The 72,089-nt window shown below is 44.8% G+C and overlaps 2 pseudogenes; both read right to left on the reverse strand.

The window, feature by feature from the left end:
* Positions 1-659: 659 nt before the first annotated feature.
* Positions 660-759, reverse strand: LOC141494646 (U6 spliceosomal RNA; annotated as a pseudogene).
* Positions 760-31,496: 30,737 nt separating this feature from the next.
* LOC141493591 (attractin pseudogene) lies at positions 31,497-49,727 on the reverse strand (annotated as a pseudogene).
* Between the last annotated feature and the right edge of the window lie 22,362 nt (positions 49,728-72,089).

Below are 72,089 nucleotides of genomic sequence, written 5' to 3' on the forward strand. Positions count from 1 at the left end.
GGCTGTCACAGTCTAATGGGGAGTCAGCAAACAAAAATCTGAGTCCAGTGGTCAAATATGAATCAGGATGCCTGAAGATGTCCCTGGATGTGAGACAATCAGGGTTAAGTGACCAGTCCAAGGTCACACAGCTATTAAATGTCTGAGGGTAGATTTGAACTGACTCCAGGGTTGGATAAGAGGAATTGATTAATTGAGGAAAGGTGCTGGAAATAAGAAGGATTGGGAAAAGTTTCCTGTGGAACAGGACTGGGTAACCTTTTTTCTGCCAAGGGCCATTTAGATTTTTATAAAATCACCCGTGGACCATGCAAAATTATCATCTTAAAAATTAGCCTATTATATTTAGTGGAATATGTAATTAACTCACCCCATAAAGCTCCTAGATTTGTTGAATTTTGAACTCTGCATATGATCGCCATGGCAGCACCAGACCAAATGATTTCGCTGGCCTTATGGCCCTACGTTTCCTGCCCCTGCTGTAGGAGAGCAGACTTTAGCTAGGACTTGGAGGAAGCCAGAAAGATGAGGCAGTAGAGCATTCCAGGCATGGGGGATGGTCAAGGAAAATGCCCAAAGCCAAGTGATAGAGAGTCTTGTTTATGGAATAAGTAGGAAGGTGGTTCCTGTCCCCACAAACATTTTTTTATTTTATTTTTTAAAATATGGAACACTTCAAGAAGTTGCGTGTCATCCTTGCTCAAGGGCCAAGCTAATCTCTGTATCATTCCAATTTTAGTATGTGTGCTGCTGAAGCAAGCATCCCCTTAACTATTTGAAGGCAGATTCATTCCCTTTCCCCATGTCTTCTCTTCTTCACAATTCTAGACATTCCTTAATGGGAATGGATTCGAGACCCTTTGCTGTTTGTAGCCATTTTCTTTGGATACTTGAACTTAGTACTGTCCTTCCTAAAATGTGGTGCTTCATTTAAACCCAAGATTCTAGATGGAGTCTGACCAGAGCAGAGGACAGTGGCACTGTGGCATCCCTCTTCCTGGAAACCATGCTCCTCTCAACATGGTCCAGGTGGCCTTAGTTGTTTGGGCCACCTTCTTGTGAGGTTCAAACTATGTAATCTGTATACGGTACTTTGACAGCATCATTCATTTATTGTGATAGCTTCTCACCATCTTCATCATCATTATCATTACGATTCTAGGTCTTCTTAAACGTGCCAGTTTTTGTCCCGGGGTGCAGCTATCTCTTGTCCAGTCTAAAATAGGCCGGAATTGCCATGACTTCCGTACTAGATCTCTTTGTAGTCCTTGCTTTATCAGCATCAGGTGTTTTCTAAAATAATCCTTCAGTAGAGGCCCATGTTTTTCTTTTTTCTTTTTTTTTGCAATTTTTATTTCTGTGTTGAATTGAAAAATAAAAGATGTCATAGGTTTTCTGCTGAAAAAATAAGGTGTGGTGGAGTAGTCAGTTGTTAAGCAAAAGAAAAACAGTTAATAGATTAGCAAGCCCCTCCCAGATCATGCTGGCTGCCAAACCAGGACCTTTCCTGGAAGTGAAGTCATCCTTCTTGGCTCATCGGGTCAGGCCTCTTTCTTCCCTTGGCCATTGTTGTTCCTGGTACAGCTGCTTCAGGGGCTGCTGCCTAGGTTTGAACTCGTTCTCCAGGAGCCACAAGGAGCTCATTGACCCAGACTGATCCTGGAGTAGAAAAACTGGAGTTGGGGTGGAGTCACTGGCCCAAAGCCACACTGACAGAATGCAAGAACACCAGCCCTTTGGGAGGAGAAGTCTAAAGTTTCCAGATTCTCTCCTCTTTGGGGGTTCCCAAGCTCAGGTCATCTTTCTTCAAAGTGAGGGCTTGCAAGTCATTTTGTAATTGCCATGTAACAAAGAGCAGATCAGGGCCCAGTGAGGCAAGAGGATAATTAGAAAGGAAAGTTCTTGGGTTTCTGACTTGAACTGATAGGAGAAGGATTAAGTAGTAAAATTTAATACTCTTCAGATGTGAAACAACTCTTTTATCAATCTCTCCAGTAGAACACGAGGGAAGCATTAAAATCTTTTACACTAGGATGGGGGAACTTCACCTTGACCGATCTAATGATGTTCAGCGCCAAAGAAGGGAATCTGTTCCATCTGAGGCTCCTAGGTCCAGAGCCAGCAAAGATCTTTGAGGTGGTTGGGTCTGGCCTCCCCCTTCGATAGATGAAGAAACTGGAGCCCAGTGTAGGAGACCTAAGTAGCGCAAAACAAATAGCAGAATGGGAACCTGGGGTCCAGTACTCTGACTCCAAGTTCAAGCATATGCCACACTAGTCCTTTTCTTTCAAAAGCATATTCTCTTCTTTCTTTTTTTCTCTCTTTCTCTTCCCTCCCCTTCTCTTCCATTGTGGCATGTCTGGGATGTTTATTTCCAGTACTATTCTGTCCCCCCCATTCACCGAACTTCTCCGGTATGTCTGTGATATGGACATGCCATCCAGTGATGGAGATGGCATCCCATTTATGCCTGCCCATTGTTTGTGTTTTCTGAAAAATTCAGCACTGAGGGTCCATTCAATGTGCAGGGGTCTTGCTCACTTAAAAAAAAATGAGGCTATCACTATTAGCCTTAGCACATATCCGCACTAAGAATTTCATCAAAAGATGGGAATGTGGGGGGGGGGGTGGCAAAGAAAGAAAGTTATCAGTGAAAACCTCTATAAAAATAGGCCTCCCATAAACCATTTCTCATTTGGCCCCTCTTCCTCTGCCCTGCTCTGGCCTGTCTTGGCCATGTGACTTGGATGGCAGTTGGGTCCATGGAGTTGGATGGGCAGAGTTCCATTATGACAAGTGGCCAGATGGCCCAAGGAACTTCAGGATTCCATCCAAGCTGGCTCAGTCTCCTGGTCATAGAGATTTCTATTACTTTGCTCCATGGAAGAATGCAGCAAACTCCTGATTAACCTCTCACTTCACCACATGAGTTTTGCAGTCCATGAACCTCAGGGTCCCCTGGGTGAAGTAGCAGGAATATTCATCGCCCATGTGCCAGCCCCTGGGCTGCTGCCATTTGCATTTGCTCCACCATTACTTTGAAACTCTTGGAGAGTCTTTGTTGGACTGGCATTTCCAAGCCTTCAGTGCCTCTGGCTCAGCTCTCACTTCACTAAGTCAGCAGTCACTCCATGAAGATTCTTATCTCAGACCATCCTGTTTGGACTGGAAGTTGCTAAAATAACAACAGACTCTGGAGGCAGAAAAGCAAAACAATATTGACTCCAGGGGCTGGAGGGATTTTAGATGGGAATCCCAACAGCAACACCTGGAAAGTTGCTTCTAACCAGAGCCTGTATCGGACCCTGGGCCAGCTCAGTGTCTTTAGGAAAATGTTCAACACCAGGTCCTTGGTGGAATTCCAGCTAGTAGGGATGCAATATTATTATGCAGATGCAGAGATGGAAGATGATAAAAAGGGGGACTTGAAGCAGAGAAGACCTCAGTTCCACTTCTGCCACAGATACTTTGGAGTAGTCTACCTTAGACAAGGCACTTTCTGAACCTCAGTTTTTTCATCATTAGAATGGGAATAAGAAAAGGACTTTCCTCATGAGGGCAGTTGGGAGCTTCTCATGAATGGTCATTTTAAATTGTGATTTAATATCAGTTATTCATTCTTGGTCCTTTAAGAGGTAGGACCAGGGGTGGTTAGCTGGGTGAAAGGGTCATACCAGCCTAGGAGAGATCCCAGCATGAGCAATATCATATGGGGACCTCTCTATGCAAGAGCTTCCCAAAGAGGAATTGGTTACAGCATTTAGTTACAGTGGTTACAGCACTGGCCTTGGAGTCAGGAGGACTCACACACTAACTGGGAGACCTTGGGCAAGTCATTTAACCTTGACTGCCTCACATCCAAGACCATCTCCAGCCATCCTGATCCATATCTGGCCACTGGACCCTGATGGCTCTGGAGGAGAAAGTGAGGCTGGTGACTCAGCACAGCCCCCCCCCCCCATCTAATTCACTTACATGTCATGGCACTGATGTGCATTTACACAATCTTTCAAGTGATTTATTTATGACAAGTGAATGTTTTTGTTAAAATTCTCTTATGAAGGAAAAAAAAGGATGGCTTTTGATAAATGAATCAATTATTCCCTTTCTGAATTTCATTTCCATCCTTTTATCTTCCAGCCAGTTACTCAGAGGAAATGTAGGATGTAGCTCCAGTGTCAGCCCACTGGAAAGCCAATGAAGCATTGCTCAGATTTCCCTTTAGAGTCCTTGCAAGTCTGAGGGCCCCAGCTTTCAAGTCCCTCTCAGGCATCTTCTGCAGTGAAGGCACCTCTGAATTGATTGAGAGATTTGGCATGCATACCAAGCTATGGCACTGCCTATTCCTTAGAGAAATTCAGCTCTAAGAAAGTGAGGCTGGTCATGGATTCACAAAATTAGACGGAGAGCAAGCGGACGTGTCCTACTTAGACATTCAATAGAAAGTAGGTAAAGGAGATGGAAACTGAGGAAGGACTTTTATTCATGCAACTCTTACCTTCCTCTCATCTAACCTATGGGGTAGTTACACTGGATAGAGCCCAACCCTTGGAGTCAGGAGGTCCTGTCAAGTTTGGCCTCAGACCATTGACTTTAGGCAAGTCACTTCACCCTGATTGTCTCTCATCTGGGGCCATCTCCAGTCATCCTGATCTGTATGTGGCCACTGGAGCCCAATGGCTCTGGTAGAGAAAATGAGGCTGGTGATATGGCATAGCCCCCCCCTCCCTGCCCCACTGCAATCCAAGGCCTTTGTCAAGGCATCGCCTCTCTGACATCACGGTCTTCTTCAACTAATCTAATCCATAGGACGATTTGTCTGAGGTTGCTCAATTCAGTCTAATCCAGTCCAATCTCGTTTTAGTCCAGTCCAGTGCAGTCTGGTCCAATCCTGTCCCTTCTAATACGATGTGACTGAATCAGATTATACTGGCCGGGGCTACAGTGGCTGCTTGTCCTTCCTTCTCAGAGAAGACCGTGACGTCAGGGAGGTGATGCCATGACCAGTAAGTGAAGTGCATTGCAGTGGGTGGGGGGGTACTATACTGAGTCCCCAGCCTCACTTTCTCCTCCAGAACCAGGGAGGTCCAGTGACCAGACAGGAAACAGGACACCTGGAGATGGCCCTGAATGTGAGGCAGTGTTGAATGACTTGTCCAAGGTCTCACAGTTAATGTGTGAGTGCTTCCCCTGTCTCTCTCTCTCTCTCTCTCTCTCTCTCTCTCTCTCACACACACACACACACACACACACACACACACACACACACACACACACACACACACACACACACACACACACACAAAGTATTGGTGGTTCCAGTGAATCTGAAGACAGTGCCTATGATGGACCCTGAAAATGAAACCCCTTCCCTCCCCTTCTATGAATGTGTGGCACATCCATTCCAGGAGTCTTGCGGTACAGTTCCAGACTAATAGAAACAAAAGAAAATAAAACAAAGCTAGAGTTCTACATGGGGGCAGGTAGGCCAATCTGGAGGATAAGTACTTTGTTCTCCGAGGACTGACTAAAAGGATTAGGCTTTTGTTCTGAAAAGATGGAGACTGGAAGGGGATTAGTGGAAATCCAAGGAATGAAGAGTAGAAAGTTACTTAGTCAATAAATACTAATGGGATTGGATAGACACAATTAACATTTATTAAGCTTTCTGGCCCTTGTGGCTTTTCTAATGCTGTTATCCCCTCCAGGACTATCCAATAAGCCATTAATTTAGCTGGGATTTAAGCAGAGTCTTGGAGGAAGCCAAGGAAAAGAGAACATTCCAGCCAAGAGGACAGACACTGAAAAGGCATGGATTCTGGGCGTAGGACTGGGAGGAAAGAGACAACAAGGAAGCTTGTGTTGGTGGATCATAGAGTAAATATATAGTCAGGAATAAAGTGTAAGAAGACTAGAAAGGTGGGAAGGGATTTTAAGTGACTGAAGCTGTTAGAGTTAATCTTCATGGTAATAGGAAGCCAGTGGTGCTGCTGAGTTTAAGTCTGATCTGAAGGTTAGGGTCAAAGTTGAACTTTGGGGGATCGCTTTGGCAGCTGAGTAGAGAATGAACAAGATTTGAGAACAGAGTAGATTTGGGAGGTGGTGAGTGAGAAGGATGCTTGGAGGACATCACCCAGCTTGTAAGTCTAGGCGACTAGAAAGATGGTGACTGGTTGGAGGATGGATTGGAGAGTAAAGAGATTCAGGACAAAGAAGACCAATCAGAAGGCTATAGACAAAGTCCTAGAAAGAGCTGGGGAGGTCCTGAATTAGAGTGATTATAGCAGGAATGGGGAAAAGGAGCCCCAGACTTGGTGACTGATCCAGTGTGTGGGATGAGAGTGATCCCAAGCTTGTTAAACTGTGTTAAGTAACAATAGAAATGTGGAAGATGAAGAGAAATCCCTTGAGTTCCATCTTAGACATGTGGATTTTTAGATGCCCACAGGTCTTCTAAGATGCTACACTTTATACTAATTATATTTCCCATAGTCCCCAGGGCAGCGCTTCGATTGATTGATTTTCTTTCATAGAGACTTCATTGAAATAAGTTATTACAAAGTTTTGACTTTGATAATGAGAGCTGCAATTTCCGATATTAAAATGAATGCAATCTGATTGGATCTTGGAGTCAGCCAGGCCTAAAGTTCAAATTCAGCCTCAGACACTTAGTGGATACATGACCCTGTTTTGAGTAGCAAGTGAAATATTAAATGTTTTTTAATCCTTAAAACACCATGTGAATGTGAGTGATCATGATCATGATCATGATCATGATCATCATCACCATCACCCTCACAATCATCATCCAAGGTTAGAATCCATCCGGACTATGTGCTGAAATGACTATGGGCAGCAAAATTCCTTCTAAACATATTCCCCATTTTGTTCATCTTACCCTGTCCCCTTCCCCAGAGGCATTTTTCTTCTATACTTCCTAGTCCAAAGACTGGGTGCAAAGGATCTAGGGTTTTGAGTGGGCCCTTGATGTGCCAGTCAGTCATGTGCCTATCAACCTTGGAAATGGTAAGCCTCCTCAGCTCTGTGGAGAGAGGCACAGGATAGGCTAGCTTCCTAACCCTCTGCTGGTTCATCACATTTCATCTCTATCATCGAGACCATGGCTAGATACGCCATTTGGGAAAGGAGATGGAGCGTATCTAGAAGAAAGCAAATTCCTAGTTACCACTGTTAGCAACAATTGTTGTTGCTCAGCTGTTTTTCAGACAGATCTGACTCTTCATGTCCCATTTGGCATTTTCTTGATTTTTTTTTTTTAGGTTTTTGCAAGGCAATGGGGTTAAGTGGCTTGCCCAAGGCCACACAGCTAGGTCATTATTAAGTATCTGAGACCAGATTTGAACCCAGGTACTCCTGACTCCAAGGCCGGTGCTTTATCCACTGCGCCACCTAGCCGCCCCATCATTTGACATTTTCTTGACAAAGATATGGGAGTGGTTTGTCATTCCCTTCTCCAACCTATTTAACTGAGGCAAGGGTCCCATAACTAGGAAGTGTCTGAGACTGGATTTGAAGAGGAAGAAGAGTTCTCGATTCCAGGTCTGGCAATAGGTACCACCCAGTTGCCCTCACCAAGAGGACCCTTATCAGGCATGGTTGGGATCCTGGTGTATCTGATCCAGAGGAGGGAGGATTTCAAGGACATGATATCATTTAAGGACGAAGGCAAACCCAGGTGCAAGCAGGATGTCTCAAAGGGACAGAGTCATAACTCATAGAGGGAGATCACTCCAAAGGTTCAGAACTGCTTCATGCTGCCTCAGGGAGAGGGGGATTCCCTTTATTTGGGGTCCTCCAGAAGATAACAAATGACTACTGGTTGCAGATATGGTGGCCAGGAGCCTGGGCTGGGTTCCTTCTATGGTTCTGTGTGCAACCCAGAGGTAGAACCAGGCAGGCCCTTCAGGGTAGTGGTGATCCGAGCTGTTTGAGGGTCTGAGTCCTCTGCTGATCACCCCAGGAGCTGGGCACTGTGCCAGGTGGCATCCATGTGATCAGTGAACCAAACCTTGGAAACTCCAAGGTCTATGGTGAAGCTGCTTCGGGATGGGTGTGACCAGGAGGCATCCTCCACATGAGTCTGGGGCTATAGCACTCTCCCTGCTTCTCCTTACTCCTCTCTTTACCCTTATTTTGCCACTCAGGCTTTGGTAGACACCATGCACCATTGCCTAGTGATGGATGTTGGACCAAAGACTTCCAGGAAAGGTCATCTCCTTGGGTCAGTAATAAGCAGTGCAATGTGGAAAGAGGTAGTTCTTAGATTGAAAGAGATCTGGATTCAGTTCATCTCAGTGTGCTCTTGGTCACTTCCCTCAAGCCTCTATGTCCCGGGATGAGTTAAGGACTCTAGGTACCAGAATGGTTGCTCTCTGACCTGATGAAGGAAGCTCCCTACCGACAAAATCCTAAGCCCAGACAAACTAGTGAGCGACTGACCAATCACCTGACTGACTGACCAGTGTGCAGTGTAAGGGCTTCAGGTTGGTATTCAAAGCCCTTCACATTCTGCCCTCCTCCCCCCAACCTTTCCAGTCTTTTTATACCTTCCTACTCTCCACAGACTCTGAGATCCTGGCAAAAAGAAGGCTCTCCATGTTTACTGACTGGTCAACTAATGTTTCTCTGGAGAGTGAATCTCCATAATAAATGACTATTCTTTTGAAATAATGGTAACCCAGGCAGCAGGTTGGCTAAGTGGATAGAACACTGGCCTCTGGAGTCAGGAGGACCTGAATTCAAATCCAGCTTCAGATACTTAATAATTACTTACCTGTGTGACCTTGGGCAAATCACTTAACCTCATTGCCTTACCAAAAAAAAAAAAAGAAAGAATGATAACCAAAGGCTAATTTGATGTCTCAGTTTTATTTCTATGTTTGTCTCAGCACTGTGGAGATGGGACAAGGGGAAGAACATGGGGTCAGTTAAACCAAAAAGTTTTGTAGTTTCATGACAAATTCTTCCATAAACAAAAGTTTGGATTTACTGTGATGTCTCTGCTGGGAGTTCATCTTCAAAGACTTTTTCACAAAGAAAAGAAAATTCCAATATGACTCAGTGATCTTCTCTCTGGCATTAAGGAAATACATTAGAAGTCGATAGAATAAGGATATTCATAACATGTGACAAGATCCAGTGGTAGATGGCAAGACAGAACATACCAGATCTTGGAGACTTGATATTTCAGGAGAAAACAAGACAGGCTGCCAGTACTGTTGGGGGGAGCCCTGTTGATGAGATTTAGGGAGAACATAAACAAGGCTCATGTAAAATGGGTGACCTTGGAGAAGTTGTCATGTAATCCAGAGGTGCTTAATATTTAGCCCGTGGGCCACATCTGGCCTACAACATTTCTAAGTATATCCCTAACCAGATTAAAATGTATGAGAAATATTTATCCAAAAAAATGAAATAAAACAGACGATATTACATTGTAAAACTAAGTGACCATGTGGGCCCCTGGGATCCTTATGTACCGAGCAGTGGGCCCTCTCTGAGGCCGACATCACTGTTGAGATTATCCCACAGATGAGATCACGGATTCATTGGAAAACTTGAAGAAGTAAGAGTAGTTGGACATCCTCAAATTTATTTACTCCAGAACAGCCTGGGAAGCAGCCCCCAGCCTGACCACTGTTCTTAGTGATTCATCCTGGGATAGTGGGGTTGGAGTCCTAACCTGGAGTCCACAAAGACCCTTAATACAAGGAGCATCACTGGGGAGAAGAAGGTGTTGGGTGGAATCCCAAGGGCATAGGCAGCTGGCCCTGGGCAAATTACTTAACCACTTGCTAAGTAAGCCTCAGCTTCCACATCTCTACAATGGGCATAATAATTCTTCTGTTAGATATCTCCTAGGTTTGTGTAAAAGAAACCACACAGAAAACCTTGAAGCTTTATGAACATAGGAGCAAAGAAAATGACCTGGAATGCTTCTAGAAGCAATCACCATGGCTGCTCTGTCTCATACCCACTCTGGAGCAGTGGAGATGGTCAGTTGGTCAGTCAATGATTCAACACACATTTGGTAAGTATTTCATATATGTGCCAGACCCTGCAAAGCCTGGAGATGCAAAGAAATGCAAAAACAGTCTCATCTCAAAGAAGTCCCATTCTTTTTTTAGGTTTTTGTAAGTCAAATGGGGTTAAGTGGCTTGCCCAAGGCCACACAGCTAGGTAATTATTAGTGTCTGAGACTGGATTTGAACCCAGGTACTCCTGACTCCAAGGCTGGTGCTTTATCCACTACAACACCTAACCACCCCAAGAAGTCCCATTCTAATGGGAGATATAGTATGCAAATAACCACATACCTACAGTGCGGATAGATGGTGATCTCAAAGAGGAAGGTGCTAACAAATGAGGAAATGCAAAGGTCTTCTATATGAAGAGTCTTGAAGAAAGTCAAGAAAACTTGGAGGTAGAGATAGGGAGCAGAGCATTCTGGTCATGGGGGAATGACAGGTAAAGGTGTGGAGGTAGGAGATGGACATCTGTGGCTCCATTGGTTAATAAAGTGTTCATTTCTCAACTACTGTGTATTGGTGGTGTCACTGGACACCAGCTGATGACCCAGTCTTCTGTCTTAATTTTTTTTTTCAGGGCAATGGGGTTAAGTGACTTGCTCAAGATCACACAGCTAGGTAATTATTAAGTGTCTGGGGTCAGATTTGAGCTCAGGCCCTCCTGACTCCAGGGCTGGTGCTCTATTTACTGAGCCACCTAGCTGATCCCACCTAGTCTTCTCTTGACATTTTCATGGGCTGCATGACTTTTCTCGATCGAGGAGGGCCTTCCTCTTATTATGTGGAATTTAAGGTTCTCCATCATAAAGCACAGAGGGGACACTTGAATTAATGTCTTGAAGGCTTGGAATCGAGATACATTTATTGGTGCCTATTCCCAGCCCTAGAAGCTCATTAGAACCAATGTGGTCTTGAACAAACTCCAATTCTCAAAGGCTCTGGTTATTCTTTGGAGCCATCAGGCCTAGATTTGTTGGATGGTCTGACTCCCAAATATCTGGCTCTGTATACTGGGTGTGACCCTGGGTGACCCACCAATCAATCAATCAATCCATTGATAAGCATTTATCTGATTCCTTCTATGTACCTTGCCCTGGACCAAGGACCAAAATAACCCTCACTTCCCCTCTTTATCTGTCAAATGAAGCAGGCAGTCCAGGTGGACTCTGGAGCACCTTCAGCCTGGAGCCCCGAGATCCTCTCATTTCATTGTTTTTGTGGGGTAGCTTCTGGCATGGACTCAGATATTTCCACTAGGAGAGTGACAAGAACCATGGAGACTGAGGTTGGCAGAGGCTTGGTGAGTCACCAGTCAGAGAGCCCAGAGGCCCTGGAAGCCAACCCTTCCTTGGGTGCCCACCTCTCCTTGGTGATTGGAAGGGCAGGGAAAGAGTGAGGTGTGGCATCTGGCTTGCCCTGAGGTGACCTGGAGGCCTCCAGAGACCTCCCATGCCCCTTGGTGCCAGCCTGCCTGCCTGCCTCGGAGCCTGGCCAAAGATTAAGGGCTAAAAAGTCATCAACTGAAGAGGGAACTGTGAGGTCCCAGTAGTCCCAGAGCAGTCACACTCGCCTCTGGGTCTTGGATCTTATCCTCTGTTTGCATGTAAACAGAACACACAGTCAGGTTGGTGGAAATGGGAGTTTGCCACAGGCTCTTATTATCACCAAATCTCAGCATCTCTGAGCTGCACGGTAACTGAGTACAGCCCACACTGGGCCCCCATTTCCTTAGCTTTGTCCTTTTATCTTTTTTATTATTATTATTATTATTATTATTATTTGGTGATGGGTGAGGAGAGAAGAGGGGGGAGGGTCCTGACCTGGACTGCACTGATTTAGAGATCTCGGAGTGTGGAGATTTCCCTCATGACTACGGGATCTTTTCAACACACGGAGAGTGAACAATCCTTTATTAAATACTTGAGGGCAAGCCTTGGAAATTCCAAACAGAAACAGGAGCTCACTTTGTCCTAGGGGATCTGAGAGACTTGGGGGTCTCCTCCAGGATCACACAGACACGGTAAAGGACCGGCAATTACTGCTTCCTATATTTTCTTTCTTTCTTTCTGTCTTTCTTTCTGTCTTTCTTTCTTTCTTTCTTTCTTTCTTTCTTTCTTTCTTTCTTTCTTTCTTTCTTTCTTTCTTTCTGTCTGTCTTTCTTTCTTTCTTTCTTTCTTTCTTTCTTTCTTTCTTTCTTTCTTTCTTTCTTTCTTTCTTTCTTTTTTGGAAAGCCAATGGGGTTAAGTGGCTTGCTCAAGACCACACAGCTAGGTAATTATTAAGTGTCTGAGGCTGGATTTGAACTCAGGTACTCCTGACTCCAAGGCAGTGCTCTATCCACTGTGCCACCTAGCCGCCCCTGCTTCCTATATTTTCAAAAGAATATGACAGAGGCCATGAAGATCATTGGGTTACCTGGCCTTTTCAGGAGGCCGAGTCAGTCAAAGCTCAAGGTCTGAGCCTTGAAAGGGTGGGGTAGGCAGAGTGTCCCATTCCCAGGCTTCATCAGAACTGCTTTAATCTTGTTCACAGGAAGGAGATTAGATCTGCCTGAGATTAGAAACCCTGCCTCGGATTTATGAGAATCATGTGCAAGCCCCCGGGCTGAACTCTTGCTGCCAATAGGTTCCTGGGTGTTTATTTATTTTTTCTGCCTGGGCTCTCCTTAACTACTTACCACTTTAATCTTGAAATCTTGGAGAAGCCCGGGTCACTGGGATATGGCCACCCCAAAGGTCCTCCAAGGCAGCCAGCCTTCCCCAGGCCTTGGATGGCGCAGATGAGCTTATTCACTCAAGAAACCAAAGATTTATTTGGTGCCTGCTGTTCTGGGCATCACTTTGGATATTGAGGGAACAAAGGAAAGAAAACCTCGACCTGAGCCAGCCCCTGCTTCTGTCCCTTGGGCCAGCCTTCTCCTGGGTGGAAGAGTGGCTAACCGTCAAATTGGAAGGCTGGAGGGGGTCTCTGTGCATGGGGATTTAGTCTGGTCTATGAGGTCGGTGCAGATCTTATCCCCAGCTATTTGTTTATTTTTTAAAATTTTATTTTATTTAAGGCCATGGGGTTAAGTGACTTGCCCAAGGTCACACAGCTTAGGCAATTCTTAAGTGTCTGAGGTCAAATTTGAACTCAGGTCCTCCTAACTCCAGGGCCAGTACTCTATCCATTGTGCTACCTAGCTGCACCCACCCCCAGTTAATTAAAGAGGAAACTGAGATTCTAGCAATTGTGACTTGTCCATGATTTTTATATATATATATATATATATATATATATATATATATATGTATATGTATATGTATATATATGTATGTGTGTGTGAGAGAGAGAGAGAGAGATAGAGAGAAAGAGGAGAGAAAGAGAGAGATGGAGAGAGAGGAGAGAGAGAGAGAGAGAGAGAGAGAGAGAAGCAGAATCAAGCTTTGTAAAGACATTTAAGTGTCAGTGCTATTTCTTCAACACTTCTAGAAATGACAGAAGAGGGTCTCTGTCCCAAGAAGAGTCAAATCTGAATCCATGCAGGGTTAGACCCTTAAGGTCTCCTGCCCTTCCTGAATGTTCTTGTGACCCGCCACTGCCCCTTCATTGGATTCCCAACCCAACCTTTCACCACCTCCAGTGCCCTTGCCTCCATGAGGCGCTTCCTCCCCACTGGCCCCAGCTGGAGAGCCTGGTGCTTGACAGTGGGGAAGGGGCCTCCACTGAGGAATGGGGTTCAATCACTGAAGCACAGGGACAAAAACCAGGGAGTGGCTCAGTCTAGGCTTTTCTTTTCTAGCCTTTGTATCCCCAGCATCCAGAGGTACAATTGCTTCGGCTTTGATTGTGAGGTATGGGGAGAGTCCACCAAGTAATCCCTGCAACCAGCCATGTGTTATGAGCCAGGCACTAGGCCAGGTGCTGGGGCTCCCCACACAAAGGGGCAGCATCCTGCCCTCCTGGTCCTGGTTGTCCATTTGAAGGCATCCTGGAGGTAAGATCCAAGCATTCAGGTTCAGATCCTGTGATGGGGCTCCCTGGGTCTGAGACCCTGGGCCTGTCATTGCACTTCCTGGTAAGTGAAAAAATTCCAGCTCCTAGATCTGTGGAATCTGAGTCTAAACAAGCTCTCAGGAGAGTGGATTCCTTCTCCTAGCACAGACTCCACTGGGCCAGCTTTGAGAGGCCCTGGGGAGAGCTGCTGCAGGTGGCCATGGGGTGCTGCAGTGGATGGAAGGCAGAACGTGGGATCCGGGAGACCCAGTTTAAAGACCGGGAGTGTCACTTGGCCTCTACCTGCCTCAGCTTCCTCAGCTGAAGATGGAGATTCTTTCCCAGTGTTTTGGCCAGGATCAGATGAGCTGACATTTTCGCAGTCCTTTGCGAAGTTAAGGTGCCAAGTAAATGAGCCCATTGCGCTTAGTCCAGATTAGGGACCCGTGAGACACTTGCTCTTAAGCAAGTTCATTTTCTACTGTATTTTTTTTATCAGGATATTCAATTCCCATTCCTAAGAAATACCACATTTCTTATAAATTGCTTTTCCCTTTGGGTTTGACCTAAGGGAGATACATTTTCATTTTACAGGTAAAATTGAGGGCTCATTTTCCAAGCTGTGTGTTTGCCTCCTGAGTGCAGATCACTCACCCCAGACATGGGAGGAGTAGAACCCCCTGTTTGTTCTTCTTATAAAAGGGGGACAGTCCCTGCTAGGAGTCGGTAGCACCCGCAGGCCCTGTCTACCTGCAGACCAGAGCTGCACCTGATATGGTAAGAGGCTGACTCTCCAAGCCTGGGCTAGCCGGGCCCTCTCGCCCACGCCGCGGTACATGCTCCTGAGCCCCAGATCCCATCTGCTTCTCACCTGTGCAAGCAGGTAGAGTGAGGCAACAACAGCCCGGCTGTCAGGCAGGATCAAGTTGGGAAAAACACTCAGAGAACTGAGCTGCAGGGACAGGTCGGAGGCAGGTGAGGAACAAAGAGCCCATGGAGACCCTGCTGGGCAGACCCTGGCTGCCCATGCTGCTGGACCTCCTCTGGCCCAGAGTGGCTGGAAAGTCCAACCAGGGCCTGGATCTAAGACCATGCAGCGGCTTCAAGACACTGCAGCCCCCCAAAATGTTACCCAGATGGGGAACAGAGACAGTCCTCATAGAATAAGGCCTATGGAAAAAGAAGCCTATGGGGTTGGGGCACTTCCCTGTAGGTCTATGGAGGTGATGGAACCTTCTTAAGCCCACATGGACACCTTAGCCTGACACCAGCTCACCTCGGTCATTTTCCATGAACAAGACCTTGGGCAGCCACTTGCCATTTCCTCTTCAATAAAGGGAGGGACACACCAGGAGGTCCTTGGTAGGCATCGTGGTCAACTGGTCCAGCTTGGAGGCCCCAAGAATGAAGGAACCACTTTCAGGATCCAGTCTAATCATAGCAGCCCAATGGTGTGATGTGACCGTTAGACATAAACATGTAGGAACTACACTAGTTTGAGCCCATTCTCAAATACTCAGAGGGGAGAGTGGGCCCAGAGATGTTGGAGGAAGATCTTTGCATTCTTCTGGCTGTATCTTCAAAGTTAACAGTCCTCTGGACAAGCTAGGTGATTCTAATTGGCCAAGCGGAACTGGCTCCTAGTATTTTAAGAGTGAAGGAGAACACATTAGAGTAGGGAGCTCTGAACCCCAACTCCAGGGGTGCTCCTAGGGACTTGGGGTGGGAGTGGGAAATGTAAGGGGTGAAAATGATACTACACAAGGAGCTTTCCAGTTACCATGAACCTGAGGTGGTCAAGAGATCACATGAACCTTTTCCTCCTCCAGGGTCTGCCCTGGTTTTTAACCATATGTTTGCCTTGTGGATTGTACTACCAATCTCCTTCCCTTTGGTGAGCATTCTTCCTCAGCAGCCCAAGGTAGGATGAAGAAGGGCAGATGCACCAAATTTCTGCTTTCCCTTCTGAGTTACAGGTGTGAAAGGACTTATTGAGGAACCAAGATGGGTTCTAGGGGCAGAGGGTGGGAGGATGATGCTCCCGGGGTCCATGGATGCCATTAAAACTACTGTCACCCTCAAAGGCAACTCTTCTCATTGTGGGGGAAGGAGGGGAAGAGCAGGGAACCCAAAGGGGGTTACCCTTGAAGTGATGGGCAACCCCCTTCCTCCTTACTCATAGATTTAAATTCAATACTACAAAGGAAAGGTCTGCTTGTTTGTGACTCTGAGAGACTGATAGGAAAGTCCAAAGACAAAAAGGGAAGACCCGCAGAGTAGCAGTCAGTGAGATCTGGGTGGGAAGCCAGCATGAGCAGCTTACTAGCTTTGTGACCCTAGCCAAGTCACTCAGCCTCCATTTGTCTCAGGTTCCTCAACTGTAAAACGGGCATAATAGCCACTCTTACCTTGAGGGTCTGCTATGAGGATGAAATGTGGTCATATTTGCCAAGTGTCTATTGGTATCTGTACATGGTAGGTGCTCAGTAAAAATTCTTCTTTCCTGCCCCTTTCTTCTTCATGTAGCAGTAACAAACTTGACCTTGGGGTGCCCCCTCCAGCTGCCTCTTTCAACCCCTGCCAGCCCAGCCCAGGGTAACAGCACATTTGTGGGGTTCCTGCTGCATTGATTCTCCCTGCCCCTGAGAATTTGATCCATAAGGGCAAACTCTTTGTTGATCCTCCATCTTTTGAAAAATACAAAGGTGGCTAGGTGGCGTAGTGGATAAAGCACCGGCCCTGGAGTCAGGAGTACCTGGGTTCAAATCCAGCCTCAAACACTTAATAATTACCTAGTTGTGTGGCCTTGGGCAAGCCACTTAACCCATTGCCTTGAAAAATCTAAAAAAAGGAAAACAGAAAAATATAAGGCTCATTAAAGCAAATTCAGAAATTTTATTAGTCATTCTGCTTTTGTACAGGGGGAACTTTAGCAAAAGGACCCTGGTCATGATGATGTGTCTTGCTTTTATCCAAAATTCTGATAGACTTCCCAAACACCTTGTCTCTTTCATCCTTCTGGCCAGGTGGTCTGTGGTTTACTTTCTTTTTTTTAAATTTTATTTAAGGCAATGGGATTAAGTGACTTACCCAAAGTCATACACCTAGGCAATTATTAAGTATCTGAGGCTGGATTTGAACTCAGTTCACCTGACTCCAGGGCCAGGGCTCTATCCACTGTGCCACCTAACTACCCCTGTAGTTTATTTTCATGACAAAAATCTCTCTTTCTTCTCACTGTCTCTGTCTGCCGGTTTCATGGATCTTCACCCAGATATTCACCACCATGTTTTCCCCTCCACAATCAATAAGTCCATGATCATTTGTGCTAGACCCTGTGGAAAGTACAGGGGGTACAACAAGGTGAAAATCGTCTCTGCCATTGAGAAGTTCAGAATATAAATGGGGAGCCGACATGGTCCCTGCATTTCCTCTTCAATGTGCCATGGTATTCTATGACTCTGCCCATGCCCACCCCTCCATCTGGCTTATTATTTTTTCTTTTGAAGAAGCTTTGTCCTTCAGAGCTCTAGTCTAATCTTTGGTCCCATTTCCACCAGATTTCAGTGATGTCTATGAGGTGAAATCTGCCTTTTTTTTAAAATTTGAATTTGATCCTCATCTTGCCATCATTTGTGCCCTAGTATTGAAGTATGAGACCATGGGTCTTACTGGATTGGAGCCCTCCTTGGACTGGGCTCCTGGGAGTCCCTGGATGTAATTCCTTTTATTCTTTGATCCTTGTGGGAACTCTCTGGGATATGCTGCTAGAAAGCTACACCAGCCAGCATTTTGTGTCCTCAGCCCTTTTCACTCCAAAGTCCTTTTGATGATATTTGTACTAGCTGACTTCTGCCTTTTTTCTCCTTTTCCTCTCTGGTCTGGTCTTCTTGTTTGCATCCCTGGATCCAGCTTTCCTGGACCTTTTGTTTCCTTTGGCTTTGCTGTTCTTTAATTGAATGATGTGCATGGAAACCATAAATAGTGACCTCTCCCCAGCAAAGAGATATTCAAGAACGCTGGCACTCATACACAATGATGCAGGGGCTTATCTTTGCAAAGGCTCAGGTCATTAGTGGGTTTTAAAAATTAATTAACCTTGAGAATAAAAGAGTCAACATAAGCTCTTATTTGGCTGGCTCGACTCCCCTGCTGCTAATTATTTTGATGATGCTGAGCCTTTCTGATGAGGATGAAGACCCCTTGTCTGGGGCCTTGGGGAGGGCAGCCAGGCTTGGGTAGACTCTGAGCTTCCTCTTTGAACTTCAGAATTCTGGCTGTTCATGCCAATTGTACTTCATTTCTGGAGGGCAGGATGGAGCTTTCACCTTGTGACTGGAGAGGTACCCCAGCGAAGCAGGAAACCCTGGACCAAGATGTGGGAAGATGCAGCTCAACCTCTCCCTCTGGCAGTCCCTTGCGGCCCCCTCTTTGGCAGGCCCCCTCCCTCTCCAAGCCTCAGCTGTCCTGCCTTTGGAAGTAGGATAATCCCACCAGGACAGCTGCCTCCAAGGATTGTCATGAGGCTCATAAGGACTTTGCAGGCCTTTATGTGATACGATTATGAGTTCTGTGACTTTGGACAAGTCACTCAAACTCAAAGAACCTCAGTTTCCTTTTCTGTAAAATCAACATCACAATACTGTGCTAATCACCTTATGGGCCGCTAGATGATACAGTGGATAGATAGAGCACTGGGTCTGGTGTCAGGAAGATTCTCTGGTTTCAGACAGTTCCTAACTATGGAACCCTGGGTAAGTCATTGTTTGCCTCTCTTTCCTCATCTACAATCTGAACTGCAAAAGGAAGTGGCTGAAACCAGCCTCTCCGCCAAGACCCCAAATGGGGCCATGAAGAGTTGGACGAGACTAGAAATGACCGAACAACAACCACCACCACCTGGAAGGAAGCAAAGCAACACAATGATAAGGGCTGTTGTGCTTGATGATTACGTGCATTGTTGTGGTAGAGAACAGACATGGTTAGCAAGTGGATTCCAACCCTTGATTCCAAACCAGGCATCCAGGTGGGGACTGTTCTGGTTGAAGTCCCACTGGCCTGGCCACAATGAATCCTCCCCTCTGTCATCCGAGAGGACTGAAATGTTCCCATTTCTGATCCATGTCCAAGTAAATCCTCTGTCTCAACCACTCTGAAAATCATTACTGGACATCTTTTACTTTTCTTTCTTTTAAAAAACAGAACTGTTACTATAATTTGGTTAATTTTATTTTTCCTATTACACAATAGTTTTGTGCTATTTTGTAAAAAATGGATTACTTATCCCTCATTTTGTAAGAAGCAACATTTTGTTTTACTTTTATAAATATTCTATTTGTTTTCCAATTACATACAATGGTAATTTCCACCAATCATTATTTTTTTCAAGGTTTTAAATTCTCCAATTTCCCCCCTTCCATCCCTTTCCTTCCCTTCCCCCAAAAGAAGGCAGTCTGATATAGTCTTTACATTTGCTTCTATGATATGCATAAATCAAAATTGAATGTGTGGGTCTTCTTTTTCATCAAAGTCCAAAGTTCTTTTTTGGGGTCAGAATTCTAAATCAAACTTTGTAGTTTTTTCAAAATCAGGAAAATGAGTCTCCCCATCAATAAAGAGTGACTCATTTTCCTCATCATGAAAACCAAAACAAAGGCCTGAGAACAAGGGCAGCCATCCCTGGGCTGTGGGATGATGGAATCTGTGGACAGAAGCATAGCTTTCCTCCAGCAGGGAAGGTCATGGTACCGCCTGACTGGAGATCTCTAAGCCAAGGGACCGGGTGGACCAAGAGGCCTCTGAGGACTCATCCAAGGCAGAGATACTAGGGTTTTCTGGTCCTTCTCACAGTTCACATATGTGCATTCTGGTGCTGTTCTTAGAGTTGAGGGGTGATGGCTCTGCCCTACCCAGCGATGGGAATAGTTGCTATTAGGTCTATTATGACTGGGTTCAAAGAACTCTCACTACTATAGACTTGTAATAACAGGATTTCAGAAAACCACTCCCCTGGGCATCAGAGAGATGAGTCACCCAAGACAGCTTGGCAGATGTGGGTGCAGCCAGTGACTGGAGCCAAGTCTCCAATGAGTTCTGACTCCTTCAGGCCTTTGGGGTTGTTTGTCCAGGAGTTGGGAGTGGACCGGACAAAGGAACAAAGTAGAGATAGATGGGGAATCTCAGAAGAAAGAGAAGGGTGGCCTTCTGGAGATGCCTCCAGAGAATCAACAGGAGGGATCATGTCACCAGCTGCTCTGAGGTAACTCAAACTCCTCAAGCTCAAAGCTCCAAGGAGAGGGAAGAAGAGGTCGTCCAGACAAGCTGAGGGTGGCCCAGGCTTGGAGCCACTGCTGGTGGAGGCCAACCCCAGGGACAAGGTGTAGAAGAAGGTCACAAATGGAAAAGGAGAGCCCAAGGAAGCTTGGACCTGGAAGTCAGATAAGAGCTCACATATATGCTACAGACTGAGAAGGCCAACCAGTTTGGCATCAGTGTTGATACCTTTGGACCAGACAATCTTAGTCCAGAGCCTTTCCAGGCCATGCACTCAGTGAGGGATTTTATTTTTGGTGACAAGAACTAAGAAAGAGCATCCATCATATTGTGGGCATGGGAATGGATGGGAGTAATCATCAATGGATGGAGTAACCTTACTGATGCAATCTCATATCTTTGAGGAATGGAAGTGTTAGAGTAGCTGACATTGTGCCTCAGTCTCCCCTCATTTGAAGCCTATTACAGAGAAAATGGAAGATCAAGGTCTGTCTCTGTGTCTCTTCTGTAAAAGTAACCTTTCCTTTTGATATTGCAATTCCCTCTGTTCATACTTACTCTGATGATGGGTTTGGGGGTGATAGAAGTGATTCTGGATCTTAGAAGGTTATGTCAAAAGAATACAGTCTTTTGCAAGCACTTGCTACAAAGTGAAAACCTTTTATAAAACAGGCCAAAAGCAGACTCGAAACCACTGGATGTCACATTTGTTTCAGTCATGGAAGGCAGAGGTCAAGATCAGTATTAGTGAAGGGTCTATCATTGCTGGAAGTCCAAACTCTGGAACTGATCCTCTTTTTCCAGTTATATGACTTTCTCATTAGCTTATCAAAAGCTATGAGAAGGTTTGAGGGCTGATTTCAGGAGGTGGCAGACCCGAGCCCTCTTCCCAAAACAGCTGGGCCATAGGGCTCCTACTCTGGCAACACTGTGGGACATGAACAGACCCAGACCTGGAGCAGCAAAAAGTCAGCATCAGAAACATTCTGATATCAACACAAACAGAATTTGAATGAATCAGATTTTCTCTAAATGGGAAGTCTTCACTCTGACCTTTCTTTTGGGATCTGTTTTGAGTTTCCTGTCTTGTGACTTGCTTAAGGTCAAACAAGCATTAATTGTCAGAGGCAGGATTTGAATCCAGGGCTCAGGCTCCAGAGCTGTCTTCTAGTCTTTTAGCTGTTGGTTTGTGCTGATGCAAAAACCAGAAGAAGTGTAGGCAGAGTATAGGTTGAGTCTAGGTAGATTTCTTTAAAGTTTAAAGAATTAGCTTCACTAAAACTTTGAGTTGCAAGGGACTCCGGAGGTTTTCAGTTCTGACCTGGATGTCTCTCTCTGTGGAAAACCCCTAATAAAATAGACTAACCTCTTCTATAAGATACCCAGGTACCATGGCACCCACCTCTCATTCTGGTTCTATAGACTGTGTCCCAAGCTTGTTGGATAGAGTTGGTGGCCCATTGTCTTCCCCATTAGACCTTGAGGGTCTGTTTTATCTTCTTTGTGTCTTCAGTGTTTACTACGGTGTCTGGCCCATAATAGGCAGTTACTGCTTATTAATTGACTGATTTGTGGGCAGGTCTTAATATTAAGAATTTTTCATCACAGACTCCGACAGCATCTACCAACTACTCCTAGCTCCTTCTTCTCAGGTTAAGTGCAATATTCAAATTTTCTCTCCCCTGATAACCTAAAAATGCTTGAGAATCATGGGTCCCTCCCTCCTCATCATTTCAACTTTCCCTCTTTGGCTTGGCCATGTCCCCTCACCATCCTCATCCCTCTCCTTTGGACACTCTGTAGGTGTAGCCTTCCTACAACATGGGCCCTAGATATAAGCATGGCAGATACAGCCTGCAAGGAGTTGGTAGAGGTCAGAGGCCAGAGGGACTCTGACTTCCCTCATTCAAGTTACTCCATCACGATTAAGTCCACCTTGGCTAGCATTGGCATTTTTTCTTCTGTGTTTGTAGCGCACTTAAGCAATGTGGTCAAGAGAAGGACCTTCAAGGAAGCAGGGCTAAACTTGCAATTAGAAAAAAGGCCTCCTTGCAAAAGCCTCCTTCTGAGTAGTTCTCTTGGACAGGATCTGATGTTCTTTGTGGCTCTTCTCACATCCACAATGAAAACAAAGCCATTTTATTTAGCTGACGAAGAGTGGAGAGCTTTCTTGTCTGGAAGAAAACAAAATAAAACCATCTGGCCTGATACTAGAAAAGCAGGCTGTAAAATACTTGTAAACTCAATGATATGAAATAATTTTAGGATAGTCTTTTCAAGAAAACTCTTCTCATTCAATAATATATTCTTTTTTGGGGGAAGGAAGGATGTGATGTCACTAGCACAGAGATGATGAGGGGCCTCCTTCTGCCAATGTAGATTACTGACTCAGTTGCTTTGAGATTTGTGGGGACTGAGGGATGAGGGAAGGGCCAGTGAGAGCCCAAGGAGTTTACGGTGTCACACAGCTAGGAGAGATCTAGGTCTCTTGAGCCTTGGAGTGCAAACCTAAGTTTTCCTGACTTTGGGACTGGCCCATTATGCATGAGGCCGGAGCATGTCAGAACCAGATTAAAATGTAATTGAGAAATATTTAATATTGAATGTTAAAATGCATAAGGATATAGATAATATTAATAGGTGATTTTCTAATTCAATATGAGGTCTACAGGGATTTTTCTGGTTGGTTTGATAGTCTCATCTCTAGGATTTGGATGCCACTGAACTAGGTCAAGGGGACTTGGTCAATCACAAAGTGATACAGAAACATCAGTTATTATTTGGAGCCAGAGGACATCCTAGCTCTGCTTTTTATGTTGTTATCATTTGTGTGACCTTGGTTCTGCCCCTTCCTTTCTGAGACTCAGTTTCCTTATTTGTAAAGTGAGGATTTTGGACTAGTTGACTTCTTATGTTCCTTATTCTTCTAAATCTATGATCCTATGATCAAGCTGATTTTTATTTTTACTCAATCCTCTTTGATAGAGTAATGAGAAGGATCATCTGGCACTTTCTTATTCTGGAAGGTCACCTAGGTGTTAGCTGTAGACTCAGAAGGATTAGAAGAGCTCGGGGTATGATAGCAATGGGTGGCAGAAAGGGCCCAGAGAAGAAGGGAGCTCTGGGTTCAGGCAAACCTGGTCTTCACTGTCTTTGGGCTAGTCATTTAACCTCCCTGAGTCTCACTTTCCCCACCTATAAGATATATTTCAGGAGGCTGGACTTTGGCAGCCATTGGCCAGTAATTGATCTGGACAAAGACGTTGGTGCAAGGGCACCTCTCTGTTGGGTCCAGAAAAGTTTGCTTCATGACAGGATTGACTGGGACAAAGTCCTTCTGCTGGTGAAACTGCTATCAAATAAAGGGGGGGGGTCTCTCTTAATGGCACTTAAAATACATGAAAGAATGAACTCATTTGGGGTTACCCTAAACAAGAAAACACGTGGAGCAGAGGACCACAGCACTTTATTTTGGAACTAAAAGCATGCATAAAATGTGAGTTGTATTTAGAAAAGTGGAAGTTCTTGCTTCTGCCCCCAGCTGGTGTGTAAAAATACCCGTCCTGTGCACAGATGGGCCATTCTGAGCATGCCACATTGGCTGCACACCCATTGCCAAGACACATCTGCTGCTTAGGAGCCTAAAACCCTGGTTCTGAGATTTCAAGTTGTGTCTCTGCTGGGCTCCTATGCTTCCATCTCACTGATAAGCAGACATTGGAGTGGGGGGGGGTCCCCACAGAAGCCCCTGCTTAGTAAACAACTTCTGGTTTTCTTGGTGAAAACAATGTCCCTTTTCCAATGGGCACGGGTCATGGTGACTCAAATGGCCTTTGCTCAATCATGGCAAGAATTCTACCTGGCTTCTGAGAGTGGACATAGGACATGGGCAATAGCCAGAGTCCCAGCTGGGAAGCAGAGATTCCTGTGTACTAACAACCTAACTGCTTGATGATGGAGAAGTCAATGATCCTCTCTACACCTCGGTTCTCTCATCTTCAGAATGGGGATGATGATGTCTCTGGTTCCCACTGGGCAGGGGATATTCAAGAAACATTTACTGATGCCCTTGGTGCCAAGCTGTTGTGGTGCCACAGTGATGAGTACAGAAAAAAAAGCTCCCAGGAAATATCAGAAGTGGGCCCATGTTTAAATGGGATCCAGTGGGGAAAACATGGCAGAAATCCTAGAACTCTCTAGAAAGGTCAGCTTAGAGGTTGCTTTGATTGACCAGGAATTGTTCATTGCTTTACAATTGGTGAAAGGGAATCAATAACTAACCACATGGCTAGGAGGCTCTTCCCACAGGACCACCTTGGGACCAGCCTCACCACACCCTGGCACTCCAGTGGTTGGCAGTCCTAGAGGCTTCAATATCTTTATGGTGTTGAAGGAACCCAGGCTTAGGGTCAATGAACCAATAGCTTTCAAGGGTAGGATTGAGCCTTGGAGTGCAAACCTAAGTTTTCCTGACTTGGGACTGGCCCATTATGCATGAGGCTGAAATGTGTCAGAACCAGATTAAAATGTAATTGAGAAATATTTCCCATACTCTTTCTATCACAAACAAGAGAGAAAGCATATGTCTTTCCCTCTGGGTGTCCACACATGTCCAATGCATGGGCAGATGTTTATATTTCCACCTACATATCTGCACAGATATATTCTATGGGATAGTTACTTTAAAAGAAAGGGGTTCAATTATACACAACTATTTAAAGGAGCATTCTTTATGTTAACAGAAAGCTCAGTAACTGGGTCCATATTGAACAATTTGTGGTTTAGCAATGCAATGGAGTACTGCTGAGCCGTAAGGAGGAACAAATAAGAAAAATGAAGAAAATGAGGAAAACTTGGCCAGAGAGAGGAGAGTGAAGGAAGAATAAGCAGAAGGAGGATGGACAGAAATCAAAACAACTCAGAGAAGTACCATGAATGGTCAAAAAAGCCAGCGAAGGGCAGACCCCCCCCCCCCCCCCCCCCGCCATGGCTGGTGATATAAGCTGCACCTCTCCTTTCTGCTGAGAGCTGAAAAATCAGACAACACCCTTGGAGAATGTGCTTTGGAAAGGGGGTTCTTCAAGTCTTTTTAGGAATCAACTATCACATCAGCACAAAAATCTATGAATAAAGATGTTTTAAAAATCAATGACTCCTCTACAAAGATGAGATGAGATTCTCTTTGTTAACCCACTGGCATCCTCTCAATCCAATTCAGTCCAATAAACAAGAATTAAGACGTTACTATGTGCCATGCTGATATATGTGTATTAACAATACAGACAGACATAGACATATGGACCTCAATCTCATACCAACAGTTGTCTATGGAATGAGTCAAGTTGGATGTCCTGAGGCTAGATCAAATTCGCCCGTTCCTTTTCCAAATTTCCCTGCCCTACTAGTTCTCATTTCTCACCTTGGGGTTCTTCTGGATGCCTCACTCTTTGTATCCCAAATATCCAGTCAGGTACAAAATCTGCTTCCCACCCCTTCCCTTTAACCACCCAGCTACCCCTTAGTTCAAGTCTTTCTTCCAACTGGTTTCCCTACCTCAGGTCTCTCTCCACTGTAGACCCAGCAGCCAAAGTGATTCTCCTGAAATCTGATCATGTCAATCCATCCCTTCTCTCAGCTTTATAATCAAAGACAAGAACCACTTGTTTTGCTTGTGAAAGTCTACATAACTGTGCCCCAAACTCTTTCTAGTTCTAGTGATTCAGTGATGTGACCAAGAGGATTTTCTCTCTCTGTTCCCCCTCCATGACTCTGTATCTCCCACCTTCCAGATTTTGCCCTGGCCAGCTACCTGGCCTGGAAAGCCCGCTCTCCTTACCTCCATGTTCTAAAATCCTTTTCTTCAAGACAGAGTTCAAGACCCACCTTTTACTGTGACCTTTCCTGTTGTCCCCAAACCCGAGCCCCCCCCACCAATAACAGTCTGGTGTTTAATGATTGGCCAATGTGATAATATTGAAGTGCTTTGCAGACCTGAAAGTGCCATATAAAGGCATTTATTTGTATTTAATTTTTGTCTTATTTTGTGTGTTATCTATATTTACTCCATTGATCCTTATTCTGTTTATAACAATTTATTGCTTTATGCTAGGAGCTGATTGATTATCAAATATTTATTAAGGTCACCATGTGGCCATCACTCTACTCAGACCTGGGGATTCAAAGAAAAGTCAACATTTTCAGCCCTCAAGGAGCTTCTCTACCTTAATGGGTGAGACCATACAGACAGCTGCGTCACCTCTCAGAAATCATCTCTCCGAGCCTCAAAGCTTTCTTTAAAACTATCTCATTAGGTGTGGCTAGGTGGTACATTAGATAGAGCCCCAGTCCTGGAGTCAGGAGTATCTGAGTTCAAATCTGGCCTCAGGCACTTCATAATTACCTAGTTGTGTGGCCTTGGCCAAGTCACTTAAACCCATTGCCTTGCAAAAAAACCCAAAAACAAATAAAAAACCTATCTCATCATATTATCAAAGGGTTGGATCTGCCCCAGCTCTCAGAATTCAATGAATAAATACCCATTTTTAGGAGGATTACTGAGAAAAGGTTCAGGCACCTCCATTCATTGATTATATAAACCTGTTGCCTGCATGGGTTCTATCATTTTCTGACTTCGATTCAGATCAGGCACTTGGTGCTTGGGAGTCAAGAGGCCCTGATGCTCCTGATATGAGCCCAGTCCCACGTGGGTCACTGAAGGCCCCGTGGCTCACTCTCCGGAGGAAGCCTGGTAGGAGCAGTTTGGTGGAAACAACTGTTCAGACCTTTAGTTAATCCAGGTGACATATCAGGGAAGAGGCCATTCAGCTTCTTTGTGTCACAGGGCAGTCCAGGTCTGAGAACTCATTGAATTCTTTAGTCCACGTGGGAGGCGAGGGTCTTCTTCTGAGCTTCCTGGACCACTCCCCTGGGGCTGGCGGCTTTTTCTGAGACCAGAATGGGAAGCCTCCGACTCTCATGTCTTCTGTCAGCAGCTGTTGCCAACATGTGGCCAGCCTGGAATTCCAAGCAGCTGTTTGGCCCACCCATCACTGTTCACTGGGAAATGGGGCTGGGGCTGGAATCTGGGCCTTTGAAGTGTTGGGGCCATCTTGGCTGTCTAATTTTGGTAGTCAGCAGCCCGCCTGGAGGAACTGCTGCAAAGCATCCTCTGCCACGTGGGGGGAGCTGGCTACTGGAACCTGGATCATCCCTAATTTTCAGGCTGCTTGGCCCCGGGCTGTGGAAGCAGACTTATTGCCTGAGGTTTGAGGGAATACAGGAAAAGCCCTTGTTCCCCTGAGGTTTCTTCCTCAAGAACACAGGCCTGGACTCTCACTGCTTTCTCTCAGCTGTTCATGGTGTCTGGATCTTGGAGGCCAGCCTTGAAAGCATGGGGGCCCTTCTTGATTCAGCTTAGCCCATTGAACAAGCATAGATTCAACCTCTAGCTGTGGCTCAGTCTGCCAGAACCTATGGATCCCTTTTCAGAATTATGTTTTTAAATGTACAAAATAAAATATAGATTACAAAGGAAACCAGTTGTATTGAAATATAGTTTCACTTTCTGCCTCTATCATCTATCTGTATCATTTATCTATCATCCATCCATCCATCCATCTATCCAGCTATCTAGCTACCTAACTATCCATCCATCACCTATTCATCTATCTATCTATCTATCTATCTATCTATCTATCTATCTATCTATCTGTCATCTATCTTTTTAAAGTTTGCAGACAGGCTAAGAAAGTTTAATTTTCTTTCTCTACTCTTCTCTGTAGCTATCTCACCCTGAAAGATCCTTCTGCCTCTTTCTTCTAATTGGATCATTCTTCCCAGAATTGCCATTTTAGGGAGCTGCCTAGGTCAGCCATGTCCACATCTTCCCTCCTCTCTTGTTATAGTCTTCTTTCTACAATCTACCTTCATCAGGTACCTTCCACCTCCTCCTGACTTTTCTTCTTCCCTTTATGGGCTGCCTTCTGCCATTAGACAGGCAGGGCCTCTCTTTATTTTTGCAGGTGTTTGTATTCCAGAGCATAGCACAGTACCTGAGACATAATTATTGTTCAATTAATGTTTGTTGACTTCAGACACTGTCTGACTTGTGCCCGGGCTACCCTCCAGGCAGACTTCAGGATGACAACTTTGCACTCTCATTGATGGGAGGCTTTCCAGCCTGTGTCACTCTTGTTCATGGCTATGTGGAAATCTGCCCCAAAGGGTCTAGCAAGAATGGCCTGGCAACAATGGGCTATCCCGAAAGTGTGGAGGACATACTTCTAAGCTTAATCTGCATTATTAAAATTTTCTCCATAACATTCTTAAGTATAGACTAGAGAGTCAGCAAATTATGATGTGGGGGCATTTGTCTCTGAGGGACAGATTTAGTGAAGGATCTGTATTTCCTCCTCCATAAAATGGAGATAACAACAGGATCTTCCCCATGTGAGAATCAAAAGGAATGACAATTAGAAAGTGCTTAGTCTAGTGCCTGGCCATAGAAGTGTTAGCCATTTAATGAAGCTTTAATTTGTACTGTTTACTATAGAACTGGTCCCACTGGAGATTTCACTAGCAACTCTCAAGCTGATCCAGGCTGACTCTGGCCAACTCGAGTCCACCTTCTCTGACTTTGCAGGTGACATCCCTCATCCCTAGCCCATAAGCCCTTGACTTCTTTTCCCTTGATGTCTTGGTTGGTGAGGTCTTGTAGACTCTCTGTTATCTTTTGAACGATCCTCAATTCTCCCTTCTTGGTGACTGTTGTGCTTTATGAACTCATTTTACAGAGGATTCAAGGCAGTGCTTATACCGGATTAGGGAGTTAGAACTCACAGGAACCTCAGAGATCATCTAGAGGAAAGTCCCTCATTTACAGTGGAGGTAACTGAGGCCCAAGGCCACCACAAAGTGACTTGCCCAGGAACATTGAGGAAATTCAATAGAAGCGCGGTATTTGAACCCAAATCCTCAGACTTCATATTTACCATTCTATCTGGTGTCATCAAAACCAAGCCTTTCTCTTAATGATCTTATTATGTTCTTTTATATAGGTAGGATTGTTTTCACTGACTCTATAAGCAGACAAAATCACCTAGTCCCAACTCTCCAGTGTTCACACCATTCTGGAAATCCCTCTTTCTCTTTATGTTTTCTCCATTTAGATGAGATTTGTCAGTTCTCCCCAGCTAGCAACATCTCCAACTCCATCAGGTTTTCCCTCAGTAAACAGTTAATTTAATTTATGCCTATGGAGTTAGATGCCCTTTCAGTCTTAGTGAGAATGATACTAACCCTGGAAGCCTTGGCTTCTTGATTTTCCAAAGGGGAGAGAGAGTCAAGGTGAATATGATTATCTCACTTTCACCCAAACTAAATGAGAATCAGAGAGGGTGTGTTACTGGACCAAGCTCATGCAGCTAGTGAATGGCAGAGGGCAAGGATGAGAGCCCAGATCTCCTAACCCTCCCACCACAGTCCTTTCTTCCATATTTAACAGTTACCACTCCTAAAGTTCTGGAACCCTGTCTAACTCAATTCCTTCAAGGACCTTCAAAGCATGGGACGCAATTAGGCAGATGATAAATGGTTCTACTAACTCATAATTATCCATGAAGGCTTTGGGATTTCATTTATTCATTCAGCACCTATTGGAAGTTGCACAGAGAAGGATGGGAGGAAGCCAACTGCTACCGGAAGAGAGGCATGAAGGAGAAAGCTAGTATCATCATTATCTCAATACTAATAGCTGGCGTGTAGCTATGGCTTTAAAGTTTTCAAAGTGTTCTACATGTTATTTCACTGGTTTTATTTTAATCGGGGCGTAGTTTGTTGTTCTTGCTGCTGTTTCTGAGAGTAGAAAGCAGGAGGATGGGCCAAAACCCCCGTTCCTGATTTCCAGGAGAGAGAGACCTTGGTTATTTTGGGGTGCTTCTGGAGACCATTCTGCTCCCACCAGGGGGAGGGTAAACCAGACATCACCTCTTTAAGGGATTCAATATCTTTCTTTCTTATGAGAAATCTTACTAGCTCCAGACAGAACAACTAAAAAAACGCCGCTCGCTTCATTTTCAATAATAAAGGGGCCTGTTAAAGTCGTCCTTGTTTCCAGAACATTCCAACCCCAACTCCATCACTTGGTCACTATCTCAGCTTTCTCCCATCTCCTTTTCTCTCCCAATTTGCCTTGCTCTCTTTTATCTCCTCGGCTCCCTCTGTTTGATCTTAGAGTCTTGGAAGGGCATACACATGTGAAGCCTGGTGCAGCTCAGGGAGGGGCTTCTTCGGGACACTCAGACTCTTTGTGTCTGAGATATTTCCTCCTCCTCCGTGGTTGTAATAACAACAACAAGAATAATAAAAATCCTGGCCAAGCAAAAACTGCTGAGTTCTGACTCAGCTCTGCCATCAGCAAGTGGCCACAGGAGCTTTCCAAGCCGGCTCTGACGCCTAATGTTGCAGTCCGCACTGCCTTGGCTTACAGGTGTTTCTTTTTTGCCGCATTGGATGAATGTCCCCCTTTACCACCCCACCCCCCATGTCTGATCCCTAACAAGGATTTGCAGGTGACTCAGCTCTTGAAGGCTCTTAAAAACACAATCTAAGCACTGGCAGGTCCCACCATGCTTGGAAGCTTTCAGGAAGAGGCCTGAGGATGGACTGTGGTTTGGCATCTCTGTCTTCATTATCATTAATAGACTGTCTCTCAGATAATGAAACCTTGGCATCAGTATCAAGTTATGAAGACCATTGATACCAAGGAAAACACAGATTATTGAAAGCAGTTTTTCCGTTGACTGATGGCACATGCAAAACATCTTTGTCAGAAGCCCTTCTCCAGAGATTTGGAGACATCTCTGGAGCTATCTCTGAAGCTATCTCTGTGGTATAATTCTAAGAATGTCTTTCCCCTCCATCTTATCCTTGTTCCATCCAGGGCCTGGCTACAAGCAATTTAATTCAATTTTCCACAAACAATTTCTAAATACATAATGTATGATAGTCATCGCACCACAGAGTTTACAAGCAATGCTATGAGGTGACCATTTTTGGTCCTCTCTGTTCAATGAAAAAAAAAATGAACACAAGAGAGGAAACAGAGCCTATTCCTTCATTCTTGTGTAAGATACCTCGCTAGTACACCACCTATTTAAGAAACTGGTCAGATAGACAATAGTGTAAGCAAAGGAGAACTCCAACAATTCAATTTCCTTTAATGTATCTAAAAAGACCACAGTCTTATTTGTATTACAAAATAAGGGGTAGGCTTACTCTGAATTATGCAATATTAAAACAAAAATTTTAGCTACTTTTCAGTTGCTAGCAATACAGAGTTAACATTAGTTATTAATACCTTTATGATTGACATGGCAATTGTTGATACCAGATCAAGATCTAAAAATCAATTAAAAATAGGTCATTCCATTAAGTGGTTCAAATCTTACCTCAGCCCCTTCACCTTTTGTTAGTCTGTTTGCCCAGAAAACGCTTTCCCCACAACCATTACAAAAGTAAACCAGACTTTCCCAAAGTAAAACTGCCACAAATTCCAAATTAGCTAAATGTAACTTAAGGACCAGAGGAAAATGCTATCTGAATTTTGATGGGGGGAATAAAATTGCTGACATAAACAAAAAAGGTGATATTTGGGTGGCTGTGAAAACCGTATTTCACCTTGGAGAATCCAGCTCTGTACTCTTTAATGTTGGATTTGGACACAATAGGCAGTTGTGTCCCCGCTGTGAAGCTTGTTGCCCAAGTCATGTTGAGGTTGATGTTTTTTGAGGCAATAAAAAACATATCCAAATGTCTATCTTGTTCTTCAGGTGTAGCCACAAAGTTTATAGCTGTGTAATAACGGTCATCCTCCTTAGTTAGGTGAAAGGTGAACTGATAGTCAATAAGAAGGGAATAGTAGCACGTTCCTTTGCGAGGATTTCCTTGGTAACGATTTTCCACGTCACATAATTGGCATTGATCTCCTTTGATTCCTTTGGTGGTGCAGATACACTTGCCAGTATTGGTATCACAGAGGGAAGCGTGGCCATGACATTTGCAAGGTTGACATGTTCCTCCATTGGTAGGATTGCCATAGAAGCCAGGCATACACCTCTCACAGTGTTGGCCACTTGTCATATTCTCACACTTTTCACAGATGCTTTCATTGATACACTTACTGTGTCCATTACATTGGCATGCTGGGCACTGAATGAAAGACCAGTTGTCTTCTTGACACATGTGAGAATGAAGAAGCGCCTGTGGATGGGGAGTCCCTGTGGGGGCCTGGAATAACGTCTTCACTGGCCCTTTGAAAGAGCCTTCGATGCAGGTCCCCTTGCCGGTGGCGCTGGGATCGGCACACCAGCCACAGCCAGGCTGCTCCAAACAGTGCCTACAATTGGCATAGCCAGAACAATTTTCTGGAGGACAGTTGTTCATGGTGTGCCACTCCATGCACTGACCAAATGGGAAAGAAGCCACATAAGCATTTGAATCCACACATTGCTTCTTGTTATTACACCATACGCACTCAGAGCCACCGTGGGTACACTCTCCACAGGACCTCCTCAAGGCACAGGGTGGACGACACTCTTCGACTCTGGGCCCAGCAGGCCTTTCACAGATACTTCCATGAAGTGGATGCATACAGGTTGCAGCCTTCAAGGCCTTGACATTAGGCTGGGACAAGATGGCGCAGTATTGGGCATCACTTGGTTCTGATGGCAGCCATTGAAGTAAGCTATTGGTAAATGGGGTCATATTTTCCCAGAACCAATGAGACACATTTATCTTGCGGAGACCGATCCATGGGGTCAAGGTTGCTTTGGATGATGGTAGTACTGATCTCATTAAACTCAACTGTTTAAGAACAAACTCCACCTTCTTCTGGGTGGTGAGAGAAGCCAAGAAGGCATTCATGTTCCTGCAGGACAACTTAGCATTGTCATAATTCTCTTTTGTGGTGAGAATTTTCAAACATGAATTTTCAATGAAATCCCAGTCAGTCCCACAGATATTTGCTGGCAAAGCAACACACTCTTGTTTTCTGGGTTCCCACTGGCAGTTCTGGTTCGTGGTGCAGCTTGTACAGCTTGTCTTCCTACAGTCAGTGATTGGATTATCCTTTGGACAATTCTCATATTTAGAAACATGGCCTTTGGGACAGTTGATGTTCACGGAGACACAATGATCCCGACACCATTGGCAGCCGTTTGTGTTGGCTGTGCAGCTGTAACAGTCTCTGTGCTGCTCACACTGGTGATGGTTGGCAATTCTTTTTGAAAAGCATTCTGCCCTGGTCTTCTCTTCTTGGGCCTCAGTCGCCAATTCCCAAGGGATACACTGTGATGAGTCCTTGTTCCACACACACCGGACTCCAGGGCCAGCAGCCACACAAGGGTCCTCACTTTGATGAGCTTCACACCTTTCTGTTGTCAACATCAGGATATCACTGAGCAGAAGGCTGTTGAAGCCTCCAAAGACATACATAGAACTATTGTACGAGACGGCCGAGTGGCCAAATCTATTCACGTTATGAGGAAGATGAGGTCTTTGAAGGACTGACCAGCGATCACACACAATATCATAGGCCATGACATCTGATGAAAAGCACTTAGCACCATGGCTCATGGAAGTATCATTGTGTGTGTTTCCTCCAAATATCAGCATGATTCCACTGACTATCACGGCTGTGTGCAAATAACGGGGGAAATGGCTCTCTTGCAGAATGGTCCACATCTGATTGTCCACATCATACTTGTACAGATCATCAACAAGCCTATGTTTGCTGGCACTGAAAGCCTTATAGCCACCATGTATGTAGAGGGAGTTTGTCTTGGCCTCATAGACACTACTGTGGCCATAGCCTCCTTGGACAAGGGCACCCCGAGTTTGTAAAACTCTCCAAGTATTCTTATTGATATCATATTCCTGCACATTGTTTAGGTAGCCATAGAACGGACAGTGACCAAAGATGACCAACATGACCACTCGACCATCTTTCGATGTGACAACGTGAGCTGAGTGTCCAACAACCTCATATGGCTCCTTTGCTTTGGGAGCCAATAAGACCCACGATTCCTTTTTAATGTGAAACACCCTTAACTCATTTGTCACATGGCCGGTTGAATCAATTTTCCCTCCATACATGTAGATTTTGTCCTTGTAGAGTGCCAAAGAATGACCATATCTGGGGACCACGTCATTGGCAGTCTGGTTCAGTGGAAGCCACTCCCTAGCGTCTAGGTCATAGGCCAGAACCATTTTATAATTAGAGTGGTTGAACACGTAACCTCCAACAACCCACATTATCTTCCCATGGACGACAGCTTGGTGGGCTGCCCTGGGCAGCTTTGGCCCAGAGGATTCCAAGCGACTCCAAAAATGCCTGGCTGGCTGGCACAGGAACGGCACAGCCAGGCCCCTGCCAATCTGGGCAGCACGAGCATTCTCCAGGGGAGCTGGCCTTGCAGGAGCCTCGATGTGGGCAGCCGCAGTCATCTGGACAGTGAGGGATAGATTCCCCTTGCCAGGATGGGGAACCCTGCCCCTTCCCAGGGCTGCTGCCCTCCGCCAGCTGGCATTCTCCCGGACCAGAGCAGCCACTGGGGCCGCCTCAAACCTGTAGGTGATGTGGAAGCCGGAGGAGTTGGAGGCGGCATCAGTCCCGAAGTGGAGCAGAACCCGGCCAGAGGTGGCCGGCACCTCCAGCACCGTGGCCTCCTGGCCCTGTCTCTGGGGAACCAAGAGGCCACTAAGGACGGCCACCAGGGGAGCGTCAAGGGAGTCCCCATCGTGGACGTAGAGGTGGTCCCCGCCGCCCTCTGTGGCAAAGCCGTGGAAGGCCAGGCGCAGGCTGCTGTGGGGCGGCCCCTCCAGGAGCCAGGTCCACTTGGTGTGAGGCGGGCACTGCCCGGCTCCGGGGGCCACCACACCGGCAGGGCCAGGTAGTCGGAAGCGGCCCCCGCAGGCCTGGCCCGGGGCGCCCCCACGACCGGCCGACCCCACGGCCCGGCCTGTGGCCGGCTGGCACCGGGCGCCTGTCGGGCAGGCCGCCGCGGCCGGGGGCAGCAGCAGCAGGGCTAGCAGGAGCGTCAGCAGGAGCCTCTCCGAGCCCGGCCCCCGGCCCCCCGCACCCCGGCGCCGCGGCAGGGCCCCCCGGGCCCACCTGCCCCTCTGCCTTCTCATCTCAGGGGCGCAGAGACGGCTTCCCCGGGCACCCAGACACCGACACCCAAGCTGACCCCGCGGCCTCGGACTGTGGCCCTTTGGATGGGCGCCGGGGACAGGGGGGAGGGAGGAGTGGGGGAGCAGAGGAGGAGGGGGAGCAGAGGAGGAGGGGGGAGCAGAGGGGAGGAAGGGGGAGCAGAGGAGGAGGGGGAGGAAGGGGAGCAAAGGGAAAGGGGGAGCAGAGGAGGAGGGGGAGCAGAGGGGAGGAGAGGGGGAGCAGAGGAGGAGGGGGAGCAGAGGGGAGGAGGGGGAGCAGGGGAGGAGGAGGAGGGGGGAGCAGAGGGGAGGAGAGGGGGAGCAGAGGAGGGGGAGAGGGGGAGGGGGAGCAGAGGGGAGGAGAGGGGGAGCAGAGGAGGAGGGGGGAGCAGAGGAGGAGGGGGGAGCAGAGGGGAGAGGGAGAGGGGAGGAAGGGGGAGCAGAGGAGGAGGGGGAGGAAGGGGAGCAAAGGGAAAGGGGGAGCAGAGGAGGAGGGGGGAGCAGAGGGGAGGAGAGGGGGAGCAGAGGAGGAGGGGAGCAGAGGGGAGGGGAGGGGGAGCAGAGGAGGAGGGGGAGCAGAGGGGAGGAAGGGGAGCAGAGGAGGAGGGGGAGCAGAGGGGAGGAGAGGGGGAACAGAGGAGGAGGGGGGAGCAGAGGGGAGGAAGGGGGAGCAGAGGAGGAGGGGGGAGCAGAGGGGAGGAGAGGGGGAGCAGAGGAGGAGGGGGCAGAGGGGAGGAGGGGGAGCAGAGGAGGAGGGGGAGGAGGGGAGGGAAAGGGGGAGCAGAGGAGGAGGGGGGAGCAGAGGGGAGGAGGGGGAGCAGAGGGAGGGGGGGAGCAGAGGGGAGGAAGGGGAGCAGAGGAGGAGGGGGAGCAGAGGGGAGGGGAGGGGGAGCAGAGGAGGAGGGGGAGCAGAGGGGAGGAGAGGGGGAACAGAGGAGGAGGGGGGGAGGAGGGGAGGAGGGGGGAGGAGGAGGAGGGGGGGAGCAGAGGGGAGGAGAGGGGGAGCAGAGGAGGAGAACAAAGGGGAGAGGGAGAGGGGGAGGGGGAGCAGGGGGAGCAGAGGAGGAGGGGGAGCAGAGGAGGAGGGGGAGGAAGGGGAGCAAAGGGAAGAGGGGGAGCAGAGGAGGAGGGGGAGCAGAGGGGGGAGGAGGGGGGGAGCAGAGGGGAGGGGGGAGCAGAGGGGAGGAAGGGGAGCAGAGGAGGAGGGGGAGCAGAGGGGAGGAGGGGGAGCAGAGGAGGAGGGAGCAGAGGGGAGGAAGGGGAGCAGAGGAGGAGGGGGAGCAGAGGGGAGGAGAGGGGGAGCAGAGGAGGAGGGGGAGCAGAGGGGAGGAGAGGGGGAGCAGAGGAGGAGGAGAGCAGAGGGGAGGGGAGGGGGAGCAGAGGAGGAGGGGGAGCAGAGGGGAGGAGGGGGAGCAGAGGGGAGGAGGGGGAGCAGAGGGGAGGAGGGGGAGCAGAGGAGGAGGGGGAGGAAGGGGGAGCAAAGGGAAAGGGGGAGCAGAGGAAGAGAGAGGGAACAAAGGGAGGAGAGGGGTAGCAGGGGAGGAGGGGGGTCCCAACCTTGGAGCAATACTACATTGGATGGAATAAAACTCAGATCTCATTTTTGATTCCTCTGACCCTATGGAGGATGAAAATGAAGCACATTAAGAGACATTGCCACTTAGTTGCCATTTTCAGTTTCTTTGAGCAAAATGGAACATTAAGGCCACTAGCTGGCCTGGAGTCAGGAAGAGCAGAGTTTAAATCTGACCTCAGACACTCGTTAGCTGGGTGAACCTGGACAAGCCCCTCAACCCTGGTTGCTTCAGTTCCTCAGTTGTAAAATGAACTGGAGAAGGAAATGACAAACCACTCCAGTATCTCTGCCAAGAAAACCTCAGATAGGCCCATGAAGAGTTGGACACCACTGACATTTTCCACAGGAAGAAGACCCAAAGAGCCTGGAAACCCCATCAGCGGTAAATATACAATGCTTTCACCAAATGGAGATATGGGGAGGTCAAACTCGACTTGGATTTAGAAGAAATCTTTTGTAAAGTCTTAGAGGAGGGTTGGAAGATTATGAGAAGTGCAACCCCATCACCTGTCTCAGAAAACACCAGAAGCAGTGAATAGTTTGAGAAAGTTTAGAAAAAGCCCCACCAAACCAACCCATCTAGAGCAGAGGGGTCAAACCCAAAGAGTGGCAGGACGTGGCAACTTCCCCAGGTGGTCCCAACCAGATTAGAGATTACTGGGAAACAGGTAGGCACAAGAGATCCAATGCAACAGAACATAGATAATGCTGATATGTTATTTTTAAGTCACTATGCACTTGCTGGGATCCTTCTGTTCAGTTAGTGACCCCGTTTCTATTTGAGTTGGATGGCACTGAGGTGGTATTGAAGGATGAAATGGGAAAGGACAACAAATAGATGAAAAATGCAAGTTGCCTAGTCAGGTGCCTCAACAAACCATTTTCTTCATGTAGGGCAGTAAAGTCTGTACCTTTGGACTCCCGTTGCATCATAAGAGAAAGGAGAAGCAGAATTAAATAAATATGATGTGAGCTACTGGAATAAAGAAATCTTCCCAGGGGAGGAGCCTAATGGGAAATGACACAATCATGAGAACATCAAGGGATCAATCGGCAGCCAAGTGGCACAGCGGATAGAATGTTGACCTTCATCAGGAGTAACTGCCAGCTGTATGACCTGGGAAAGTCACTTAATTCTCTGTGCCTCTATTTCCTCCTTTGTAAAATGGGCACTTTCCTCCTAAGGAAATAATCTAATTTTTGCAAAGTACTTTGCAAATAAACCTTGATGCAAATATCATTAACAATAATATTTTCAAGGACCTGAAATATGGAAAGCTCCTGCCCACTTGAGAAGATTCACAAGTATGATTATTATTAACAAGGGATGAAAAAAGATCAATAGGTAGATTCTTCTGCATTTACTGTTTTTTGATCACAAAGGAGCATCTGACTCAGTCAAATTCTCCTGTGTAGGCACCACAGTCCTACAGCAGTCGTCGAAAGATGTACAAAAAATTCTTATCCAGCGACCTTCTGATTATTGCTATCAAGGAAGCTGGAATATAGAGACATATTCTATCTCTGTCTCTATCTATCTATCCATCTATCTATCTATCTATCTATCTATCTATCTATCTATCTATCTATCTATCATCTATCTATCATCTATCTATCTATCTATCATCTATCTATCTATCTATCTATCTATCTATCTATCTATCTATCTATCTATCTATCATCTATCTATCTATCATCTATCTATCTATCTATCATCTATCTATCTATCTATCTATCTATCTATCTATCATCTATCTATGAAATTTCAAGGTGTCTGCACAGACATAGGGGATGCCAGGCTACAATGGAAATGATTGTTTTCTTCCAAATGACACACCTTTCAGATAACCCTAATTTTCTCTGACATTGTACTAATTACAAAGGAACACCACTGAAAAGAATTCATCCAAATTATCTACATGGGAGAAATTAAATAGATGAAACACTTCTTGTGAGGACTAAGATGGGGCACTCAACAAGATTGCTCGTCATTATTTCTGTAATGATTTGAAGTCAGAATGGCAAACGAGAAAGAAAATGGACTCTCTGGCCTTGGAGAAGCTTCATGGTACTTTTAATGGGGCTAAACTGAAACAAAGACCCCCTCCCTTCTTTCCCACTTGTATTCTTCCAGAGATGCTCCATGGCTACTCATCACAATATGACCCAGGCTCAAGATTTTAAGTTGTAGACCATCCAAAGGGCAATGAAAAGGACAATGATGGGCATGAGTAGACATCAACATTTTCCCAAGCAAGAATTTCATTGGAGATGTGTGAAGAATATCACCAGAGAGACATGTATAAATGGAAAAGGAGCTTGACCTGTCTTGTATTAGAACAAAGGTTAACTGATGGGCAATTTGTGTGAACCCATTGTCATCCACACAATCTAAAAGATCAAAATAAAAGTCCCCATCATGATGGATAAATCACTTGCAGAAATCACTTCCACTTTTATGGAAAGAAATGACTAGGAAGGAAGGAAAGAAAGTAAAAAGAAAGCTAGAAAAGAAGGGAAAAAAAGGAAGGAAGGAAATGCTTATTATATGTCTAACATTATGATAAGAGCTGAGGCTGGAAATATAAAAATAGCTTCTGCTCTAAAGAGCTTATATGGGCAGCTAGGTGACGTAGAGGATAGAGCACCGGCAGGAGTAGTACCTGAGTTCAAATCCAGCCTCAGACACTTAATAATTACCTAGCTGTGTGGCCTTGGACAGGCCGCTTAACCCCCATTGCCTTGCAAAAGTAAAAAAAGAAATCTAAAAAGCTTATGTTCTCATGTAGAATGATAACTGGGACTGGGCACTTGGGTCTAGAAAACTGTAGGGTTGGTATCTGGGAAGGAGATCACCATAACCCATTTGGGTTGATGAATGCTGGATATGAAATCAGGAATACCCAGGTTTCAATCTGGACTCAGTCTCTTAACTACCTGATGCTAGGCAAATCACTTAACCTCTGTCTGCCTCAGTTTCCTCAATTATAAAAAGGAAATCCCAATGGCACCCACCTCTCAGGATTATTGTGAGGATCAAATGAGATATTTGTAAAGCATGTGACACCTTATCCAGCCCTGATGGAGTTCATTTCCTTCCCATCTTTTCCCCTCCACCTTACTAATGGCAAAGCTGAGTTGATGGTGGTTCCTTGTCCCTGAACTGTAGGGAGCATGGGAAAGAAAAGGGTATGGTGAAGAACAATGGGATGGGGGATACCCGGTGAGGAGGAGATGAAGATATCAAGGTTGGAACTTTTCCTAAAATAGTGGTGATAAGAAGGCATGAATGGGTTGTCCTCCATGCCAATGATGGGAGAGAAGACCCACCTTGACAAGCTCCCTGATACAGTGAGAGATTTGCTGAGATGGAACCAGGTTAACATTCAGTGCTTCATGGATCTGTGATCTTGTTATTAGGGGAATATTCTCTGGTTGTACAGACTGTGATCTTTCTCAACCTTAACTTATAGTTTTCATGAGTGGCTGGGGCTCCACAGTCTTCATCTTATGGCCAACTCAATGAGGATGCACCTAGTAGGAACTTAAGAAATGTTTGTTGATGGCTTGTGGGAACCCTCCAAAGATCACCAGGAAAGTCCTCAGACCCTAACCAGATAGTTCCTCACAGACCCTGTACCTGGAGATCTGGGTTACCTCCATGCTGCCATAATAAGGGACTTTTGTTTTTACTAATGTCTTAACCACCTTAGTCATATATCCAGAATAAAGTAATTAGAAAATTATTATTATTATTATTATTATTATTAGGTTTTTGCAAGGCAAATGGGGTTAAGTGGCTTGCCCAAGGCCACACAGCTAGGTAATTATTAAGTGTTTGAGACGAGATTTGAACCCAGGTCCTCCTGACTCCAGGGCCGGTGCTTTATCCACTGCGCCACCTAGCCACACCAAGTAATTAGAAATTAAAATAGGGAAGTTTCCCTATGGCTTTCTGTTTTCAGTATTTAATAATTAGGATATGGGGCAGCTAGGTGGTGCAGTGGATAGAGCACTGGCCCTTGGAGTCAGGAGGACCAGAATTCAAATCTGGCCTCAGAGACTTAATAATACCTAGCCGTGTGACCTTGGGTAAGTCACTTAACCCCACTGTCTTACAAAAACTAATAGTAATTAGATATTTAATTAACATACTTGTTGAACTCTGTCATTAAGTATTTAAGGGCTTACTGCTTATCTGATGTTATTTCTATTTGGAAAGAATCATTTTGAAATGGAAAGATTTTTTAATCCTCCCCCCTGAATTCATCGTTCTACAAGGTTCAGTTTTATAGTTTTCTTCGTCTGCAAGGGTTTCTTTTATTGGGGGAGGGCAGGGATACAAAAACCAAAGCCCCCCACATGGAAGCACCAAGGAACACTGTCTTCCAATCCTTGTCCCATTCATTCACTTTATGCCTTCATTATGCCCATATTCAGTATCAATGTAGGAAGAAAAGAACAGAACTGTTTAACCAACAACAGTCCATTACTTTCCCCACTTAGGGAGAGCCACAGATCTTGGGGGGTTTATTAATTCATAATGTTTTTGAGCCTGCATCTTATTATACTTTTTATTTGAGGTTAGAAACCATCCTGGTTACTGCCCACACGCAGCTGAAGTCTAAATCAAAGGATTTCAAACCCCACGAGCTTTCCTATGTGAACGGGGAAAGAGGCAAATGAATGTCTCCAGTCTGGGTCTCAGACACCATCTGAAAGAGGAGGGAGACTGGGAGGGAGGATAAGATTAAGAGAAAGAAGCACAGCAGAGGATTGGGCTGGACAGAGTCCAAAGACCAGGGCCTGATTCTTCCTGCCTCTTCTCTGGATTACCTTGTACCAGGTTCTTGCCCACTTTGAGCCCCTGAATCCTCATGCAGATGACCTTGAAGCCCCTTCTCACTGTGCAGGCTTGCCATCTTATGATAGAAGAACATGGTGGGCAGTGGCACTTTCACTGCCCATTGAGGGCATCTAGACCAAAAGCAATCCCAGAGGCTAATGGCCCTTTCTTAAAACTTGCCCACAGGCTGCTGTTGTTTCCCCCAGTTTTATTCTCTCCCAGTCACTGGAGTTGTCCATTATAGAAGATTCTAATAAGGCGTGTCCATTAATCTCTGCCCTGATTGATTCCAGTCTGATTTGTAGAATCCCAGTTTAGGCTCTGGAAGGGGCCTTGGGCACTAGTCCATCTCACACTCATCTTACAGATGAAAAGTACAGAGAATGGCCTTTCCACCTTCACCCAGGTAAGTTCAAAGCCAGCATTAAATTTAGATCTTTGATTCCAAACCCAAGACTCATGATTCCATTGGGTTTTGCCATCACCTTCGATCAGTTCCATTGAACAAGCCAGAACTAAGCTAGGCTTGAGCTAAGTAGAGACAAAACCCAAATAGCCTCTCCTTTAGGGAGCTCACACTCCTCTGGGGAGCACCCATGGGCAAAGGTCTATGCTGTCAGAACTTGCTCATTGATGAGGGAGGGAGCCCTTCCAGGGAAGTGAGGGTGGGGGTCTCTTGGACATCTGGGCTCTGCTTTGGAGGAAGGCAGAGATCCTAGAAGGGATGGCTCAGGAGGCAGCACCCTGCTGACCCAGGGTGAGCTCATACCAAACCCAGAGATGGGAGCAGGGCGTTGGGTGGGGCAGCCCTTGGTCAACGGTCTGGGATGCTCATGTAGTCGCGTCTCGACAGTCGGCCACTCAACAGCCGCTCTTTTCCTTCCAGCCTCTAAAACTGACCTCAGTCCGGTTTGCTTGAAGCTGGTAATGAGGTATAGTCACATCCCATATTATTCTCGCAAGATTTTTGACCTGGTTTTGTCAACTTCAGGGACATGAAGAGGACTGGCCTAAGATTGGGATTCCTTTGTTGTTTCATTAAAAAATAAATCTCTTTTCCATGTCTACTGTCATGTTCCCTAAGAGCCCAATGATGTGAGGGGACCTGGGAAATGAAGCAGTGACAGGAGATAAAAACTTGTGTCTGGGCCTCCCATAGGAGTCTGTGAAATGTCCTTGGCTCCTGTGGAGGGGCCTGCTGTCGGCATTCCCCAGGGCTGGCGGCCTTCTCTCACCATCTTAATTAGTGAAATGGTCTCTGGTGGAATGTCAGCAAGCCGACTCTTTGTGAGGAATGAGCTTGAAAGGACTTTCTGGGTGGGTGGGTGGGTGGGGGAGGTGGTGGCAGTGCTGGGCAAGACTCCAACCCCTACATGTCCATTAACGAGGGATGAGAACAACACCTACTGTTGGGAAGATCAAATGAGAGGAGAATGGGAGCGTGCCACACAGTAAGTGCCATCGAAGGGGGAGCTTTCCTCCTTGCTCTTCCTCCCTGGGGCTTTGCCCTGGCCATCTTCTGGGTCCAGAATGAACTTCCTCCTTCATTTTTCCTCAGACTCCCTCACTTTCTAGAAGTTGAAGCTTCTCCATGGAACCCAAGCCCCAAACTGCTGACATTTCATTGCTTTGGATATTCTTTAGTCTACTCTTTGTATTCTTCAAACCCTTTAGGGTTTCTATTCACTTATAGACACCCTTGTGGTTGTCTCCCCTTCAGGAATGGTTCTTTCTGAGTCAAGACTAGATTATTTGGGGGTTGTGCCCTACCCCCAGAGTCTAGTATAATGTCTGGACCCTAGGAGATGCTGGATAAATTTGATTGATTGATTGATTGAGCTTACAAAAATGCCTAATGAATAATTTTCAAATGAATTTTCTACTTTTGAACCAAACCAATCAAAAAAAGTCCTTGTATCTTTGCCGCCTTTGGCTGTCGAACACAATAACTTTTTCTGACTCTGATTGTGAGGGGCAAGACTTGGCCTTGTGGGTGAGTTGGCGAATTGTTTTCTGATCTGATTAAGCTCAGATGCATTCCCCAGTAGTTTCCTAATCAGGACTCAGATTTTAAGAGTTTGACAGGTGGAGAACTGGACTTGATTGTGGAAAGAGTTGAGTTTGGATATCCCATCTGCCCAGTGTTGAACTCAACCTCTCCGAGACACAAGGCTTTCCTTTATTAAAATAATGATAATGATGACAACAACACTCATTTTAAGGTGGAGAATACTAGGTGCCTTCCTAAAGTCTGTGATCAAGCCAAGTTGATCTCTATCCTGTGTACTCCCTACATCACAGTCTCTAAGGGATACCCACAACCTTCCCACACTGTTATCCTCCAGGCCAGCTTGGGAAACACTGGAAATGGATTCGACCCTTGGAACCCAATGGGGCATCCCAATAGTAATTGGACACCTTCTGGGGATGCTGGACCATTTTTCCAAGGGCAGGCTGCCTGTTGATTTAGTATTAGAGAGGCACCCTGGTACAAACAATCCAAGAGGAGACCCCTGCCCACCCTGTGACAATGGATCTGTTCCTGTTCTAATCACAGTCTTCTTGCCTTTTTGGAAAACCTTTGCTTAAGAATCTAAAAAATTTGCAGTTCTGTTTTGAACCATTTGGCCAGAGACTTGGCAACCTATTAGATGAATTTCTGGCCTCTTGAGTGTGCTGCCTCTTTGATGACTATAATCCAGATTAGATTCAAGTGAGGCAGAAACTTTGTAATCAAGTTAAATCATTAGCAAAGCTTTCTGATGAGCAGGTAGGGTACCCCTAAAGACACTATGCCCATCATTCATCTCCTTACTGGAGAGTTTCTGCTCTCCCCATTCTGATCTGAGCCTATTGCAATAATGCCCCTTTGCTGTGATCTGGTAGCAACCTAATCCCAAAGAAAAAAGCATTAGACATCTCTGGTTGCGTCAATGTGTCTTCATTCCTTCAGGGCTCAGAGGAAGATGGGACTAAAATATGCTCAAAACTAGTTAAGATCAAAATGAGAGTTTGTTCGGTCTTCTACCTCCTAACTAAAGAAAAGGAAACAGAAAAAGAGAGAGGATTTCATAAGAGCTACACACTGAAAAGGAAGTACCATACAAACAAAATTATCTCCCTTAGATTAAAACTCATTAGAAGCCAAGAAAATCCTAGGGTCCTAGATCTCTAGCTGGATAGATCTTGAAAGTCATCTAAGTCAAACTTCTATTTTACAGACGAGGAAACTGCAACCAAGCAATTGCCCATAGTCAAACAGCTAAGAATTTTATTGGTCTGATTTGAACACAGTGTCTAGTGCAACCTCCCATGAAGTCAAAGTTGAGCAAGTAAAAATCTCCTCTTAGGACTAGTTTCCACCTGTAATTTCACTTCTGAGGACCCCGACCCACTTCCCCCGCCCCATCAGTGAAGATTGTGGACATTCTTTGTGAGTCACTGTGGCTCCCAAATCAATTAGCTGATGACCTCTGGGAGGAGTCTCCGTACATTTCTAGAGGTTGGTGGTCAGAAAGCAGATTTACTGTTCCCTTCTAATGCCTTCCCAGTGGTGACACATCTGTCAGAGTAGACCCTCCCCTTGCCTGACCTTTCCTGAGTAGAGAGGACCCCTACGGCAGATGATCTAGTCATTTCAGCGTCCACAATACCTAAGGCAGCCCAGATCTTTTGAGTTGTAATGTAATGCCTTCCACACGGCAGGCTAGAAAAATATTTTTCACGCATTAAGTATTGGTTTTCTATAATACTTTGATTAATAAATGAAAAGGCAGCTACAGAGTGCCTTTTTATCTACAGGCCATGGACTGGAAGGCTTCACTGCCTGGGGGATTCTGTGAAGTCTGGAGCCCCTCATCAATTGGCCTCTGTTACAAACTCATCCCAGGGAACTAGTCTAGATGGGAGATGGTGGCAAGGAACATGAAGAAATCATGGCTGTAGGGGGAATATTTGGCTTGGAAGAGGAAAGGAGATGGAGTCTGGAGTTTGAACTGCAGGGCCAGGCAGCCTTGAACCAGAGGGACCTACAGTCATCCCCAGATCCTTTGGGATGCTTCTTTCTGATTAGGCCAGATAGCCAAAGATTATCTGGTTCAAAAACTTAAAAGAGAATAAAACAAATCATTGTTTCATAGACTAGGAAAACATGGATGTGAAAAAATGCCATCCCAGCAGTCTTCTCAGATGAGGCATCATGAGCATTCTGGCTGTGCACTGTGGTTCTCTGAGGAGAGAATTCAGAACCTGGCTTTCATGGTGAGGGTGGTCTCCATGAAATCTTATGGTTTCCAACAGATGTCTTTCATGGAAAAGCAAAAGTCTGTTTGCTCCTATCCATGATAAATGGATTCTTTAGAGTTGGTCATAGACTATAGCAGGCAATGGAGCAAGACAGATGGAGAGTTGGCTTGGGAGAGAGGAAGACAGACTCCAGGACTGCTTCCAGATGAACTAGAACAAGGCCCCTTGGCCTTTGTGTCCTCCAAATAGAAGTTACCATTACTGGCACCAATGGCATGCAGAGAGACATGTTTCATACTAGGGCTCCCTGAACCCTTTGAATCATCCACAGACCACTGGTTCCATTGGACACCAGATTGTTCTCAGCCACTGCCCAGCCTGTATAAGAAAACTGTCTTCTGCAGAGACTTCTCTCCTGTTTCTCCAAAGGCTATAAATCTAACATGTTGCAGCCCTTTTTAGTGATTACCTTCTTTCTGAACTTTCATCCCTTTCTAACCTTTGTTTTTAAAATCTTCTGAAAGAAAATTTTTTAGGAAAGCTTTGTAAACTGATGTCATGCACAACGGTCTCTTTCTGAATTTCTTTGGCTTGCTTCACTCTTACCGAGCAATTGGTCACATTTATTAAGCATCTCTTAGGTGTTAAGTATATGAAAAGAGGCAAAAGAGTTCCAGACCTCAAAGGGCTTATGATCTAATGTAAACAAATATTTACTGGAGAAAATGTCTGAAGTCAAGAGAAGGAGGGTCTTGTTCTCAGAATAGCCAGGAGACCAAGTCACCAGATCAAAGAGTATGTAGAAAGGAAAAAGGGGCAAGTAAACTGGGAAGGCAGAAGGGATAGGTTGTGAAGGTGTTGAATGCCAAATGGACCGTTTTGTATTTGCTCCTGAAGGTAATAGGGAGTTACTGGAGTTTATTGGGGGGGTGGCACAGTCAGACATGTGCTTTAGTAAAATTCCTTTAGTGACTGAATAGAGGATGGGCTGGTGGAGACAGCGCCTGGAGTCTGCCAAATCTCTCTCCCTACCCTACCCCCTCACTATTTACTTTAATCATCCAAGTGTGAGGTGATAAAGGGTGTGGGGGTATGGTGGGGTAGGTGGATGGTAAAAGATCAGAGAAGAGAAAGGACTATATGTGAGACGTGGTACAAAGGGCCTCGGTACCAGATTGGATAAGGAGGGGTGAGAGAAAAGGAGGAGGCCAGGATGACTCCCAGGTTGGGAGCTTGAGGACCTGGAAAGAGAGTAGTGCCATCTATAATAAGAGAGTAGGAATGAGGTAAGGTAAGGTATGGGGAAAGATAGTTCCACTTTGGACACATATGGACATATTCTATATCATATATTTGGCCACAATAGATGCCACCATTAAGTCAATTGATGAGTATCTCAACAAAAGGAGGAAAAGGATAAAATGCATTAGCCAACATGGCAGTGTCTGCCATCTCACATTCTCTTTGTCTGAGACATCTTGCTTTGTCACTCTCTTCCCCCTGAAGAAAGTTCTAGGCATTTTAGAACCTTCTGCACTATGCAAAGAGAGCATGGAGGGTACAAATCTTGGGCGGAAGAAGGAGCCGGAAGAAGAGTTGGGTTTGGAGTGGAGCTGCTGTGTTTTGGAATCCACCTGCCCCAGCTGCCCACACCAGCCCTGGCATTCACACCTCTGCCCACAGGGTAGGAGACAGTTACCTAAGAAGGTGGGTCATCGACCCAGTCCAAAGCTGCACGGTGGTAAATATTGCTAAGTGAAAGCTAACATTGTCATTTCTCTATAGAATCATTGGTAAGTTTGTGATTTAGCATCTGTTCATATCCCAATAATAAAGGAACCCTATCTATTATCTGATGTCAGACCAGAGCAGGGAAAGGACTACATTTCCCAGGATTGTGGATGAGTTGTTTCTTCATGGTCCCATGAACCGTAGCTAAACCTGAAGTTTTCTTGAAAAGTTACTAGAATGGTTTGGTGTTTCCCTAATTACTTTCCTTAATTCCTTAATTACTTTAATTACTTAATTACTTAAGGTTAAGTGACTTAGCCAGGGTCACCTGGCTAGCAAGTGACAGGCTGGATTTGAAATCAGATTTTCCTGACTTCAGACTTGGTGCTCTAGCCACTGGGCCACCTGGCTGCCTCCAAATTTCCCAGGATGCCTGAACTTTAAGTCAAGTTCCATTTGCAGAGACGGTTTGCCCACTTCTTTCTCAGTGTCAGGAATCTTGGAGAATTTCTCAAACCACTCTAGGAGAAAATTATACCTTTTTGTACCAATTAGTTACTAGCTCAATACCGTTCCTTGCCCAGGTCTATTAGCATGGTAAGCAACTGGCTTCTTGGCAGGAATTCATTTCACAGTCCTCAGTTTGCTAAAAGGATGGAGACAAAGAGAACCAATTGCCATTGTAGATGTCACCCTTGGACCCAGGCCTGCGTGGGGGCAGATGTGTTGCCTAGATCCACTTGGGCCAAGGGCAGGTAGTAGTCAGTCAGTTGATCAGCCAGCTAGCATTTGCTTTTTTTTTTAAATTTGTTTTGTTCAAGATAATAGGGTTAAGTGACTTGCCCAGGGCCACACAGCTAGGTCATTATTAAATGTCTGAGGTCAAATTTGAACTCAGGTCCTTCTGACTCCAGGGCCAGCATTCTATCTACTGTGCCACCTAGCTGCCCCTCAGCTAGTATTTGTTAATCAATTATTATGGGTTAGGGAATAGGGGCACAAAGAAAGATCCCTCCCCCCAAAACCCAAACCACAAACCCACTCCCCAGATAAACAGCTCTTTAGTAAAATGAAGAAGAGCCAATGAAAACAATTGTAATCAAACAAAGACATTCAGGCTAAGTCGGGGGTCGCCTTGGAAGGAAGGCACCAAGGTTCAGATTTTGGTACAGACTATGAAAATATAGGCCAAGATTCTGACCTTGCTGAAAAAATCAAGCCCCAGTTGGAAGGTACCATGCACTAATAGACTGGGTAGTTGTGGCAAGATACAAGTGAAGTTTCCCCAGACAAAGTTGGGGATCAACAAATGCATCCAAAATGACCCCCTGCCTTGGCTGCTCAGTAGCCTAAGCCAGGAGCATCCTGGTCTTGAGATGCAGTTTTGTCTCTGTGACCCACATTCTATCCATCCGTCTCCTGGAACGGTTGCCTGTCCTGAGGGCAGGGGCCAAGTCCTCCTCTCCCTGCGAGGTTCCTTCTCCTTCATCATTTCAAAGGGAGTTCTGCAGATGTGGCTGCCATAAAGGTGACTTGGTAAGAAAGCCACAAGGTTTTGAGCATCTACTGGGGTGCTCGTGGGGAGCCCTGAAAACACCTGCTAATGTTCTCTTCCCCCAAACGCAGCTACTCATCCAATCCTTCCTGCATCGTCAAGCAGAATTAATGGTTAATTCCTACTCAACTCTCATGAGGAAGCAGCAAGTGTGGAGAACATACCACTGACCTTAAGAAGATCCGCATGGATGGTGAGCGACATTAGCACGTTAGCACACTCCTGCCTTCCTCCTTCACCCCGGCATCCTCCCGATCGAGACATCTCCATGGAGGTCTATCTGGGTTAAAACGTGGAGCTTCTCTTGGTGCTCTTCTCTCTTCCTGAGCTTCCTCTTGGGACTGGCCTTGCTTCATCTTCTGATCGGCATCCCGTTTGTGGAGGTTCAGGATAAGTCATATGACCCTTTGTGCAGAGGAGTGCCAGTTCTGATCCACCTTCCTCCTTCCCCAGGCTCTGGGGGCTCTGGTTTTGACTCAAGAACAAACCGCTGGGAAGCATCTCTGCTTGAACAAAGGGCATGGGAATTACAGAGGAGAACAGAAGATTTCTCTGCCCATGTGAGACAGGCATCCACATAATGGGCAGCCAGTCCAGTTGAGGGAGGGTCTCTTAGGCTGTCATTTGGTCTTTTGAGCTTTTTTTTTAATTTTATTTTTATTTAAGGCAATGGGGTTAAGTGACTTTCCCAAGGTCACACAGCTAGGTAATTATTAAGTGTCTGAAGATGGATTTGAACTCAGGTACTTCTGACTCCATGACCAGGGCTCTATCCACTGCACCACCTAGCTGCCCCTCAGGACGCTTTATAAACAACTTACATCTCTAGAAGAAGATCCCAGGGTCTAACAGCATTTTTTTAGCATGCCATTCCATATACAGAGTGCCCATCTGGAGGGGCCAGGAAATTGCAGCTTTCCATCTCTTCATCTTTGTACATGAAACAAGGACTTGGTTGGGTACATGTAGGTGAGTGTGGGGATGGAGATGGGTATATATATCACTATTATACTGAACAGAAAATTGCTTCTGAATTTCCCTAATACTTAATAATCTCGTTTTCTTAGTGGGTATGCTGGTGTCAAAATGGTTACCAGAGAGCAGCAATTTGTGTCCACAGACGGACTAGAATTGGAGCAGCTGATGTCCACCAGTGAGTGACCGCCCCTTCAGGACAGACTGTCCACCTGGAATTTCCAAAGCTCAACCATGTGTCTACATTTCTGACCTTTCCTCAAACAATAATATTAATGTCAGTGAGTCTGTCGCCAAGTTCTCACCATATGAATTAGGGATGTGGTCAGTGCCAGGAAAACCAGGAAGGGTTAAAGTGGTCCATGTGCTGGAGACTCTCATATTGGAATGGGCAGAAAATGAGAAGATATATAGGTATATTCAAGAAGATATATGGATAATACAAGGCGACTTTAGGAGGGAAAGGTAATGGTAGCTAGGTGGCCTGGAAATGGTCTCCCATACAGAAAGTCAGATCTAACCTGAATCTTAATGGTAGCCACCAATTCCAAGAGGTGGGGGAAGCCAGGGGGTTATAATAGTGTATGGAGTAGTGGGTCTGGAGTCAGGAAGTCTCATCTTCCTGAGTTCAAATCTGGCCTCAGACACTTACCTGCTGTGTGGCCCTGAGCAAGTCCCTTCACCCTGTTTGTCTCAGTTTCCTCATCTAAAATGGAATACACAAGGGAATGGCAAAACCACTCCAGTCTCTCTGCCAAGACAATCCCAAATATGATCAGGAAGCATCAGACAAGACTAAAAAACACTGAACACCAGCAAAATTTCCAAGAAGTTGAGGTGAAAAGGGAGAGAACATACACATACACATACACATGCACACACTGCATGAATGCATAGGTGGATAAATAATGTATGCAAATACATATATGTATGTATGAATATATAACTTTGACCCCAAAATTACTAAATATGTCCAGTTTCTTTGACCCAGTGATTCCACTGCTAAGCCCATATCCCAGAGAGACAGACACAGACAGAAAAACACACAGAGAGAGAGAGAGAGAGAGAGAGAGAGAGAGAGAGAGAGAGAACAAATCCAAAAATAGTTATTGCAGTTGTTTTTCTGGCGGCAAAGAATAGAAAGTAATCTACTGGGGAAGGCTGAATGAATTAAGGTCCACGAATGTGATGGAGTATTATTATGCCATAAGAAATGATGAAAGGGATGTTTTTGAGAAACCTGAGTTTTGAGAAAATTGATTCAGAGTGAAATGAGCAAAGTCAGGAGAACAATTTCTCCAATAACAACATCAGTGGAAAGGCAAGTAGCTTTGAAAGGCTTCAAAACTGATCAAAGCCGTCTGCCTATCTGGCAGGAAGATGATGGACTTGGGGAGCAATAGGAGACAGATTTATTATTCTTTTTTCTTTGACATGACCACTTCAGGTGTTTGGTTTGCTTCGCTATTCATGTTTGTTGAAAAGATTTTCTTTCTTCTCTTCTTTTCTTTTCTTTTTCCCAAGGCAGAGACATAATAGATTTTTGTTAATTGAAAAAATAAAATAAAATTTCTAATAAGATAAAGTAAAAAAAGCTATTTATTATAATAGTTCTGGTGAGAGGTGAAAAAGTCCTGAATTAGGGCAGCAGCCAGCCTTGGAGAGCAGAGGATGTTTGGGGAAGAGAGATGCAGCTTTTGGTGATTGATTGGAGTGAGGGTGAGTGAGTGACAGAAGTTGAAGGCGGAGACTCTGAGGTTGGCAAGGTGGACATTGGGGAGCACTCTGTAGTAATAGATGCTCAGAAGAGGACAGGGTGGAGTCGTGTCTTGTTCTATTGGCTTGGAGATGCCTAGAGAACATCCAACTAAGAATGGATGATGTTGGTTGAGTAAGACTGGAGTCAAGGGGTTCGATCGTGTTTGTGCCTCTGGGTCTTCCTTCGGTCTGGACACTCTCTATGCATGGGCTGCTTCTCTTGTGCCAGCAGACAAGCCTTAAAAAACCAACTAAACAGACCCATCTCATGTGATCTGGGCATTCCCACCAGTCATCTGCTTCCAGCTCTTTATGTGGCTAAATGCCCTGAAAAAGGTCATCTCCACTGGGTGGCTGCCCCTCCAGCCCTTTCCTTCCCTCTCCCTCCCTTCTAAAGCCTCTGGACTATGTCTGACTTTATCATTGACCTGAAATTATTCTCTCCACAGTTACCAGGGACTGCCAAAGATCAAATCCATTGGCTTTTGCCTGGTCCTTCCAGATGTCCTTTGGCACTATCAATCCCCCACTCCCTTTGGAGGCTCTCTCTTCTCCTCTCTCTTGTGACTCTTCCCTTTCCTAGTTCTCAGTCTGTCTGACTCAGTCTTCGTTGAAGGTCCATCTAGGTGATGCCACCTCCCATGAGGGCCCCCCACCCCCTGACATGGTCCTAAGCCTCCCCCCGCATCATCTGGAACACCCTGCAATGTAGAAAGTTCTCCACAAAGGCTTTTTACTTTGCTGACTCTTAGATGTATCTCTATATGTCCTTATTGTCTTCTCTGGTAAAGTATGACCCCCTTGAAGGCAGGCAGTTTTTGACTTTCATTTTTGTCTCATTAGAATTTAACTAGTTGCACCAACCCAGGAATCAGAAGGACTTGAGTTCAAATTTGGCCTCAAGGCACTTAATCCTTAGTTGTGTGACCTTGGGCAAGTCACTTAACCCCATTGCCTTGCAAAAACCAAAGCAAAAGAAAAAAAAGAACATAGCCAGTGCTTGGCTTGTAATTCAAGTTATTAGCTGTGTGACTCGGGTGAGATGGTACCCCCTACCCCCTGCCTCTCATTCTGCATCTCTGGAAAATAGCAGGTAGAGGTGGGAGGCAGATTAGAGGGTCCTCAGCTCTTCATCCAATATTGGTCTTGGAGAGATGAATTATGCCCCAAATGAAACCTTCCCTGGAAGAAAGGCTATTCTTAGTGCCTGAGTGCCTGGGAAGGGCAGGATGGTGCTAATGGGCAGGGCAGCTCATGATGGCTAGGATTACAGCAACCTGCTAGGCAAAGTTATCCTTTGTGGTGGAGATGGTGTCTCTTTGTGGGGCAGGGGCCACAGAAGACACAAAAAGCGAGGCACCAGAGGAATCTCCATGTGCTTGGGAAGATGCTTTCTTTGCAGAGACGGCATGGTAAGTGGACAGCATGGTGGGCGGGGCAGCATGGTGGATGGGAAAATGGGGTAAATTGGAATGTTTAGTTGTATGCAGAATTCCTGTTTCCAATAGAGGACTAGGATTCCAATCCCAGCTCCACCAACCTGGACTGTGAGCACCTAGAGAGCAGGGGTTGCTTTTCTTGGTTATTGTCTTCCTAGTTTTTAGACCTGGCACAGAACGGGCTCTTAAATGCGTCACCTGACTTGACTTCTTTGGCCACAGACCCTCCCCTCCCCCATTTTCCACTCTTGCTCTTGGCCCAATCACTTAATCATTACTTCTAGGTCACTTCTAGGAAAGGCATGCCAACTGAGGGGGATGGAAGGGAGCAGGTATTTCTATGATACCTATTATGTGTTAAAAGCTTCATGAATTTGTTTCTACAATACAATCCTGGGAGGTGGGTCCTATCATGGTGCTCATTTTACAGCTGAAGAAATTGAGTTGGACCAAGGTTAAGTGACTTGATCTGAACTCAGGTCTTCTTGACTCCAAGCTCAGGGCTCCGTTCATTATGCTACCAGCTGCCTAGTGGACTGTCCTATTGATCCATCTGTCATCTTTGTGACTTTTGAAGAACATCCTCTTTCCTGGGCACTGGACCCCCCACATGTATTGTCCTCCCCAGTGGGAGGTTTTTGAGCCCAGGGCTGCCCCTCTTTTTGTATTGGTATCTCCAATTTTAAACAGAGAATGAGAGTTTCTCATTCATTCATTCATTCTCCCTGCAGCAAACTCATCAGTCATGGAGAAGAGGCAGTGGACTCACCAGCTGCCCATACTCTCCTCACCATTGTAGCTCATTCACCATTATCTCCTTTGATTCACTTCCTTCCTCCTACCCTAGTTCCTGATAAAACCAAGCACTATTAATCCTGCCAAAAAATGTCTATCTCTGTGAGGGAAGATACATATTAATGAAAATTTCCATGTCTTTCCCATCCATCCATCCATCCATCCATCCAGCCAGCCAGCCAGCCAGCCAGCCAGCCAGCCAGCCGGCTTTCGCTTATTTTTTCCACTAGATCCAAACTCACCTGTTTTGTGGTTTTCATTGTGAAAAGTACAATAGATGAGAGGGGCACAAGTCTATACAAAATATGTTTATTGCATATAAACACAAACAAAGAGATGAACATTACTGGTTTCTAAACTCTTCTGAACATGATGCTCATGTGATTTACCACTCCAAGACAGTAAATCACTGCCAATAAATGTCTGTCTCTGTGAGGGAAAATACATATTAATTAAAATTTCTATAAGATTTTTTTTTAAGTTTGCAAAGTGCTGAAGATACATGATTTCATTTGACTGCTTAGCACAGTGAGTTTTGGCCCCAAGGAGGCACTATCAATCCTATGAGATTGGTGATATGATTGTCCTCAGAATAGGGACACCTGAGTTTGAATCCCAGCTGGGATCTTTACCAGGGGTGGGATCTTGGACTGGTCATTGAACATTTATAATAGGGACGAACAATTCTTGATCCACATCCATCCTGCCCATCTCTCCTGGAAGAGAAGCACTTTGAACAATGGGGACATAAACACTTCCCTGGTGATGGAAGGCAGGTCTCGGCAGGTGGCTTTTGATGACATTTGACAACCTATAGCATAATGTCTAAAGCATGCAACAAGACGTGGGGGGAATGCAATGCCTCCATTAGCATTGAGTCATTTGATTTTGCAATATGGAACAGTAGATTCCCTGGGGATTTCCATTGCCAGTAATTGCACTCATGTCCCTTCCATAATGATATTCAGTCTAAACAATCCCAAGATGAATGTAGAGTGATTTGCAGTTTTGGAATCTGTGCAAACCTTGCCTTGGAACTCTGGCACAACAGCTCCTTCAGAGGGTTCCCCGATCACTGACTTTATTCCACCAGCCATGGTCCTATGACTATTCTTAATAGATAAGAGATGCCACATTCCTCCATTAATGATCCCATTAGTTTCTTCCTCTCTCCCTGCCTCACTTCCTTCTCTTTTCTTCTTTCCTACATTCTCAAAGTCTCTGTCTCCTGGACATTTCATCTTGTTTGACAAAGCTCTGTGTATAATAGAAAGTGACCTGGATTTACGAGAAGAGGATCTGAGTTCAAATTGGGGTTTTGCCACTTATCAGCTGGGTGACTTTGGGCAAGTCACTGAAACCCTCTGAGCTTCATTTTCCTTTTGTGTAAAAATGAAAGTGCTGAATTTGATGCTTCTAAGGAGGTTCCATTTAACTAAGATTCCACTTGGTGGCTACTTTTTCTGAATGACTTTTCATTTTTTTTTAGGACAATGACTTTCTGAGGTAAGGAAGGATGTAAGTTTTAGGGAGATTTACCATTTTCTAACTCTTTTAAGCCATCTCCCTTCTTAACTCCTTTCCCAACACCCTTCCCTTCCTGTTTACCTCTCTCTTTCTCTCTCCCTCCCACTCATCTTTCCTTTCTTCCTTCTGATTACAAACACCATATATTCATACTCAAGAGTATCTTTTACCATCGCTTTTCATTTTATTTCACCTTAAAATTGCTACTGATACATTTTGTTTTTAAACAAGAGACATTCCCAAGCATTCCCTAAAAACCCTTAATGGGTTGTGAAGACAAAAGAGACATGACACCATTACCACTTTGGGTTTACTTCAAAAAGGTTCTATTTTCCATTCCTCTAGAAACCAGTCTGTTATCTAGGGAAGGAAGAGATATTTCTTTTTTCCTTGGGAATATAGCATTGCCAGTACACATTGGACCTGGCCCATATTTTTTTGGTTTTTCTGTTTTAATATTATTGGCATCATTGCAGTCCTTATGGATAGTTCTCTCTTGGCTCTACTTTTCACATTCCACATTGACTCATGCAAATCTTTCCAAATTTCTATGACTTCTTTTATTCATTATTCCTTATGGTGCAATAATATCTCATTATAGTGATATACTATGCCATTTGTCCACTCCTCAATTGTTGGACATCTCTTTTGTCCATAGATTTTGTATCACAAATAAACTGTCATGAATACTTCATATAGTTTTTGTCTGTTTTTTAACCTTTAAGATCAGCTCATTGTCGGTAACATCTTGGGATGCAGACCTCACAATGTTATCATTTACTATCTCTTTCTCCATAATTTTAAAATGTCTTCTAGTCTAGGTGAACCATTCACTGTTCCTTCAGTAGTGAATTAGCATGTCTGTCATCCCATAATGCTTCCAGCAAATGGGCAGAAACTTTCATTTAAAACAAATTGTTCTTAGAAGTTTTTGTTATTGCATCATCTTCATTTTCTGAGAAGCAAGAAAGCATAATGTATAGAAAGCCCTAGTCTTGGAGTCTGGAGAGTTAAGGGTTCAAGTGCCAGCTTTGACACATACTGACTATAGAGCCTCAGGCAAATCACTTAATCTCTCTTACTCAATGGAATCCCAGGTCTAGTCCCTATTCTTCATTTCTAAATATATCCCTCTTCTTTTCCTGCCCTAGTGTCATCTTTTATAGCAAGAATAAAAAAGAAAGGGAAAAATTCATTTGGCAAAAGTAACCCATACATAAAAAGTCTAGATTTAGAACTAGAAGTGACCTCAGAAGCACGTGATGCATCACCATCACTTTACATATAAGGAAAACGGGACTTGGGTGTGAGTTTGCCCAAGATCACACAGGAAGTGAGGATTCCAACCCGGGTCCTCTGATTCAGAAGGCTGGGTCTCTTGTCATTGCATCCAGATAAATGAAGATGGCCAGCCTTTGCAGTGTCCCACAGCCACATCCCCAACAACAAAGAAAGGAGAAAGATACATTTTCCTCATCTTTTCTTGGGCACCTACTTAGCCATCATATGGCCACTGCACTCAGTTGAAATTGCTTTCTTTCCTTGTCGATTATTGTTGTTGCTTTCATTTATTTTGTTGTAGAAGGACCACTCCATGCTTTCCTGATGTCTAAATGTCTTAGCCTGACCCCTGTCTCTTCACCTACTCAGTGTGTAATTGCCGGTGAGAGAATAAATCCAAGGGGAAGAGCTCAGATTACCAAAGATCTGCCATTTTAAAGGGATGACCATGCTGACCATGCTGACCATGCTGTCCGTTTGAATGGGCATGCCAACTGTCTCTCCTTCTTATGGAGAATCAAGTGCTCAGCTCTGGGATTCAGACAAGTTCAGCCAAAGGGACTCCTACCCACCCTGGGGTTCCCGGTTTCTGAATCTTTGTTTACTCAGATCCCTGCCTACAGGACTCTGTCACTATTTCTGTCATATTGATATATTCTTCCTTCCTCAGAGTCCAACTGATCTTAGTACCACACACTCCTCTTTGTCATTTAATTTGTATTATGTTTGCTTTTGAACATTCTCCATATTTTTGAGAGGCAGGATTAGGTCTCATTGATCTTTAGCTCTCCTTCAGAGACAAAGGATACATTCATCCATCCATCCTCCATCTATCACATATTCCCCAGTTTTTGAAAAGTGTATTATGTATAGCTCTTTCTTGGAGGACACACATAGTCTTACCTAGCTAGAATGCCCCAGATACTTTTACCTTTCATTTGCCTCAAAACAGAGGCCGTGTATTCTCATACGATCATTCTTTGGAATCTTTTGGTTAGGTTAAAAGCTCATGTTCTTTTATATTGACATTCCATCATAGCCTGGCTTTCTTTCCCATTGAGACCCAGGGAAGAAACTTATCCTGAGACATCAGAAAGTCTCAAGACTCATGTGTACATGAATATTTACACACACACCTACTTACAAGCATATATTATATTCTGTAACATCGGGTCCTAGAATTGGTACTATGTATATGTGGGTGGGGACGTCTGGGCATTTGTATCCAGACACACACACACATCTATGTCTATATAATTAGGACAGTTAAATGGCACAGTGGATAGAGCACCAGAGATGGAGTCAGGAAGATCTGAGTTCAAATTCAACCTCAGACACTTGATTCTTAATAACGATGTGACCTTGGCCAAGTCACTTAACCTTAATTGCCTTGCAACCAGGGCCATCTCCAGTGAAATATCTATCCATCCATCCATCCATCCATCCATCCATCCATCCATCCAGCTAGCTATCCATATTTACAACTATCTATCTATCTCTCATCTATCTATCCATCTCTCATCTCTCTATCTCTCTATCTCTATGTCTATTTCTATCATCTCTATCTCTATATCTTTATCTATATTCTTTTTTTGTTGTTTTTTACAAGGCAATGGGGTTAAGAATGACTTGCTCAAGGCCACACAGCTAGGTAATTATTAAGTGTCTGAGGCTGCATTTGAACTCAGGTCCTCCTGACTCCAGGGCCAGTGCTCTTTCTATCTAAATGTGCCATCCAACTGCCTCCCATATTATATATGTATATATATATTATATTATAAAATTGAACTCAGAATAAGGAAGACCTGGGTCCACATCTTACTTCTGACCTTTGCTAGTTCTTTGGCCTCAAGAAATGTCAGAGACCTTCTTTCCCCAATCATAGGGATGTGGTTCTTTGGGGGGATTTCTCCAGGGTGACAAACATCATCTCTCTGTTACACAGATATGTGCAGATACCCATCTAGAAATGTAGAATCACATAGGCACATAGAGATATAGGCTCTGGGGACATGTTGAATTATCTGTGACATTAATGATTGTTTATAACATGTATGATATTAAATTAAGTACCTCCATAAAATAGCTCTGGATATTCCTATTTTACTCCTAAGATTTGAGGTGTTTGGGGGCAGAGAGCAGTAAATCCTCAAGCTGCTCATAGCATTCAAGGTAGCTGTGTGGCTATTGAAAATTAATTTGCACTTTGGTGGCCTTCATGACCTTCCAAGGAATAACCGGCTTCCTTGGGAGAAGCAGCCTTTCCTTCCGAGCTCTGCAGCAGGAACTGTCTTTTGTCATCCGGATTGACTTCCTGACATCCCTGTTAGCAAAATGGATCCTGGCTATTGGAGAGTGGGTCCTTCACATTCTGGAAAACAAGATCAGGGCACCAAAGTGATTTTTCTTTCCTTTTCTTTCTTACTTTTCAGTTGCAGTGGAAAATTACAGTTGTCAACTCAGAATGATTTGGTTTCTCCCCAGAAAGTCATCACTTTCTCTGAATGTGGCCACCTTGATGATTTTCCCCTTTCCTACCTGACTGCTTCTAAGGTCTGCATCCTTCCCATGTCCTCCCACTCTGCCCTGCCCATCTCTGGGAGCTGCTCCTTTGGCTCTCTGGATGGGGGACTGAGTAGGGCCAGGCCTCCCATGGTCTGGGAGGCTGCTTCCAGGGGCCCACAACTTTAGCTTTCAGGAACCTTGAAAGGAGACTTCAGGGTCCTGGTCAGTCTTTGTGCAAGGGTGGGGTGGCAGAGGGGGACCTTTGTCTCCTCCCTAAATACCTCTTCCAATTTTTCCAGCTTCCCCCTTGGGAGGAAGAGGCATATATCTCTTCAGGCCTCAAGTTTGGCTGCCCTGGATAAAGGGCTGCCTCTTCTGATACAGGTAACACAATGGGAGCAGGGAATGTGAAGGGCAGAGGCTGGCTCCAGAGTCAGCGGATACCCAGCGTTTCCAGCCAAGGACAAAGGCGGCCCAGTTCGACTCTGAACTGTAGCCCTGACAGACAGATAAATCTCCCAGGCTCCCGGCCCCTGTTGCCTTCCTTGAGGCACAGTTTCATACTTATTCTGTCTCCAGAATATTTTATGTTCTTTAGCAAACCGTTTAGTGCCTGAATAAAAAATATTTATTAAGGGCCTATTGGGTAGCGAGTGCTTTGCTAAGATAGGGAAAGCAATTAGTTTTAACCTGCCTAGAAAGATGCCTCCTCTCTCAGGAACAGCGATAGAGAGTTCTGGGGAGCTGAACCCCCCTCTTCCCCCCAGACCTGCCCCCCCCCAACCAGGATAAGGGCTGAGGGATGCTGCCACGTGGTCTCTGTCCAGGCTCCCAGGGACCTGCTCATTATCCCTTTTCTAGAATGTGGCCTGGCCTCCCAAGTCCTAGCTGGAGACTCCTGGGGGCTTTCAGCTGAGAAGAATCCCACATAGGATTGAGGGGGGGGGGGCATGCTTGCTTTCTGGATTTTTGAAAGGGAAAAGAGAGCAGTTTTCTAATTCTTTGATTTTGGTGAAATCACAGGATACTAGTTAGGAAGACCTGCATTCAAATATGATCTCCAACATTTATTAGATATCTAACCATGAGAAAGTCATTTAACTTGCCTGCCTCAGTTTCTAGAAACATATGGAACACAAATGAGATAATATAATTAAAATTCATTTTCAAAATTAAAATGACCATTTTATTGTCATTTACTGTTATGTGGACACATAAATAGGGTATGTCTAGGACATCGGCAGAGAGAGAGACGGAGAGGGAAAGGATAGTTCAGATGGAAGATTGGGTGATGAAGTCAATGTTCTCTCACTTTACGATCTCCTTGGTTTGGATAGTCTGCCCATGGCTTCAGATCGCAGTACCTACACTTGTTGTCATCCTCTGGGCTTCTTATTCCAGGATTGTATACCTGAAAATACCTGGAAAACCCTTGGAGCAATCAAGTCCATTTTGTCAGGAAACTGAGGCCCAATTAAGAGTTGACTAGGACTTAGGAGGCATCTGGTCCCATTCCATCATTTTTTTTTTTTTTTTGGTGAGGAAAAAGGACCAGAGAAGGAGGTTATTAGGCAAAGATCACATATGAAGAAGGTGACTACAGATGGATGTAAAGCCAGGTGGTCCCCCCATGAGGCAGAACCAATGTTCTTACTACTTTACCAATCTGCATTTTCTTCTTCCTACATGTTCTCTCTAGGTCATGAATCCCAAAGCCTTTATTAAACAGTAAACACTGAACTCCATCTAGAAATGGGAGCCAGCTCTTGCCCTCAAAAAACTCACATTCTAATTAGAGGAGGGAACACATAGCAGAGACTTCAGCTGAGAGATATAGGGGTCCTTTGGAGTCCATTCTAGGTCCTTGCAGGTTCAACATCAGGGAAGATGAGAAGGACAAACTGAAGGACAGGCCCTGGACCTGAGGAGATGCTAAGGCTCTGTGATTCTCCACAGTCCCAGGATTATGCTTGATTCTTCTCTGCCCATCCAACAGAGAGAATATTCATGTCTATCCCCCTTCCATGGGGTAGGGGGTATGAGGGCTCCAATCCACAGCCATGGGTTGGGATAGAGCTGGGGTTTGGACTCTTTTCTGTAGTTATTGGGAGGAGGATCAAAACCTATTCAAGAGGAGAAAAGAGAGGGAGACACTGGCAAGAAGAAGAGGTCCCCTTGTTCCTGACCCACTTTGGAAGATCCCCAATATTTTGTGGGTTGTCTCCCTCCCCCTCCCCACCTTTTTCTAGCCTGTCTCACCGGGTTATCATAAACACAACTTCTCACACTGAATCCAACCTTGCTTACTCTTATCATACAAAGGTAAAATATTAGTGCCTGTAGACTGCCAATAAGAAGAAGTATTATATTTCCCCATTATGAGATACACCTTCATTTTGGGGCCTTACATTTGAAAAAGAAATGTATGACATAAAGTTATTGAGCTCAAGTTTTATTCATCCTAAAATTCATACGACTCCTCATCACTGGCAAAACTCCTGCCCTTGAGCTCCTCCTCATCCGTGTCCGATGAGGAATCCCTGTCTTGGGAGAGGTTCTGCCTGCTCTCCTGCCTGGACTCTGGGCTGGGGTTGACCACAAGTGCTCTCTGGGCAAGTCTGGGGTTTGCACGCAGGCTCAGTCCATTCCATTTCATGAACCTGAGCACCCATTGTGTCCTCCTTGGAAATCAGCCACTTCTTTTTCATCAGCCATTCTTCTGGCCTCCTACTGAACCATCTTGGTGGACACAGGAATTCCAATGGCCCTTTGCTCTTCCATCCATCTCTTCCATTCCCTCTTGAACTCAGGCCATTTGGCTGCCTTGCCTCTCTATCATGGCCTTCTTCTGCTGGGGAGTTTTCAGTCGGGTTTCTTCATCCCGGAGCCAGTCTTGGATTGGTTTCTCAGTTGGGGGAGGACCAGACTTAAGATCTCATTCACTTAGGCAGACTGGATCACTTTGGACTTGAATTCAGGACTGAACAAAAATCTTTTCTGAGGCTTTTTCTGGGCAGAACGTGGCAAAGAGTGCCAGTAACAACTGTGAAATGAACTCAAAGACAACACACACAGAAAAGCAGGAAATGCAAGTCAAAAATTTTATAACCACTGTAGAAGATATTCCCAGCTTTTAGACCCCCCCCAAGTTTTCAAAAAAAGGGTGCATCTTATATATGGGGAAATATGGTATTATTATTACTATTTTGTTTACTTAGGACATTTATTTGATTTACCTGCCATAATCTCTGTTTTCTTTTTGCTGTGAGAGCATTTATTTTTCTTCGGGCACCTTAGGGAGCAGCATTGATTTTTTCAGGAAGCTTTTTTGTCCAACACTCAGTGGCTTCTCCACTGAAATCATCCTCTGTTCTTAGAAGGGTTGGTGGAGGGGCTGCAGAGTTCGTGGAGGGCTTGTTTGTGAAACCTGAGCTCCAGAAGGGTTTGAATAGCCTGCAGAGTTCCCAGGACCTCATGCCTCTGCCTTCTCAGCTGGGTTCCGGAGGGTTCTCCTCCAGTCTTTATATATATATATATATATATATATATTCAGACCCAGGCACTTTGGAAGACTAGCTACAGAGGTATTGAGAGATTTAAATCTTAATTTGTGAAGGACTGATATTACAAAGAAGGAATTTAAGCTTGATCCCAGAACCTTCTGAATAATTAACTCTGTCCAAAAGTGGACTAGATTCCCTCAAGATCCTGTTCATGGCTTCCCCACTGGGGAGGTCCGGACTTGAAGGGCATTTCTTTTATTTTTTAGGGTTTTTTTTTTTTTTTTTTTGCAGGGCAATGGTGTTAAGTGGCTTGCCCAAGGCCACACAGCTGGGTAATTATTAAGTGTCTGAGACCGGATTTGAACTCAGGTACTCCTGACTCCAGTGCTGGTGCTCTCTCTATCCACTGAGTCACCTAGCCACCTCCTTGAAGGGCATATCTTAAATACTCTAGTCCAAGTCCCTAATTTTATAGACAAGAAAGCAGGGCTTGGATGAAGACTCATCAGTTCTGTGTAGGTAGTTCTTTAGAATCACTTCCACTCTGAGATTCTTTGACTATTCGGTTCAAAATAAATGCTACTGACCAATCTTCCAGTCTCTGAAGAGTTGCAGGATGGGAGAAGGATTAGACCTGTCTGCTTTGCCCCAGATGGTAGAGCTAGGAGCAATGGGTGGGAATGAGGTGGAGTATTTACATGTAATTCAAGGAAACAGTCTAAGTTGTCTTAGAATGATACCCAAATGGAATAGTTTGCCTTGGAATAGTCTGCTTCCTTGGAGGTCTTCAGGAAAAAACTGCATGATCTTTGGTTGTGAAGGTTGTAGGGTGGATTCATCTTGGTGACCATTGAGATCCATTCTGGCTCTGAGTCTCTGTGACCTTGGGAAACCAAGTAACCGATTTCATACAGTCATGAAATGACCTTTCCCCCCCCAGATAGTTAACTCTGGTCTCCAGATTCCTCTTTCCTTTAAGATTCCCTCCAATTCTGTTTCTTTGACCTTGAAGCGGTGCTATTATTGCTACATTTGATTCAATTAAGTAGGGACTTACTTTGAGGATGATTCCATTCAAAATAATTCAATGGACATTTATTGAAGCATAGGCTTGGCAGAGACATTCATCAAGGGTTTCTTACACAAAGAAACAAAGACAAGTTAAAGTCCTTAATCACAAGTTGTCTAGGAAGGGAGAGAAGCCTGATCAATAGAACCCAGAAGACAAGTTTGGCCATGCTGAACTCCATGAAGGTCTCTTGGCTATTTCTCTTCTCCCTTTTTCTACTTCTATTCTGATCATTTCATTTTTGAAAAGTTCTTTTCCTAACCATGAGGAAACAACAATACTATGGAGAATACTTGATATGTTTCATAATAGACACATATGGCCAAAAGAAAGATAGAAGGGCATGGGATGATAGTAAGAACTTTTTATTTCACTTTTCTTAAAAGGGTGATGTGTCTTTATAATTCCATCATTAAGCATATTGGCTCTTAGGGGAGATCTCAAGACCAATCCTTTGGAACCCCACTCTTTGACCAGGTATTGACACTCTGTCCCTCAGATTATTTCAGGCTGAGGAAAGAGAACCAACTTTTATGTCAATCTTGGAAAATGTTCCTGGAGTCATTTATAGCTGATAAAGAAGAATGTTGGTTGTGTTTTTAGTTTTCACCCTTCACAATCCATTTCCTTCTAAAATGAATGAAACAAGGGAAGAAGAAAGCTTGAAAAAAAAACCTAGGGTCTCTGAACACTCACCAACAAGGGAGTTAACAACTACCAGAGGGTGAGGAATCTCCATGGCAATATCTCAGGGAAGAGATCTCTCCTTCCTCTCTGGCTGCTATTCACACCAATTGATCCAAGTGCAGTAATGATCAGTTATAGCTCTGGTGGTCTTTGGAGCACAAAGGATTGGGCCAGGAACTGTCAGGAAGGGATGGTGAAATAAATCTCCCAATGGAATTACACCATATTAGAAAGATGAGACAGGTCCACCTACAAGGAGAGTACAATGCCAATTGGGGATAGGGACAGAACATAGTAACATCTGAAGTCATGAGAGGCAACGTGGTCCACTGGAGAGAAGAAGTCACATGGACATAGAGCTTATCTTTTGTATCTCTATTAATAAGCCCTATAGCACCCCTTCCTCTTGAGAAAGCAGTCAAATGAAATCATAAATGTCAAACACTTTGTCAACCTTCAAACTCTCTGTAAGTGCCAGTTATTCTTAGTTTTAACCTCCTGAAGCTCCTAGAGCCATTCATGCGCATTTATTTTATGTCTCTGTTCTACTCTACGGCCATGAGACCGTGTCTAACATTTTACTTTTCTGAGCTTCAGTTTTGACTGTAAAATGTCGATATTGCCAGTAACCTCAGAGAATTAGAATGTGTCCAAGGTACATGGTTTGAAGTCCCCATGCTTTTTCCTTTGTATGGGTCCCCAGGAGTTGGCACGGGAGCTGGTACAAATTAAACTCTTAATAAATGTTTGTTGACTAACTAACCCTTACATTTGTAGCATTTTCAGGTTGCACATTTCTGTAGGTACCAAGGATAATTCTTGACTTTTCAATTACAGTTTAATAAAATACATCTTGGAATGGAATCAAGATTTTCCCTTAGAAAGAACTCTGCTCTTTGGATCATGAGCATGATGCTCAAGCAACCATCCCTGGGGGTTGGTTATTGCTACAAAAACAAAGAGGTGACTGGTGAGGAGAGAGTGCTGTGTAGAAAAGCCACAAACCAGGGAGAAACCTTTCATTTTCTGTAATTGCCCTCCCACCCTATACTTTCTTAGACTTTGGCATGAAATAATAAAGAAAATAGTCTGGCATCTTTTTTTTTTCTAATAGGAACATGGGTACTCCATTAAGAAATAAGAGCCCTGTGGCCTTGGTGGATTGTGAAAAGACTCCCCCCTTTCTTCCCAGCTGGACTGTTCTTGGAGAACAAGATTTTCCCATCACCCTTGAGTAGTCCAAAGCAATGCATGTGTCCAGCTCCGATTACCTTGAGTCACAGGAAGCTGGTTACTAAATACTTGTTTTGTGCTTGAGATCCTGTAGAAAACTCAAACAGAAGGCTAAGACAGAGAGTTTGAGGCTGTACAGATTTCTGCCTTTGCTCATTATAATTGGGGGAAGAACATTCGGTCTGCTCTAAAATAAAGGCAGAGCATTTGATGATGATGGTCGGGTGATTACCAACTATTTGTTGGACTTGGAAGTCATCAGAGGAAGTCACACAGAGCTAGGTTCAAGAGGCCTTGGCCCTAGGGCAGAACAACACTGTGTCTTGTTGCCAGGGGCAACATAAGATTGGGCCAGCACAACAGAAGTGAGGAGCTGGTCTAAGGACGTGGGGCTATGTAGACCCACCAGATGGATAATTCATCCAAAAGAAAACTGACTTGAAATCTTGATGCTCCAGTTTTACTCTCTTCCTAGACACATCAATGCTTCACAAGAATAATAAATGGATACAACTTCCGTAGGTATTTATCCAGCACCTCAGAACATGGCTCTAGACTTGAGAGGCTTAGCTTCAGTAATGGAATTTTCTTTTGCCAGATAGCATTTGATTATCTTTACTCCTATCCAAGGGCTTGGACCCTTGAAACATTCAAATTTTGCTTCATTTCTCGATCTTTTCTAGGTATTGTATAAAATATGGAACAGGACTATTAGGGAAATAAAAAGGAATACAGAATGTTTAATTTCTCATACTTTTTTGTTTTGTATTAATTTATATTTTCAGCCTTTGTTCTTAGGTACCTGCCACTCAAGCTTTACTTTGCCAGGATTCCCAGTGTTAGAATCTCTGTAGTCTTCTGCACTGAGTCTTTCAGTCTTTATTTTTCCTAGTGGACTCATGCCTTTGTCTTTGGATTAAAAGAAAAATGTCTCCGTTGAGCTCAGGTCCTCTTGCTATGTGCATAGAACATTGTCCTGGGTTTTAGCACTGAACTCACTTTGGAAGTAAATAATTGGTAGCTGCCTCCTGTTGAGCATCACCTTTCCTAGGAACCCAAAATGATAAGTCACCTTGGACTTGAATTGGGAAAAGAATGCCGGAATCCTACAGAATCTGTCCTCCATCCCAGAATTACCTAGTCCATGTGAATCAGAACTCCGCTCACCTCCAAGTCTCAGGTCTTTCTTTTCAACTTTTTAACTATTGTCATTCTCTCCCTCAGATTCTCCTCCAAATGATGACTAAAGGTGGGTCATGAAAATCATGCTAGGCTCAAAGAGATCTGAGGAAATCACTAGAAAAACTGGACAGGGAAGGGTAAAACAGTGATAGAAATAACCCATGTTTTATCCCCATTAGCCCCATGGGCATGAGAAGCAAGTTTGTATAATCCTTTTGGAAAGTATAGGCTCTCACTCTAGCTGTGTAGGAACCAGAGCAGGGGGTCTTTGCATAGATATGGAGCCCAGTTCCCACTTGATTGGGGAAGTTAATAAACAGGCAGATGCTGAGCAAGAGACCTTATACCTGAATAAGAGACTTGGAAATTTGGTTCAAGATAAGAGTTTAGAGATAATCTCAAGGGAGGAAGTGAATGGAATCACTACTGGCAATAATTTTGGAGGAAATGGCCTTTGATGCTGATGACCATAGACTAATTTCTCCCTTCAGAATCCTCAAAGGAGTGATTTTCTGTACTGAGCCCATCTGACCTTTAGGTCAGTGAGAGTTGAGGAGGGACAGAGGTAGAATCAAATCTGACACTCCTACTAGGAGACTAGGGGAGATATTGCTCAGACTCAACTGTCCCAGGTCTTGCCTGCCCTTCTCTGCAACAGTAGGTAATCGTATAGATCCTGGGGGGGGGGGGGGGGGCTGAGATAAACCACATATTCTGTGTGTGTAGGCCAGTTGTGAGCTCTTTGCTGTGTTTTCACAACCTAAACACATAATCTTACATTTGGAAACACCTTTCTCCACTCCCTATCCCCTGCCATTTTAGTCTTTAGAATAAGGAATTGATAGCATGGCTTGAAGTCTGTAGCTATAAACCAATCTCTCTGGATACAAGGAGGATCCAGAAGGACAAATAGAATATTTCCATAAAACATCTTGCATGTTTTTCAAATCAATACTACTCATGACCAGTCAATCAGTCAATAAACTAGCCCTCACTAATCACCTAGTCTATAGCCAGTCCTTTCCTAGACATGAGGAATATAAGGCTTATGCCTTATATCCTCTATGAAAAGTCAGAGGTGTGTCTGGGTCATTGTCCATGCATGGAAGTGGATAGGTGGCAGATGCCCCAGGTAGACAGTTGCACTTTCTTCTCTTTAGTCCTTTGGGAAGGGAATGGGGGGCTCTTACTGAACACTTGAGTTTACTTTCTGTTAGAATTTTCTGTGTCCTTTCCTTTTCTATTAGACTAAAGAGTCCAGGAGGAACACAGAATAACCCCCAACTCTATTTCTTGATTGACTGACTGAAAGAATAAATCGTCATGGTTTTAGAGATGGATCTTAAAAAATGAACTAGTCCATTCTCTTCATTTTTCCAAATGAAGAAATTGAGGCTGAGAGATGAAGTGACTTGGCTAAAGTAATAAGTGACCAAGCTAGAATTTGAACCCAAGTCTTATTCCTTCCAAAGCAGCAAGGATCTAGACAGGATGATGTCAATAGAGAGGAGGAGAGGAAAAGGTGATACATCGGTGCTTTAGGTTAGACTCAGCAACAAGAATTAAAACATTATTTGAATAATGGGTGAAGGAAAGGATGAATGCTAGGACTATGAAGTTATTCCAGGCCACAGGTTTTGCAAGGAGCAGTCCTTTCTTGCGCTCCCCATCTGGCTGGAATGAGTCCCAGGCTTAAGCTGCAATGTGAACATGCAGCATCCCAGTGGCTGGTGCCCCAAACAGGATTTCATTATCTGAGGGGGAAATGAACTTTTTTCTTCACTTGTGAGAGGATGGGCTAAAAAGTTCTCACAGCTGCCAGACAAAGAACGACTGTGTTTAAAGAGTGGTTCGAAGCCCAAATGGTGGTTATCTGAATGGAGGAATTTAATTAAGTTTCCGAAAGAACAGGATCCTGCTGACATCACTGATTGGCAAAATGAAGCTGAGTAATACAGTATTTAATGTGGTGATATTCCTCCCTTAATGATGCCATTATTAGAATTTGGCCGGTATCCTGGATAAGGCACAATGGCTTGGCATGCCCTTAATGACTTTGCCAGGGAAGAGATGGGGCTTGGGGCTGTGAAAGCCACTCTGCTGGGAACATCTTTGGGAAGAGAAATGAGACAGTCCTTCCTCACTCTTCTCCTGCCTTCTTTATTAAGATGATTGGAATTCCTGATCTGGGAGAGTCAGAAAATCCCAGGCAGATAAGATGGGTATCTTTAAATCCTTTTGCAATATGATGCCACCATCACTTCTAAGAAAAAACCTCAAGATCTATGTATATGCCAAAATGGCATGGCATCCACCCCAGCCATTCAAAATGCTTTCCTATTATGGTCAGGGAGCATTGTTGAAGCATGAATCAGTCCATGTAGCCCCTGGCAAGATAAAAATTGTTGCCCACCATTCTTCCTTCTAATTAAATGTGATTTTGTGGTGATAACTTTTAGAATACCTGTAAGTATGTGTGTGTGTGTGTGTGTGTGTGTGTGTGTGTGTGTGTGTGTGTGTGTGTGTAGGGAGAGATCTCTGCTTCAAATGTAGAGGCAAGAAAAGGAGATTATATAAATCATGTCATTTCAGAATAAACCTTTAGGTTATCTGTAAATGGACGGTCCCATGGAGCCATATGTTTGCTTTCTGTTATGCTTGGTGTTATAGGTCTGGACTTAGAAGTGACTTCAGACACCACCTAATCTCTTTCATTTTATAAATGAGGAAACAGGCACAAGAAGGTTAAATAACTTGTCCAAAGTCACCCAAAGTGTGTGAATCAGAGGAGTATTTGAACTCAGGTCCTCCAATTCCAATAGGATTCTTTCTATTGTGCTCCACTGCGGAAGCACACCTCAGATATATTCAAAAATCTCTGAGCCTTCTCCCTTAAAACACAACAAACTTCCCCCAGCTTAGTGCCTGGCCAACTGTGAAGCCAAAATGACCCTGTGTTTTCTCTACAGTTTAAATACCTACTGAGTAAGAGTTGGCATTTAGAAATGCCATTAGCCCATAGGAATACACCTTTCTATGTGACAATGGCTGGTCCTCCCTGCCCAGGCTGATAGCTTAATGCATAGGCTAAGGTTTCTTCTGGTTCTTATTTCCAATTTCAGTAACCCCTCTGTTACAATGATCGATTTGTCTGAAGCCTAGGTTGTCATCTAAGCTCCCTGTGCTTCTCTGCTGTTCAACTTAAGTGAATTTTAGAGGAAATGTTCTGTATTCAGTCACAAGTATTCTAAGCCCTGAGATAGAAAAATTCCTCCCTTAGACAGAGGTTGAGCTTTCTGCCTAATTTAATTTAATTGGCATAATCAATAGAATGCTAGGTCTGGAGTCAGGGGTATCTGAGTTCAAATCCTGTCTCAGAAGCTTACGCATTCTAGGACCTTGGGTAAGTCACTTAATCTTGTTTGGATAGAAATCTAAGAACATTCTATGACTGATTTTCTGGGAGCATTGGATCAACAGGAATGGAATGATGGGACATGACTAAATTTGGTCAAAAGGCCTGCAATTGGATCTGACCGTGTTTGCAAAAAGGTACACAATGGAAAGAGACGCAGCCACCAGATGCTAATGAGAATTGGGTATACCTAGTTGGAGGAAGATGGAACTATTGGGCATGACCTCTTCTATTTACAGACACACCTGCAGAAATGAAAAGATAGCCCCCTAAAAGCTAATAAAATGCATCCATAGGAACAAGGAGACGTGCACTCTACATTGTTTTGCTGCTTAGTTTCTCTGGGTAATATTTTCATTAACAAATGACGTCAAATTTCCTTCTAGCTGTTTGGAACCAGTGGTGGGGCAAGGTTTAAAATAACACCACTCCTCTCTCTTGCCTTTAGCCAGGACAACAGGCAAGAATGGTTCCCAATAGGTTACAGATTCAGGGAGATTTCAGTGTATTCATAGAAGAGAATCTTCGATTCAGCACTATGATCCCTCGGGTGTCACAGAGACAGAGTTGGGCAACTTTTGATATTTTAATAGAGTCACATAAATAAAAAAAGAAAGACTTCTTTCTTCCTAAAAGGTCACTGTCTTTGCTAACCTTCAGAGCTGAGAAATCCAGGAGAATAGAAGATATTTCTTCACCCTTTGTGAGGAGCTAAACAAACAGGCCAGAATGATATATCACAGGTGGACCAACCTGCCCTACAGATATGGTTAGTGTAGTATTAAGACCAAATGCTTTGGGGACTTTTTCTTGAGTCCTCTCTATTTTTTTCTTCAGTGATTTAACCAGAAGAAAGGTTTCTCTCTGCCCACATATTCTTCCTTCCTCTCCCTCCTCCTCCTTTTCTCCCCCTTCTCTCTTTTTTCTCCATTTCTCTTTTCCTCTACCTTCCTCCTTTCCACCACTGATTGACAGTGAGAGTCACACCCTCTTTGCTCTGCTCCAACTTTCTCTCTCTGGCAGCTGTCCTGTTTTTCTTTCCACTATGCTTAGAGGAGAATAAATCTCTCTCTGACTCGATCCTTTATTTCTATTTTTCTGAATGGGACAAGGAACACTTCTTAAATTTTCCTACCAATTCAGTGACTTTTGGCCCCACTAGGCCTAGGAAAGGTATTGATAGGATGTCTGTAGTCATCTTCTTTTTAAGTGGCTTGCCCAAGGCCACATAGCTAGGTCATTATTAAGTGCCTGAGGCCGAAT

Source organism: Macrotis lagotis, chromosome 7 (genome assembly GCF_037893015.1).
Source record: "Macrotis lagotis isolate mMagLag1 chromosome 7, bilby.v1.9.chrom.fasta, whole genome shotgun sequence".
NCBI classification, from domain to species: Eukaryota; Metazoa; Chordata; class Mammalia; order Peramelemorphia; family Peramelidae; genus Macrotis; species Macrotis lagotis.